The sequence below is a fragment of the Ovis canadensis genome, chromosome 24 (assembly GCF_042477335.2).
Source record: "Ovis canadensis isolate MfBH-ARS-UI-01 breed Bighorn chromosome 24, ARS-UI_OviCan_v2, whole genome shotgun sequence".
In the NCBI taxonomy this organism is placed as follows: domain Eukaryota; kingdom Metazoa; phylum Chordata; class Mammalia; order Artiodactyla; family Bovidae; genus Ovis; species Ovis canadensis.
The window spans coordinates 33,263,626-33,335,714 of record NC_091268.1 but is presented as its reverse complement, the minus strand read 5'-3'; the positions used below and the strand labels follow the sequence as shown (position 1 = coordinate 33,335,714).

The 72,089-nt window shown below is 42.1% G+C and overlaps 1 protein-coding gene across 13 annotated transcripts; it reads right to left on the bottom strand.

Moving 5' to 3' along the window:
• Positions 1–16,980: 16,980 nt before the first annotated feature.
• Positions 16,981–67,350, bottom strand: ACSM5 (acyl-CoA synthetase medium chain family member 5). Of its 13 annotated transcripts, XR_011252685.1 has the most exons (17): positions 66,166–66,507; positions 63,576–63,791; positions 58,851–59,061; positions 55,782–55,989; positions 52,923–53,066; positions 51,302–51,455; positions 48,805–48,884; positions 47,299–47,422; positions 46,374–46,454; positions 46,134–46,235; positions 39,255–39,382; positions 39,070–39,169; positions 36,351–36,470; positions 35,645–35,979; positions 27,926–28,041; positions 24,659–24,746; positions 16,981–18,284 (listed from the first exon to the last, which is right to left on the bottom strand). XR_011252685.1 is itself a non-coding variant. In XM_069570272.1 (14 exons), the coding sequence occupies exons 2-14, from the start codon at positions 63,777–63,779 to the stop codon at positions 35,863–35,865; spliced, it is 1,773 nt and encodes a 590-aa protein (XP_069426373.1). In that variant the 5' UTR covers positions 63,780–63,791; positions 67,157–67,348; the 3' UTR covers positions 35,254–35,862. The 13 variants fall into 13 exon arrangements, 6 of the variants coding, with proteins under 6 accessions (XP_069426373.1, XP_069426372.1, XP_069426371.1 ...); XR_011252686.1 differs by lacking the exons at positions 27,926–28,041; positions 66,166–66,507 and adding an exon at positions 67,157–67,334; XR_011252684.1 differs by lacking the exon at positions 27,926–28,041 and having other exon boundaries at positions 66,366–66,695.
• Positions 67,351–72,089: the final 4,739 nt, after the last annotated feature.

The following is a 72,089-nucleotide window of genomic DNA, read 5'->3' as shown; positions in this document are numbered from 1 at the left end:
TGAATTTACTCAAAGACTTGCTTGATCACTTCCTAACATTTCTCAGTGTTCTCTGGTAGAAAACATGGTTAGAGAAGGTGTAGAGATGGAAGGAACTATTGATGCTTTCCCTGTCCTTTTCAGGACAGGGCAACCTCCTCCTCATGAATCTCTTCCCTTTAATATTTTTAAGGAACTGAAACACAGTATTCATGACAATGGCATCTCTAGTTCATTTACTAAAGGGATTATAGAAAGTATAGGTGGGGGGGGGGGGGTACCAAATAACTCCCTGGGATTGGCAGGCATTTGTAAAAATGACTTTACCTACTGCTCAATGCTCCTTATGGTTACAAGGATATAGAGATTATTGTACTAGTCTTGCTTTAAATAATCTTCAAAATGGCATCCCTGTTAATGTAGACATGCTTATGGGAGAAGGACAATGCAGTGACCGTGGCTATGAAATCCCATGAGCAGAGGAGCCTGGTAGGCTACAGTCCATGTAGTCACAAAGAGTCATACGTAACTAAACAGAAGCAGCAGTGATAAAGAGGAAAAGAAACAGAAAAACAGATTCTGAGGCTATTACGTGGACCTAACTACTGTTAACCATTCTCATCTATTTCTTTCTAATAAAAGTGGAACTTTATTTGCAGGAAGGTCTGCCCTCTTCCTCGATAGCTCAGTTGGTAAAGAATCCGCCTGCATGGGAAGATCCCCTGGAAAAGGGATAGGCTACCCACTCCAGTACTCTTGGGCTTCCCTTGTGGCTCAGTGGGTAAAGAATCTGCCTGCAATGTGGGAGACCTGGGTTCAATCTGTGGGTTGGAAAGATCCTTCCTGCAGAAGGGAATGGCTTACCCACCCCAGTATTCTGGCCTAGAGAATGCTATAGACTGTATAGTCCATGGGGTCGCAAAAAGTCCGATAAGACTGAGTGACTTTCACTTTCACTTTTCAAGCTAATTGCAGTGTTAATACATTCCGATCCTCCAAATTTTCAATTTGTCAGTGAATAGCATTTTGTAGTTTTTCTACAAAGTTCATGTAAGGTTCATTTGCTCCTTGTTTTATAGTAGAAAATGATCTCTGTGGGACGGTAAGATCAGGTAAACAAAGCCAAGCTTTATGAGCAGGTTCAGAGGTTTGTGTAAAAGTTGGAGCATCCACATTAGTTTGAGCAGCCACAGTCATGTACTGTCCTTCTCCCGTAAGCATATCTACATTAACAGGGATGCCATTTTGAAGATTATTTAAAGCAAGAGTAATACAATTAGCTTATGAGAATGCAAATGAAGATTGTAAACAAGCCTTGCAGCCCATTTGTAATTTTCCAACAACTAATATAGCAGAAATGTTAAAAGCTTGTCAAAATATAGGAACAGAATCCCATAAAGCTGCTATGCTGGCCACTGCATTAATTCCTCAAAAATGTTTTAACTGTGGCAAATGTAGACATATGCAAAAAACCTACCATTCTGGTCCAAAAAAACCTTCTCAAAAATGTCCTCATTGCAATAAGGGCTTCCATTAGGCTAGTCAATGCCATTCCAAATTCAATAATAAGGGACAGCCTCTGTCGGGAAACTACTGAAGAGGCCAACCCCGGGCCCGCAGCAAAAACAGGGGACAAATAAAAAACAGACTTGGAATATGAATGTCCCAGAATGGAATCCCAACAATCCCTTTCTGAACACCAAGATGGCTCAAAATGAAAACTAATCTCAGATTTAAATGCTGCCACAACTGGCAGTGCAGAATTGGACCTTGTTATTACTGAAAGTTGTACTTTTGATATTATCAATGAAGTTAAGTGTATTCCTACAGAAGTTTTTAGCCCTCTACCTAAAGGTATAGTTGGAATTATTTTAGGCTGCTCCAGCATAACTATGAAAGATATTCATATTTTGCCAGGAGTAATTGATTGTAATTACACAGACAATAGGCAAATTATGGCTCTCTCACATACTTATCAGGCAGTAGAGAAAGGGGCAAAACTTGCACAATTATTACTCTTGCCTTGTTTTGTGCCCTTAACAGAGAAAGAAGTTAGGAAAGGAGGTTTTAAATCTATGAATGTGGCTTACTGGACTATGCTAATTGACTCAAACCACCTCACATTAACTCTCAAAATTTAAGACCTTTCTTTCAAGGGTTTAATAGACACAGGAGCTGATGTAACTATCATCACAAAACAGGAATGGCCCTCCCACTGGCTTTTAAGAAAGGTCCATGGACAAATGTTAGGTGTTGGGGGATTCCAAGAAGGTTATCAAAGCACCTTTCCAAAACTCTGTACAGATCCAGAAGGGCATGTTGCTATTAACCATCCTTATGTCATGAATATTCTTACAACTTTATGGGGATGAGATATATTGCAACAGTATCAACTAAAACTGCAAACAAATTTATCCTAAGGGCTACTGCTATATCAGCATTACACATTATCTGGACTGATGGCCCCTCTATCTGGATAGAGCAGTGGCCCATGACTAAAGAAAAAAATAGGCATATAGAACAATTGGTTAAAGAACAGTTAGATGCAGGACATATAGAGGCTTTCATGAGTCCATGGAATACTGCCATCTTTATTATCCTCCCAAATCAGGAAAATGGCTTTTAATTCATGATTTAAGAGCAATTAATGCTCAGATGCAACCGCTGGGCTCATTACAACCAGGTATTCTAAACCCCTTCTCTAATTCCAAAAGATCATGCTATAATAATTATAGATCTTAAGCACTGCTTTTTTACCATATCCTTACATCTTGAGAATAAACAAATTTGCATTTTCAGTTCCTAAAATAAATAATCATTGTCCTTTACAATGATATCAATGGAAATACTTGCCTTTAGGTATGGTGAATAGCCCCACAATGTGTCAAAGATTTATAGATCTAATTCTATAACCATTACAACAACAATTTCCTGATGCCTATACTTATCATTATATGGAGGACATTCTTTTAGCTCACTTTTCACCACAAAAATTAACAGAAATTCTTTCTTCATTACAGATATATTTGAATTTACAGGGATTAATTATAGCTCCAGAGAAAATCCAATGCATGTCCCCATGGAAATATTTTGGCTTTCAAATTTTACAGAAAGCAATTACTCCTTTACAATTTTCTTTCAAGGTTCCAGAACCATTAACAAGTTATTCTTTACAGCAATTCTTGGGTCACTTAAATTGGATATGACCTAGCTTAGGCATCCCAACATACTCTTTCCAGGCAAGAGTACTGGAGTGGGGTGTTATTGCCTTCTCCAGTGCTTGAAAATGAAAAGTGAAAGTGAAGTTGCTCAGTCGTGTCCAACTCTTTGCGACCCCATGGACTGCAGCCTACCAGGCTCCTCCGTCCATGGGATTTTCCAGGCAAGAGTACTGGAGTGGGGTGCCATTGCCTTCTCTGCTCCAACCCTACAGGAAGCCAGAGAGAGAAGAGAAGTCTGTCCCACATGTCAATTATTAATTCCTTCTCTCCCTGCAGCTGGCATTAACCCTCACAGTCTTTCTTCTAATGAGTTATGGCAAATGAATGTGACTCATTATCTTCCATTTAAACCATGTCACTTTGTACGTATAACACTGATACTTTTTCAGGCTTTTTGTGGGCTACTGCTCAATGAGAACAAGTACATCATGTGTGAGCCCGCCTTCTTGAATGTTTTGCTATTCTAGGGCATCCTCAAACCATTAAAACTGATAATGTGCCATCATATACATCTCACAAACTTCAGGATTTCTTTTGTCTATGGGATATTAAACACATCACAGGTATTCCTCACAACCCTACTGGGCAAGCCATTATTGAATGCGCAAATGGACTACTGAAATTATTTTTAAATAAACAGAAAAGGAAAGAATTAATGCCTCCTAGGGAATGATTATATGTTGCCTTATTGACTCAATCACTTGTCAGTTTCCCAAAATTCTTCACAATCAGCTGCTGCTAGACATTTTTCTCCTCCACGTTCTCCAGAATACCCTCTGATACTTTCTAAACAACCACCCTCTCCTATTTGGCAAGGATCTGTTAAGTTACTAACATGGGGAAAAGGATATGTTGCTGTTTTGTCTTCATTAGGTTCACTTTGGATCCTTGCCCGTTGTGTGAAATCTTATCATGAGTTGGTGCCAAGGACTTCAAGATCCATTACCAGTTGTTGGTCTATTGACATCCCAATGACTTCTCCTAGCATGCCTCCTCCAAAAAGACTGAGGAATAATCTTCCACCAGCTGCTGACATTCCTTGGGGTGATATTAAATGTCTTACTTCAAGAGCTGAAGTAGCTCTTGCTAATAGTGGCACACCTATTATTCCTGAAAACATGTTGCTTTCCCTTCTAGCCACTATAGCTGCTCACTCTGCCCACAAGGTATGGCTGTTTGGGTTAGTTTTTTACTTCTGTTTTTCACTAGGTTTCCTGCTCATACATTACCTAATAATAGCTATACATACTGGGCTCATTTAATGAACCCCCCTTTAATCCTCTATTGTCACGTGGGAAGATCCAGAAATTCTTATTTCTGACAATGACGCCACCATTTCTGGGGGAGAATGGCTTTCTCCTCCATCTCCTTTACCTATGCACACCATAGATTCTCCTTGGACCATCAATGCGTCACATTGACCCTTGTGCATAACTAATTCAACAAATGCACAGATGTGTTTACACCAACACTCAATGTTATATGAATAAGATGATAAGATCCCCCCAAATAGGATCTCGAATCCTTACCATTAAACATCAGACCTTTATGTTTACTGTTGGCTCCCTAGGAAACCTAACATCTGGCATGTCTCACCCTAAACCATCAATCCCATTATGTACTCAAGCCTGGGTGGATACAGGACAGTTTGACAGATTTAATTGGCACGTCTGCCTATCTTGCAATATTTCCCCACAGCTCCTCCTGACTGATAGTTATACTGTAGAAAATTGGGGTCCTCAAAGATATTAGTTCAAGATAGTAACAGAACTTGGCATGGTCAGATTTGGAATTGTTTCTTCCCTTTTACTAAAACAAAGCTGATCTTTTATGGTATCCTGGATTTGCAGGACCTGTACTTCAATTAAAATATGCACCATTACAATGTGGTTTAGTTGCTGTCATGTCCAACTCTTGCAACCCCATGTACTTTAGCCTGTCAGGCTCCTCTGTCCATGGGATTTTCTAGGCAAAAACACTGGATTGGGTTGCCATTTCCTTCTCCAATACTCTCCTACTAAGATCCTCATGTGGCATCTTGCACTTCCTTTCTTCTCACAGGTTTTATGACAAGGCCTTGCAACCTTTAACAACAGTCATTTCATTTGGCACTTTACAGACTTGAATGTCCATGTTAATATCTCCACCACCAGACCATACATCTTTGCACTTGCTTATAAGTTTACCCTTTCTAATTTTTCCTTAACTCTACCATTTGGAACTATTCTCACTCCATGTTATAACTATTCCCCCTTAGTTAATCACTCATGTATTTTTATTCTGAAATGACAAGCCCAAACTTGGATACCTGTTACTTTAGATCAACCCTGGCATGGCAGTTCTTTCCTAGCTCAAATTGTTCAAACTTTTTCCAATCTAGTTCAGCATAAAAAATATTTTTTAGGTGCTCTAAAAGTTTCCGTAATAGTTGTTACTGAGAGAGTCTATTCCTAGGTAGGTTGATAAGAAGTCCGGGGTCCCCAGGAGGAGAGAGGGGTCTGGGGCTCTTGAGGAGGAGATAGGGGTCTGAGGTTCTCAAGAAGCAGAAAAGGACAAACATTTTTTTTTTCTTTAAGCCTGGAGCTGATGATTACACAACAACACAGCTCAGTTTAGGGATCCTGCTTGAGGACAGTTTCTCCTTCTTGAATAGCTTATGGCTAATTTTGTTATCTTAAAATGTAAATTATTGGCAGCACATCCAGCTTTTGTAGGCAGCGACTGCCTCTCAGGTCTCAAAGCCAGAGCTTGGTATTCTGCTCACAAAAGAGATTGTGACAGGGCTTTCTGGCAGTCTGAGAGACTTTTCCACCTCCCTTCCTGTGGCACTCCACCAAGTATCGCTTCACCTCAGTCTGTTGGGGCCTTGGTTCAGGCTGCAGGCAACCAAGGCTTTGAAGGGCCCTAGAGGCCCTGAGCATGGGACCTGCACTCTCTGCCTGAACTTCAACATCTTCCTCGCCATCACTGTAATGTTGACTGCAGTCTAGTGAGTGCTAGGTGAGTCCTTGGGTTCCTGGCCCAGATGTCAACCCGCTCACAGGCCTGGCACAGTACACTACACTGACTTAGTGAGGTGGCAAGGGGAGTGGAAGGAACTGCGAGGCTTTGTTGAGCTCCAGGGCCCAAGGCTGGTGTAAAAGCTCTGCTGTGGTTGCTACCTGTCCCAGCAGGACCAGTATCCACACTGTGTGGGGGGTCCACAGCCCTCTGGGACTTGTTTTATGAGGAGCTGCCAGCAAGGCCCTGGTGCCCCCAGTCAGGCCAGGAGGAAGGGCTGGTGAGTCCCCGAGGGGAAAGGCTCATGATGGGAAAGGGCAGCTTGACTGTGGAGAGGAGATGACACCTGAGGACCCTCTGCAGAGAGAGGTGGTCTTCATCCCTGAGGCCTCCAGCTGATGCTGTGGGCCGAGGGCACGGTTCCACGAGAACTCTGGCGTGATGGTGGTTGCCACTAGAGATTGAACTTCTCTGGGTGTCCCTCAATGTGGAGAAACTTTTCATCTTTAACCTAGATGTTTTATCATTGGTGCTGTATAGATGGAGAAGTCTTGAGGCTACTGTAAAAATAAAACTGAAAACCAGAAGCAGGAGGCTTAAGTCCAAATCCTGAGAACATCAGAGAACTCCTGAATCCAGGGAACATTAATCGATAGGAGCTCATCAAACACCTCCATACCTACACTGAAACCAAGCACCACCCAAGGACCAACAAGTTCCAGAGAAAGACATACCATGCAAATTCTCCAGCAACACAGAAAGACACCCCTGAGCTTCAATATATAGGCAGCTCAAAGTTACTCCAAAAGAATAGACATTTCATAACTCATTACTGGACACTTCATTGCACTCCAGAGAGAATAAATCCAGCTCCACCCACCAGAACTCTGACACAAGCTTCCCTAACCAAGAAACCTTGACAAGCCACTGATACAACCCCACCCACAGCGAGGAAACTCCATAATAAAGAGAACTCCACAAATTCCCAGAATATAGAAAGGCCACCCCAAACGTAACAATATAACCAAGATGAAGAGACAGAGGAACACCCAGCAGCTAAAGGAACAGGAGAAATGCCCACCAAACCAAACAAAAGAGGAAGAGATAGGGAATCTACCTGAGAAAGAATTCCAAATAATGATAGTGAAAATGATCCAAAATCTTGAAATCAAAATGGAATCACAGATAAATAGCCTGGAGAAGATGCAAGAAAGTTTTAACAAGGACCTAGAAGAAATAAAAAAGGGTCAATATATAATGAATAATGCAATAAATGAGATCAGAAACACTCTGGAGGCAACAAATAGTAGAATATCAGAGGCAGAAGATAGGATTAGTGAAATAGAGGATAGAATGGTAGGAATAAATGAATCAGAGAGGAAAAAAGAAAAACGAATTCAAAGAAATGAGGACAATCTCAGAGACCTCCAGGACAATAGGAAATGCTCCAACATTCGAATTATAGGAGTCCCAGAAGAAGAAGACAAAAAGAAAGACTATGAGAAAATACTTGAGGAGATAATAGTTGAAAACTTCCCTAAAATTGGGAAGGAAATAATCACCCAAGTCCAAGAAACACAGAGAGTTCCAAACAGGATAAACCCAAGGTGAAACACCCCAAGCCACATATTAATCAAATTAACAAAGATCAAACACAAAGAACAAATATTAAAAGCAGCAAGGGAAAAACAGCAAATAACACACAAGGGGATTTCCATAAGGATAACTGCAGATCTTGCAATAGAAACTCTTCAGGCCAGGAGGGAATGGCAAGACATACTTAAAGTGATGAAAGAAAATAACCTACAGCCCAGATTACTGTACCCAGCAAGGATCTCATTCAAATATGAAGAAGTCAAAAGCTTTACAGACAAGCAAAAACTGAGAGAATTCAGCACCACCAAACCAGCTCTCCAAAAAATGCTAAAGGATATTCTCTAGACAGGAAACACCAAAAGGGCATATAAACCCGAACCCAAAACAATAAAGTAAATGGCAACAGGATCATACTTATCAATAATTACCTTAAATGTAAATGGGTTGAATTCCCCAAGCAAAAGGCAAAGACTGGCTGAATGGATACAAAAATAAGACCCTTATATATTCTGCCTACAGGAGACCCACCTCAAAACAAGGGACACATACAGACTGAAAGTGAAGGGCTGGAAAAAGATATCCCACACAAATAGAAACCAAAAGAAAGCAGGAGTAGCAATACTCATATCTGATAAAATAGACTTTAACATAAAGGCTGTGAATTGAGACAAAGAAGGCCACTACATAATGATTAAAGGATCAATCCAAGAAGAAGATATAACAATTATAAATATATATGCACCCAACATAGGAGCACCGCAATATGTAAGACAAATGCTAACAAGTATGAAAGGGGAAATTAACAATAGCACAATAATAGTGGGAGACTTTAATACCCCACTTACATCTATGGACAGATCAACTAACAGAAAATTAACAAAGAAATGCAAACTTTAAATGATACAATAGACCAGTTAGACCTAATTGATATCTATAGGACATTTCACCCCAAAACAATGAATTTCACCTTTTTCTCAAGTGCTCACGGAACCTTCTCCAGGATAGATCACATCCTGAGCCATAAATCTAACCTTGATAAATCCAAAAAATTGAAATCATTCCAAGCATCTTTTCTGACCATAATGCATTAAGATTAGATCTCAATTACAGGAGAAAAACTATTAAAAATTCCAACATATGGAGGCTGAACAACACGCTTCTGAATAACCAACAAATCACAGAAGAAATCAAAAAAGAAATCAAAATATGCATAGAAACTAATGAAAATGAAAACACAACAACCCAAAACCTGTGGGACACTATAAAAGCAATGCTAAGAGGAAAGTTCATAGCAATACAGGCATACCTCAAGAAACAAGAAAAAAGTCAAATAAATAACCTAACCCTACACTTAAAGCAACTAGAAAAGGAAGAAATGGAGAACCCCAGAGTTAGTAGAAGGAAAGAAATCTTAAAAATTAGGGCAGAAATAAATGCAAAAGAAACAAAAGAGACCATAGCAAAAATCAACAAAGCCAAAAGCTGGTTCTTTGAAAGGATAAATAAAATTGACAAACCATTAGCCAGACTCATCAAGAAGCAAAGGGAGAAAAGTCAAATCAATAAAATTAGAAATGAAAGTGGAGAGATCACAACAGACAACACAGAAATACAAAGGATCATAAGAGACTACTATCAGCTATTATATGCCAATAAAATGGACAACTTGGAAGAAATGGACAAATTCTTAGAAAAGTACAACTTTCCAAAACTGAACCAGGAAGAAATAGAAAATCTTAACAGACCCATCACAAGCACAGAAATTGAAACTGTAATCAGAAATCTTCCAGCAAACAAAAGCCCAGGTCCAGACGGCTTCACAGCTGAATTCTACCAAACAATTAGAGAAGAGCTAACACCTATCCTACTCAAACTCTTCCAGAAAATTGCAGAGGAAGGTAAACTTCCAAACTCATTCTATGAGGCCACCATCACCCTAATACCAAAACCAGACAGAGATGCCACAAAAAAAGAAAACTACAGGCCAATATCACTGATGAACATAGATGCAAAAATCCTTAACAAAATTCTAGCAATTAGAATCCAACAACACATTAAAAAGATCATACACCATGACCAAGTGGGCTTTATCCCAGGGATGCAAGGATTCTTCAATATCCGCAAATCAATCAATGTAATTCACCACATTAACAAATTGAAAAATAAAAGCCATATGATTATTGCAATAGATGCAGAGAAGGCCTTTGACAAAATTCAACATCCATTTATGATTAAAACTCTCCAGAAAGCAGGACTAGAAGGAGCATATCTCAACATAATAAAAGCTATATATGACAATCCCACAGAAAATATTATCCTCAATGGTGAAAAGTTGAAAGCATTTCTTCTAAAGTCACGAACAAGACAAGGGTGCCCACTTTCATCGCTACTATTCAACATAGTTCTGGAAGTTTTGGCCACAGCAATCAGAGCAGAAAAAGAAATAAAAGGAATCCAAATTGGAAAAGAAGAAGTAAAACTCTCACTCTTTGCAGATAACATGATCCTCTACATAGAAAACCCTAAAGACTTCACCAGAAAATTACTAGAGCTAATCAATGAATATAGTAAAGTTGCAGGATATAAAATCAACACACAGAAATCCCTTGCATTCCTATACACGAATAATGAGAAAGTAGAAAAAGAAATTAAGGAAACAATTCCATTCACCATTGCAATGAAAAGAATAAAATACTTAGGAATATATCTACCTAAAGAAACTAAAGACCTATATATAGAAAATTATAAAACACTGATGAAAAAAATCAAAGAGGACACTAATAGATGGAATAATATACCATGTTCATGGATCGGAAAAATCAATATAGTGAAAATGAGTTTGGGTAAACTCCGGGAGTTGGTGATGGACAGGGAGGCCTGGCGTGCTGCAGTTCATGGGGTTGCAAAGATTCGGACACGACTGAGCGACTGAACTGAACTGAATAACCAATTGAAAAAGTATATAACTCCCTTTTCTAAGACTAGCAAGGAGGGCATTCTCTGCACCCTTTCTGATGTCTATGTCAGATGCTTTCTCTGTTTCTTTTCATACTTTAATAAAACTCTGCTACACAAAAGGTCTTGCGTGATCAAGCCTGGTTCTTGGTCCTGAAGCTAAATCTTCTTCCGAGATCATGAATCTGACATCATTCACCATAAGCTATCATTACCACAGCAACTGCTATTGCAGCAACTGCTGCCACTGCCCTTTCTATTTCCTTAAAAACTGTCAACCAGCTATAGGCTCTTATGACTAATATAGCTTCTGACTTTACTGAACAAGTAGAAATGGATCAAATGGTTTTATCTTTACTTGCAGCTTTGGAAGCTGTAGTTTTAGGCTTGGTGAGCATCAGTGTGCTCTTTGGACTTGATCACAGTTAGACTGTGACAGCATGTTTTCTCATGTGTGTGTAACACCTTATTTTGCTCGTAATTATTCTGAAGTCTGGAATAATTTGCGTCAATGATAGATCCAAAATCAGAGGCTATACTTAATGACTTTGTCCTACATTTACAAGACATCCTTCATCAATAGATTCAATCCCTTCAACAACACTCTTCAGATGTTACTATTCGAACCCTCTCAGATATAGCTACATGGTTCAACCTAAAAAACTGGTTCTCCTCCCTAAATCTAAAATCTTGTTGTTGTTTTTCTTTCATCTTATTCATAATATTGTTTTGTGTTTTATTTCTAGTCAGAGCATTGATTACCTTGTTTTCTCAGCTCATCCACACTGAGGTGATGCTAACACTATTCCTCTGACAAGAAGATCAAAGAAGCATTCATTAAAGAAAACAAGAAGAGGGGAATTGTGGGAACCGTGTGTTCTCAGAAATGTCTCCTGGAGGTCCGGAGGTAATCACACAAGAGTCGTAAAGAAAAGTCTTTGAAGATAAGGGGGTTTGTTCTGCGTGCATATTTCTCTGGCTGCATTCAGTCTTTTCAGTCATACCCCTGTTATTGAGAGTTAAATTAACCAATTGGAACAAATCATTCACTGGAGTCTGAGGACCAGCGGATGCTTTCTAAATTTTGGGCCTGATGTCTGTGGCAGACTGGGCTACAAAATAGATAGCCAAAAGGGGCTATCCCTCAGGGGAGGAGGGCTCCAAATTTGTATGCTTCCTAAATGTTTCTACTAATCTCCCCCAGAAGACTACAGGATTTTCATTTTGTCCTTGCTGGATCTCTTTCATTTTTTACAATTAATAGTTTACCATAAGTTTACCATAAGTAAACTTTATCATAAATTTCTTCATACCTCCTATTAAATAGTTAGTCATATGGCCCATCTATCTCTATCAATAGGATTAACTGGTAATTCCGTTATGGGTTTGCCTCAGGGATGTCTTGTTCTGCACCCAGTGTACCTTGGTAGCTCAGACAGTAAAGAATCTGCCTGCAATGCAGGAGAACTAGATTCAATCAGAAAGATAACTTGGAGAAAATAATTCAGTATTCTTGCCTAGACAATTGCATGGACAGAGGAGCCTAGTGGGCTATAGTCCATGAGGTCACAAAGAGTTAGACTTGATTGAGTGACTAACACTTTCTTTCCACCCAGTGTAATGCATGGTCCATAGGGTGTCTCCATAGGGTTAAAATGTTCTCTGTGTCTTTTCTTGAATTATCCCTCCAAGCTACACACATGCCTTAAATTTCCATTGGGTTCCATTGCCAACATTACATGCATGGTCATGATAATTTGAACATATAGTACCTCACTCTATTTAAATTTCCTAACTGATTGTGGTGAAATCTGATTGCATAACATAATATTTATTTTTTCTTTTTCAATTTCTGTTGTTTGACTCTTTCCCCATCCCAGAGTATATGGTCCAGAGAGGTATTGGCCAGGATTGATGCACCCTGACCCATTTTAGACTCAACCCTAAGGTGATGTCTCTAACTTCTGTGCTATCTAAAATTTCACTATTAATTCAAAATCCACCATGCAATTCAGTCAAAATTTGTATTTACAATTTTAAATGTTATCCTTTTCAAAGTAGTCTCCCAATCAGGTGTCAGTGCCTGAAATATTGTCACAAAGAAATGGCACAGAAGATGTTCCCAGTGGTGGTGATGATGTGCAGGAGTTGGTCTAGCTCTAAGTTGGAAATAAAGAGTCAGCAATTGTAAGGGTCAGAGGGAGGGGAATAAAAGCAATCAAAAAGTACATTTTGGTTGTCACACAGATCTTCTAGGGTTAAAGAAAGAAAGAAAGGAAGGAGGGAAGGAAGGAAGAAAAGAAAGAAGGAAGGAAGGAAGGAAGGAAAGAAAGAAAGCGAACAGGAATGAACAATGAATAATGAATAATGCAAGAATGTAAGAGAAAAATCTGAGAGTCAAGCAGAAGAGTATAGAAAGTAACAGTCCTGTCCTGGACATACTGTTGGATATGCATAAGCACATGGAGTTGACCCGCTGGTCAAAAATGAGCAGACACTTGCAGAGTGTCCTCCCTAGTACATCTGGTTCATGACATCCCACAGGCCTGTTAAGGACCGAAACCTAACTCTACACCTTTTCTAACCGTATCACAGTCCCTTCATGGTCGTCAGCTGAAACTGTTCACCTCAGACTGGAACTTGAACCCACTTGACAGGGACTCAAATTCAGCTAAGACCATCTTTCAACTGAGATCACACACTTGGTTTAAGGACTTAATGAAGCTCAGGTTCTTGATGTCTCGTCACTGAAAGAATTTAGACACTCCATAGACAGAATGTGGGCCATCTCAGAAGGTAAGAGTGGCCTTGAAATATGGCATGATTAACTATTATGGGCTGGGTAATTTCATAGGCTAATGTGTGAGAGAATTATTCCAGTTATTTTGTGGAGAGGATGGAGATTTCCAGGAACTGGGCTACCCAGTGCCTGCTTTTTGGTCTTTGATAGCCTTGTAAGTGTCATGGTGCATATGGCTGCGTCGTTTAACTTGCTGATGTTTATGATAAGAGTATACTGAGGTTCAAAGTGTAGTGGAAGTAGACTAATTGTCATCTTTGGCTGATTTGGTTCTAGTCAGTTTATGTCATGTCCTCAGGCTCTGCCGTTCTTTTAAACTGTGCCCCCCCCACCCCCCTGCCTTCTTCTCTCCTGTTTCAGTTATTTCTTGCCTCAAAATCTCATCTTCAAATTTATTGGCCTGTTGTGTGGCAAGCAGAGCAAGCTTGGACTTGATAATAATTCCTGCCACCATCAAGTTAGGAAGGGTACTCTGGGATCCCCAGAAGATTCCTACAGGGGCTGGTCCAGGGGAGCTTTATAAGAGGAATGACTTTAAAAGCTGAACCACATGTTCAGTTGAGCCTTCAGTAGAAGAAGAGGAAAAGTGGAGAACAAAGGGAATTTTAGTAGGAAAAGGGCAGGGGCAGACTCTGAGAGGGAGGAAGAGCCTGTTAAAGGGAAAACCCACAGGCCCCAAATGGCATCACTTGTTTTAAAGCCATGATGCCAAATCTAGATTTAATACCTGGCCTAATTATAGTTTCAACCTTTACCAGAAATGTAATCTTAACCCATGAGTTTGGAATTTTTTTTATCAGCACCAGTGAGGTAATTTGATGGGCCTTCTATACCTGTCAGAGGAAGAAGAGGAATCTGCAGATAAAACTGAAAGGTTGCTGCCACAAGCCATGAACACTTGGATTTGTGCCCTAAGGAGGAGAGGAATTCAATCTGGGGCCAGAGACAAGGCTTGCTTACTCATAACTTTTTGCATAATAAAGTTTTATTAAAGTATGAAATAGATGGTGAAAACTTCAGATGTAGACATCAGAAGGGGACAGGAGTGTCCCCTTGCTAATTTTTAGCAAGGAGTTATATACCTATTAGCAAGCTGCTACTTAGAGAAAAGAAATGCCTCAAACCTGAGAGAGTGGCACCAATTGACTCACTCAAGGTGAGTCATCTGGAGCCAAAAGTGAGTCTTGAAGAAAGGCAGATTTCCAAGCAAATACATAGTTCATTAACATAGCTTAAGGAAGACATTTCCATGAGAAAAATGGATTGGTTAGCTCAAGGTGTGAGATAAAGTTAAGTTCAGGTGGACCAGGTGTCACCATGACAACACAGGATTAGAAGAGAGAAAGAAAAAAAAAATAAGTCTGCCACGTGCAGTTTATTTCCTCCTGCCACTTGGGCACCTCTGTCTGGCCTCCCTACTGAGGCTATTAACACTCTCAAAACGCTTGCTCTTGCCTTTCCTTCTCCGCTAAAAGATGTCCTGGTCTAAAAATAATCCTTTCTTCTCTTTCCTTAATAGCTCCCTTGCTCCACCATTTTCCCTATAAAAACCTTCTGTTTCATGCTACCCTGGGAGCACCTTCCAGATTGCTAGATGAGATTGTGCCCTGTTCATGAATCATTGAATAAAGCCAATTAGATCTTCAAATGTACCTGGTTAAACTTTGTATTTTAACAAGAATTTTAAAAGTCTTGTTTTCCCGCTGGAGAGGTTTAAAGGGATCTTGGCAGGGTTTCCCAATTCCTGACAGGAAAAGCGGTGGGAACAGTGAGGGGCTGCTATGCAACTATACAGGTTGCTGTCTCTGTTGCTGGGAAAGATTGAAGACTTGAGGAGGAAAGGGTGAAAGAGGATGAGATGGCATCACCAACTCAATGAATGTGTTTGGGCAAACTCTGGGAGATAGTGAAGGACAGGGAAGCCTGGCATGCTGAAGTCCATGGGGTGGCAAAGAGTTGGACATGACTGAGTGACTGAACAACTGGGCTCCGGTAGCTCAGCTGGTGAAGAATCCCCCCACAGTGCAGGAGACTTGTGTTCAATACCTGGGTTGGGAAGATTCTATGGAGAAGGGGAAGGCTACCCACTCCAGTATTCAGGCCCGGAGAATTTCATGCACTGTATAGTCCATGGGGTCACAGAGTTGGACACGACTGAACAACTTACACTTTTACTTTTCAGTCTCTGGACTGGAAGAAACACAAGCTGGAATCAAGATTGCCGGGAGAAATATCAATAACCTCAGATATGCAGATGACACCACCCTTATGGCAGAAAGTGAAGAGGAACTAAAAAGCCTCTTGATGAAATTGAAAGAGGAGAGCGAAAATGTTGGCTTAAAGCTCAACATTCAGAAAACGAAGATCATGGCATCTGGTCCCATCACTTCATGGGAAATAGATGGGGAAACAGTGGAAACAGTGTCAGACTTTAATTTTTTGGGCTCCAAAATCACTGCAGATGGTAATTGCAGCCATGAAATTAAAAGACACTTACTCCTTGGAAGAAAAGTTATGACCAACCTAGATAATATATTCAAAAACAGAGACATTACTTTGCTGACTAAGGTCCGTCTAGTCAAGGCTATGGTTTTTCCTGTGGTCATGTATGGATATGAGAGTTGGACTGTGAAGAAGGCTGAGTGCCGAAGTATTGATGCTTTTGAGCTGTGGTGTTGGAGAAGACTCTTGAGAGTCCCTTGGACTGCAAGGAGATCCAGCCAGTCCATTCTGAAGGAGATCAACCCTGGGATTTCTTTGGAAGGAATGATGCTAAAGCTAAAACTCCAGTACTTTGGCCACCTCATGCAAAGACTTGACTCATTGGAAAAGACTCTGATGCTGGGAGGGATTGGGGGCAGGAGGAGAAGGGGACAACCGAGGATGAGATAGCTGGATGGCATCACGGACTCGATGGATGTGAGTCTGAGTGAACTCTGGGAGATGGTGATGGACAGGGAGGCCTGGAGTGCTGCGATTCATAGGGTTGCAAAGAGTCGGACACAACTGAACGACTGAACTGAACTGAACTGAACTGAACCTGTTAAATGGAGATTATAATACTTTCTTCTTAGGAGATTATAATACTTTTCTTTCTTTCATCTTATAATAGTTCAAATTGGATTGGATCAGTTTTCCCAAAAGTGGGTTTCACAATGGGATTTTAGATGAGCAATTTTCATGGTCATGATTATTTTATTGTTGTTGTCAACTAACTACAAGTTGACACTTGCCAAGAGCATTTGCCATCTGCCCCTGTGGAGATTGAACACTGTGCTCTTGTAGCTATTGACCTTCAACAAGAACTAGAGGGAATTCAAAGAGGCAACTAATGTTTTTGGAGAATGAGGCAACTAATCCTTTTGTCTTCTTACATCTAGAAATGTTGCAGAAACCGGTAATTGAGAAACCAAGCACCACACTGGGGAGTTGGAGAACGTAGGCTTATTATGCCGGTGGGCCCAGAGGAGTTAACACTCCAAGCTCTGAGCCCTGAACAAAGGGGTTACAGAGTTTTTATAGACAGACTCTAGTGAGCCACACAAGCTGCTAATAGGCTGGTTTAAACTGAGGGGTTTTGAGTGCAGGAGCAGCAGTCAAGATAGGGAGGGGGATGCCTGAGCTTTACATAGACAGGCATGATCAAGCATGTTTGCAGGGGCTGGGCAATTGCAAAGAGCAGGACAAGGGTAAGTGAGATAAGCTCCAGTTCCTAGTATTGTAAGTCCCCACTTTTTGAGACTATGTGACCTACATGATCCAGGCTTTGCAAGGAACAAGCTGGGTTACAGAGGCAGAATGAGCAGGATGTTATGTAAAATTTTAACTTTTCTTCCTCATTCCCCTCTCTTGATACTTCTACCACTCATTGTAGAAAACATCATCTCACGTTTTGGTAGGACATTCAGAGCTCCCCATCGTTTAGGGGGCTATATTGAGCTATTATCATTTGTAACTTTATAGATTCAATCCAAGAGGTTATGAACTGGGTAACTGCATTGAGAATACAAGGGCCAAACAAGGGCGCTGCAAAGAGCATGAAGAGAGGACCTGTTAAAGGGAGAAGTCATGATGCCCAGCTCCAGACATTGTTCCAGTCACCCCAGGAATTAGCTAGTTTCTCTCTCTTTTTTATGATTTGTTCCTTTAGCTTTTGGGCCATGTCCCTGACTATTTCTGATTGGTTTGCATAAAAGCAGCATTCTTCATTCAAGAAGAGGCAGAGTCCTTGCTTTTCAGCTGTCAGTAGGTCTAGCCCTCTCCTATTCTGTAAAACCACCTCAGCCAGGGTGTCTAGTTGGTCCTGTAATGAAAAGCACAGCAATAATACTGATTAGGGATAGAGACCAGAGTTGACAATGAAAATCCATTGATATTTCGATAGCCAGATCCTCAAGCTTCTGCTGTGCGTTAACCAGCTAGTTGCCAGACTGTGGCTGGAGCAAGGCTGAAGAATCCTCAAGCTTCTGCTGTGTGTTGACTAGTCAGCTTCTGGAGTGACTAGAGTAGGGCTCAGCATCCTTCGTGTATGAGGGTCATTGTCTTTAGAACCGGAATTTGAGGAGGTTTTGGGGGTCCCAAACTGCTTTCCAGGTGTCCTCATCACAGGAAGTAGCTGCCTTCTCGGCTCTGGTATGGTGGATCCAAGGGATTGAAGAAGGAATTCATAGGACCTGGACTCAATCTTAGGCTCAGCCACCTTTCCAATGGACTCTGAACTCTGTGTTTAGTGCCTATGAAAACAACAATAGAAGGATAAGACCCCCTCAAGACAGGGGAACCTTGAAGATCATATCTAGATTACTCATTGCCTAAGAGAAAACATACACTATCACCCCTTCCTCCAGACAGGCAATAAATTTTTCTGTATCTATCGGAGTGTAACCTCGGGTTTATTGATTATTGGCTAATTGTTTGACTGTTTGAGCACATGAGCACATAGCAAGTGAATGATGGGGTTATTGGAATTGTATTTTCCTTGGTTTATGTAAGTCTCAAGGAATTTGGAGTGGTGGGTTCAGACACGTACACATGGGGTGTAAAAGATTTTCACAAATGCTAGTCAGGGTCCTTGACTAAGAGGAGACTCTGCCTTGGGCCCACCGTTGTAATAAACTGCACTCCACTATCTGCATTGTCCTTCTGAGTGAGTTTGTTTCCCGGAACACGTGGCTACAGCAGGATGACACCTATAACTTTAACAGTAGTAGGGGTTGCCAGGATGACCATGTGAGGGCCTGTTCAAACTGGCTGAAGTGGTTTTTTCCCCCTAATCATTAACCCTCATCAGACCTTGAATCCTCTAATCAGACCCCATCTCCTGGCTGATAGGAATGAACCCAATTGCCCAAAGGACTGGGTGTCCTTTCTAAGTTTTCTCGGGTGATATGGCAGAAGACTTTTCCAGGGCTTGGAGATGTTGGGACACCTCCAGTTCAGCTAGTTGTTGGTGGTCTCCCTTGAGCATTTTTATTATTAGGGGTGGTCTCCCATGTAAGATCTCAAAGGGATAAATAGCCTAAGGACCTTGGGGTGCATTTACAGAGGGAGATGAGAGTCCACAGAATGATAAGGCAGCTTGTTCTAGCACTGTCTGGGTGTTGGCTGGGGGTATTCTTGTCGTACTACTACTTGGAGAAACAAACTTAAGAAAGTTAAGATTAATAGAAGTAGGAAAGCTGCTAGGGGGGCTAGCCAGGAGAACCAGGTCCAGACATTGGTTTGTGACATTAATGTTTCTCTATGTGTGGGAAGATGCAAGAATATGGACTCATAAAAATCTTTACCTGAAAACATCTGACTATCTGAAGGCCTGTTTTTCCAGGGTTTTCCCAGAGCACAGAGTGCCTTATTTTTTGTCTCCTCCCTGAAGGTATTGAAGGTCAGCATCTTATAGTGGTCATATTTAATCTTTGTAGAGGCAGCTGGCAAGGGCCAACTTCCAGTCAGCAGGGCCCCTTCATAGCCACATATTTGACCATGTTTTGGGGGCATTTCATAGTCATTGTGTCCCATGGTGCTGGGAAGGCTCATTCCCAGGTCTAACAAAGATTCTATTAACAGGCCACTCAATGTATTGTCACTAGACCAGGCCTTGTAAGCAGCAAAAGTCTCGGGACCATACCTGTCTTAAACTAGCCTCTTGGAGTAGGAAAATATTTCCTCTTGTTGCTTCTTCCCATATCTAGAGTTACATTATTATAATTATTGATCTCATATGGAACTTCATATCAGCATTTTATCACAGGCTCAGTCACACATTTGGTAACATAAGAAATAATCTTCTGAAGCAAGCTACATGGAAAATAATACAGCTAGCAGTTATTAGTAAAGTCACAAGCAAGAATTTAAGTCAAGAACTTTAACAGGATATAGCCCAGTATATCCCAGTTCATCTGACTCAGTTAAATGATTATAGACAAGTGTTAAACTCCTGGTTATACATCATGGAGCATCTGACCTTTATCCAAAGATTGGTTACTGAGATAAGCTTTAAAAAAATCTATGAGTGTCCTTTTTAATAACTTAATTAAGCCTTTCAGCAATGTAACATTATAAAGAACTATCTCAGAAGTGAGTATTAGTAAGCACAGGCCTTAATTAAAAGAACTAGAATTTAATATTCAGTGAAACATAATTTTTTTCTTTTTCTGGAGAATACATTGTGAAGGCATTAACACTGTAGCCAGATAAGGCTTTCACCCATCAAATAAAAATGCAGTCAGTCAGGGAGCCAGGAAAAGCCAAGCGGTTGTCTTGGATTTCCTATAGCCCTGGTTCTTTGATTTTTGGCTGTTGTTCATCCATTTTTAATTTCCTGACATAGGACCAAACTATTGCCATCTTTCAAGGACATCAGGATAGCAAAAGTCTAACTGTGACAGGTTATTTTTGTTGTTGTTGAAGCAGAATGGGAATTGTCTACATGTACCATAATCTTAAATAATGTTTGTTTACTTTGCCAAAGTAACAAAAAGATTTTAAAAGCAAACATAAATCACTTAAAGGCAAAAAATTCATAATCTGTTGTTGAAAGATGTATTTTAAGAAAACTTTGTTCTCTAAACAGAGAGAAGACCAAATCTCAGTCTGGTACAAGCTTACTGTAAATAACAAAATTTGTTTATCTGTTAAATCTGAGAAAGTCTTTTTCATAAATCTTGAAGAATTAGCAGTATTTTTCTAAAGGCATGAGAGTAAAACCATAGAAGGTGTGTTTAAAATGTAATTCTATTGCAATTGACAAAGAAACATGGTTATAACACTTTAACATGATAACTAGAATTATAATTGACCATATTTTATCAGGGCATATCCGATCGATATGAATTTCATTTAATTTTAGGATATCGATATTAGTAACATCAACCATACAGTATAGTGTGAAAAGATTTATCACCCATTTAACAGTACTTGCCAAGTAATTTAACATGTCCAATGAACCAAGCTAGCTTAATAGCTCTTTGGGATGTCTCAAGGGCCCTCTGAAGCATCCCAAAGTTAGCTAGAAGTCAAGTTATTTGGGAAGTTTTGTCAATAAATGTCAAAAGGGTTTATAACACTCAGTCAGGTAGGATCATAAAAGTTACTGTGAAATAATAGTTGTTTACCTAGCTAAAGTTAACAAAATATTTTAAAGGTAAATACAGTTTCAGTTCAGTTCAGTCACTCAGTCGTGTCCGACTCTTTGCAAACCCATGAATCGCAGCATGCCAGGCCTCCCTGTCCATCACCAACTCCCAGAGTTCACTCAGACTCATGTCCATCGAGTCAGTGATGCCATCCAACCATCTCATCCTCTGTCATCCCCTTCTCCTCCTGCCCTCAATCCTTCCCAGCATCAGAGTCTTTTCCAATGAGTCAACTCTTCTCATGAGGTGGCCAAAGTACTGGAGCTTCAGCTTTAGCATCATTCCTTCCAAAGAAATCCCAGGGTTGATCTCCTTCAGAATGGACTGGTTGGCTCTCCTTTGCAGTCCAAAGGACTCTCAAGAGTCTTCTTCACCACCACAGTTCAAAAGCATCAATTCTTCAGCACTCAGCCTTCTTCACAGTCCAACTCTCACATCCATACATGACCCTCACATCCATACAGGAAAAACCATAGCCTTGACTAGACGGACCTTAGTCAACAAAGTAATGTCTCTGCTTTTGAATATACTATCTAGGTTGGTCATAACTTTTCTTCCAAGAAGTAAGCGTCTTTTAATTTCATGGCTGCAGTCACCATCTCCAGTGATTTGGGAGCCCAGAAAAATAAAGTCTGACACTGTTTCCACTGTTTCCCCATCTATTTCCCATGAAGTGATGAGACCGGATGCCATGATCTTCATTTTCTGAATGTTGAGCTTTAGGCCAACTTTTTCACTCTCCTCTTTCACTTTCATCAAGAGGCTTTTGTGTTCTTCTTCACTTTCTGCCATAAGGGTCATGTTATCTGCATATCTGAGGTTATTGATATTTCTCCTGGCAATCTTGATTCCAGCTTGTGTTTCTTCCAGTCCAGCGTTTCTCATGATGTACTCTGCATAGAAGTTAAATAAGCAGGGTGACAATATACAGCCTTGATGTACTCCTTTTCCTATTTGGAACCCGTCTGTTGTTCCATGTCCAGTTCTAACTGTTTCTTCCTGGCCTGCATACAGATTTCTCAAGAGGCAGGTGAGGTGGTCTGGTATTCCCATCTCTTGAAGAATTTTTCACAGTTTATTGTGATCCACACAGTCAAAGGCTTTGGCATAGTCAACAAAGCAGAAATAGATATTTTTCTGGAACTCTCTTGCTTTTCCCATGATCCAGCAGATGTTGGCAATTTGATCTCTGGTTCCTCTGCCTTTTCTAAAACCAGCTTGAACATCAGGGAGTTCATGGTTCACATATTGCTGAAGCCTGTCTTGGAGAATTTTGAGCATTACTTTACTAGCATGTGAGATGAGTGCAATTGTGCGGTAGTTTGAGCATTCTTTTGCATTTCCTTTCTTTGGGATTGGAATGAACACTGACCTTTTCCAGTCCTGTGGCCACTGCTGAGTTTTCCAAATTTGCTGGCATATTGAGTGCAGCACTTTCACAGCATCCTCTTTCAGGATTTGAAACAGCTCAACTGGAATTCCATCACCTCCTCTAGCTTTGTTCATAGTGATGCTTTCTAAGGCCCACTTGACTTCACATTCCAGGATGTCTGGCTCTAGATGAGTGATCACACCATCATGATTATCTGGGTTGTGAAGATCTTTTTTGTACAGTTCTTCTGTGTATTCTTCTGTGTATACCTCTTCTTAATATCTTCTGCTTCTGTTAGGTCCATACCATTTCTGTCCGTTATCGAGCCCATCTTTGCATGAAATGTTCCCTTGGTATCTCTAATTTTCTTGAAGAGATCTCTAGTCTTTCCCATTCTGTTCTTCTCCTCTATTTGTTTGCACTGATCGCTGAAGAAGGCTTTCTTATCTCTTCTTGCTATTCTTTGGAACTCTGCATTCAAATGCTTATATCTTTCCTTTTCTCCTTGCTTTTCGCCTCTCTTCTTTTCACAGCTATTTGTAAGGCCTCCCCAGACAGCCATTTTGCTTTGTTGCATTTCTTTTCCATGGGGATGGTCTTGATCCCTGTCTCCTGTACAATGTCACGAACCTCTGTCCATAGTTCATCAGGCACTCTATCTATCAGATCTAGGCCCTTATATCTATTTCTCACTTCCACTGTATAATCATAAGGGATTTGATTTAGGTCATACCTGAATGGTCTAGTGGTTTTCCCTACTTTCTTCAATTTGAGTCTGAATTTGGTAATAACGAGTTCATGATCTGAGCCATAGTCAGCTCCTTGTCTTGTTTTTGCTGGCTGTATAGAGCTTCTCCATCTCTGGCTGCAAAGAATACAATCAATCTGATTTTGGTGTTGACCATCTGGCGATGTCCATGTGTAGAGTCTTCTCATGTGTTGTTGGAAGAGGGTGTTTGCTATAAATGAGTTTAAAGTAAGCAGATGCAAAACTTGAATTTGGCCTGTCTCTGTTAAAAGGATATACTTTCTTCAGATGTTGAAGAGCTTCACTGAAAAGTGAAAGTGAAGTCGCTCAGTCGTGTCAGACTCTTCGCAACCCCATGGACTGCAGGCTACAAGGCTCCTCCGTCCAGGGAATTTTCCAGGCAAGAGTACTGGAGTGGGTTGCCATTGCCTTCTCCTTAGTCAGTCCTAACCACGCACAAAGCTTTTTTAGGGTCCATTTTCCATAAACCTTTTAATTACTTTCTGTAACAACCACCTGTAAGTCAGACCTACTTTCTTTTCACTTTTTAAAATGTAATTTTGTTTTTCATATCTTCTTTATTAAAAACATGCATCTTACTTCCTTATTAGATTAGCAAACAAACATTAATACTAGATATTTAATATTGAATAGTTCCCAGTTTACATTAACCTGAAATTTATTTAGGTTAATTTTTCTTGTATTTAGAATTGTTTGATTTGTAAGTGCTTACTTTTCTTTAGGCCAATTAAATTAGAACTCATTTACAACTTCAACAATATTATAAGAAAAAAAAGACATACACTGAGACATACATAAATCCAGACAGACAGACAGAGATCTTATAGTTTTCTGTTTGAAATTTAAAATATCTCTTTGACTCCTTTTTTTTCTTTGCTTGAAGTTGTAATTTTCTCAAGGCTGAGGTCTCAGGCAAAGCAGGCTGTGTATTTCAAGGACATGGAAAGTGTTAACTTCAAGCTTTTTCCTAGGCAGGGCTTTTAACAAGCTAGTTGTTTTTAATTGCATATACAAAAAGAATTGGTTTTGCAGTTTCCAAAGGGAAAAATTTCTCTGTGTTCAATCGGCAATCATACACTTACAATCATGCAGTGGCTATCACAATGCCTCCCTTCTCCCAAGTCCCCAGGTTTCCTTAACTGTTGCTCCCTTCCTGGGAGCTCCAAGGAGGTTATCAGTCACAATGCCTCCCTTGTCCTGAGTCCTCAGTTCTCCCTATCTGATGCTCCTATCCTGGGAGCTCAGTCTGTCTGGGAGGTACCTCCTGGGAGGTATCAGTCTCCTCTTCTACCCACTGGGGTAGGATCTAACTGGGCACTGGCCCCGGGGCCTTACCTGATCCTGTGGCCACTCCTGGTGGGTTGGTCTATCCCTCCAATGAGTCCAGTCAGGGCTCAGCCTTCTAGAGAGTCAGAACACCGGTCTGAAAGAGAACCCAGAATACTGTCAGGTGGTGGGCCTCCTTGTTTGTCTCGGGTTCCTTCTCTCCAGCCTGGCTGAGCCACCAATTTGGCAGCTCAAGGGGCTGGCATGGTTGGAATCTCACTGGGGCCTCCAGAAATGTTGCAGAAACCAGTAATCGAGAAACCAAGCACCACACTCGGAGAGTTGGAGAACTCAGGTTTATTACACCAGTGGGCCCAGAGGAGTTAACAAACACTCCAAGCTCTGAGCCCTGAACCAAGCATTTTTATAGACAGTCTATAGTGGGCAACACTAGCTGCCAATAGGCTGTTTTAAACTAAGGGGTTTGGCGCTCAGGAGCAGCAATCAAGATGGGGAGGGACATGCCTGACCTTTACATGGACAGGGATGATTAAGCATGTTTGCAGGGACTGGGCAATTGCAAAGAGCAGGATAAGGGTGAATAAGATAAGCTTCAGTTCCTAGTATTGTAAGTCCCCACTTTCTGAGCCTATGTGACCTGTGTGGTCTAGACTTTGCAAGGAGCAAGCTGAGTTACAGAGGCAGAACAAGCAGGAGGTTACATAAAATTTTAACTTTTCCTCTTCAGAAAAGCACTAAATCATTTCATGGTGACACCAGCTCCTCTTAACTAACAGAAAAGTTTTTGTAGAAGAAACACTTGATTGCATGGAACTCCCTCACCTCTTTGTGTTACCGAGTCCAAGCTCACTGTGTTCATCACATAGTAGGCCAATAAATCTGAGAGATGAGGGGTTGAGGCAAGGAAGAGACTTTATTCAGGGAGTCACTGACCAAGAAAATAGCAGGCTAGTGCTCAAAATAGCCTGGGGTCTGGATGCCAAGTCCTTTGGTAGAGTCAGAGAGAAAGAAGCAGTGTGGAACTAAAGTCCAAAGGTAGAAGAGAGAGGGAGAGGCAGTGGGGAAATAAAGTGAAAGGGTCTTTAGTCTTGCAAAACATCTCCAAGGGAATGGCCAGTCTTTGGAAGGGGTGTGTTAATTTCCTCCGTTCAAAGTTTTGCGGGGTCACTTATCTCCCTATAAGGTGAACATAGGCACTTTAGTTTACAAATAGGTAGACGGGTAAGCTCCTTTCAAGCAAGCCTCTATGTATGATTATCCACTCCAGTACTATTGCCTGGAAAATCTCGTGGACAGAGGAGCCTGGTAGGCTACAGTCCATGGGGATCACAAAGAGTCAGACACGACTGAGCAATTTCACTTTACTTCACATGTATGATTATAAAATAACAAAAGCAACAAAAAGCAAGCCAAAGAAACAGGTTCCAACATGAAGTCAGAATTGGCTTCTTCTCTGCAACATTTAGAACAGTTTCTCAGAGCTGTCTGAGGACAGCACTCAGCTCTGAGAAACTGCTCCAAAGAGATAGACAGGGAAAGGTCAATATATATGTGATTTTGGTGAAGGAGAAGTTCATGTAATCAAGCACATATTTTTGCAAAAGATTTAGTTAGTCATGAGGAGCAGATGTCACCATGAAAGTGTTACCAAGTCCAAGCTTACTCTGCTTGCCACATGAATCTGAGACACAAGGAATTGGGGCAAGGAATATGACTTTGGAAAGCCAGCTGAATGAGAAGATTGAAGAGTAGTATCTCAAAATAGCCATCTTACTAGAGGCTGGATACCAGATTCTTTTATAGAACAGAGATGGCGGGCGGAGGGGGCAGGTGGTGTGAGAAAATAAAGCAAAAAGGCAAAGTAGAGAGACAATGAGAAGGTAAAAAGGGCCATAAGTCTTGCAAAATGTCTCTGGGAACAGCCAGCCTCAGGGAAGGGATGTATTAATCTCTTTTTTCTTGCAGCTATTCACAGGTGGCAGGATCAGATTATTTCTCTGTGACCAGTGGAACTGGACTGAGGCTACTGTGAGAGTAGCCTGAGGGCCTCATTGTGTTGGAGGAGAGGGAGGGCGAGTGGTCCTAAGGGGAAGGGAAGGGAACTGAGTTTTCTCCACGTTTTATTATCTTTGCCTAGTTCAGACTGAAGTGTTTAAAAGGGCCCTGAGTGGAGAGCTTTGAATACAAGTGGAGAACATACTGCTTCAGCCAAGGGTGTAGGGAAATGGAGCCCAGTGAACATCAGCCCAGCATGCAAGGCAGCTGAGGCTTAGAGAAGAAAGCAGTGTAACCACAATGACAGAAATGATAAGTGCTGCCTCGCCAGGTGTGATTTCCAGGCTTTCAGGGAACTGACATTTTGGAGCTTATTAGGAATTCCAGGAGCACCCAACCAAGACTACAAGCCTCAGTACTAGAGCATTGGTGATGTGAGTTGGACTTGCATGTTTTCTTTGCCTCTGGTGACCCCTCCTGTTGGCTGTTGTGCAAATTGCCAAAGTCCTCTGAACTTCCACCTTCACACAATAATAAAGCAAATTTGCCCAGTCCAGGAATGTCATAAAGAAAAGATATAAAAACAAGTTTTTCTTTTTTTTAAGGACTACTGAAGAGTTTTAGGAGGTATGTTTCTCTGCTGCAAACCTTCAGTGTCTCCCTAGCACTCACAGAAGAACAAAATTCCTAAACCAGACTATCCCAAATCAATCGTGAATCAGTAACTGAGATATTTTTTCCTTATGACTAGCAGCAATCTAATGCTGAGATGCGCACTTGTGTGCACATACCCTTTCACCAAAATCGTATATATACTGATCTCCCCCCTACCTCTTCTGAGCAATTCCTCAGAACAATCTGAGAGACTGCCCCTGAGCTATAATACTCAGGAAGCCTCCAAATAAAACTGAAATTTACAGTTTTTACATGCGTTTTTATTTCAATTGACATATCTATAAAATGAGAGTATTATCAATACCTGCCTGACAGGATGGTTGAGAATTTAAAAATTTAGAATTGAGCTGAGTACTGAGCTGCTGTTATTAGAAACACGAAACCTATCTTTTCCAAACCAAGCTGTTTGCACATGCTGTATCCTGTGTTCAGAAAGCTCGTTCCTAATTTTCTTAGTTTACTTCACTTTTCCTTTGATACCAACTCACTGGGAACTTCCTTATAGAAATTGATCTCAAAACCCTGAGTCCTCTCTATTCTTGATCAGTCTCCCAATCTGTGTTTTAACAGTACTCTTTGCTTCATGACATTTTTCACATCCAAGCCTTATTTGCATTATTCTTTGATGGATAACATCAACCTCACCATTAGATGTAAACTCCACAAGGGTAGTGTTGAAGAGGGAAACAGAACAGGCTCCATCTTGAAAGCAGGACTCCATCTTGGGCCCAACAGTGGACTTTGAGCTATATGTCCAGTATCTATGGAAAGGACATACCAACTGGAAAATCAGACCCCCCGGATGGAAGAGCCCCAGGGCTTGTACCTAGACTCGCTGTCGCCTTAAAGAATGCCCTAACTGTCTGTGTAACCAAATAGAATCATAAATTCTATTATGCTTTTTGGGGTATGACCACAGGCCTATTGATAATTGTCCACTATTAACTACTTAGGCCTAAGGCATATGAATCACGGGTTACCTTTGACTGTTTTTTCTTTTCCTTTGTTCAGACTAGTTTCAGGGAATTTGGGGAGGTGGGTTTGGGCACGTACACTTAGGGTATATAAGGTTTTCAGAAAAACTGGTTGGGGTCCTTGGCTAAGAGGAGACTGCCTTTGGCCTGCTAGTGTAATAAACTGCAATCCACTATCTGCATTGTCCTTCTGAGTTTGTTTCCCAGAATGTGTGGCTACAACATTTTGTGCACTGGCCAGAAAACTCCTCACTTTGAGGAGACAAGTCCCATTTGGGAGTACTCCAAGGCCTTGCAACTCAAATCTTCTAGAAGGCGGATGGTGCCTCACCCTTCTGGAAGGATTCTGCTTCTCAACGCCCGGACCTTTCATGTTGGCAGGTAGTGGATGGCAGCATGGGAACTGAGCGCTCAGGTGAGGAGGAACCCACCCCTCAGGGTGGAAGAGGGGGCCTGATCACCACCCTGGGAGGGACTAGAAGGGGCATGGACGCCCAGGAGACTGGAAGAGGCGGGTGGTGGCAATTGCTTGGTGCACAGGTTGATGAGCGTGTTAGGGTTTAGGAAGGAAATTTGTGAATGTCATTTAGGAGGTGGTGTCCATGCTGTCTTAGGGAAAATTATTACCAAGCGATCGCCAAGGGATTGTTAGGAGAAGAAATTTGGTCTTTGTGTGCTTGTATTCTGCCCTCCCTAAGGAGCTGTCCCATCCGCTGTGAAACTCTTGACCCCCTTGGAATTGTCAGGCTAGAAGGTGGGGGATACATAAATGAGTACGAATTGGCTTTTCTGGAGATGGCCTGGGATGTGGGACATTTAACCCATCTGTGTTTTCATCTGCACCTATCAAACACATCAAGGCAGAATGGACTTTAAAAGTTAAGGGAGAAACAGTCTTGGACCACGTGGTGTTCCGGTTTGGCTGTGCCAACTGGCAGGTGAAGACACGCCAGTCCCCCTTCTCCCTCTGGGGTCTGGAAGGTAAGGCTCTTCTCAGCCCAGTTAGGAAGGAGGCGGAGTGGCAATTTAAGTGTTTCATTGAGTAGAAATATTAGAAGTACATAGGGTACAGAGAACTTTGTAGACCGAATGAAAAGGAAAAGTAGAAGGTCTGAAAAGGTAAGCAAGATGGGGGGAAGTGAATCTAAGGCAACTGTATTGGAGTGCATGATTAAAAATTCAAAGAAGGGATTTGGAGTAGACTATGGGGTGAAGATGACACCTAACCACCTCCACAGACTCTGTGAGGTCGAAGCCCCCTATGGGAATATGATGGCCACCAGAGGACACCATAAACTTAAAAACAGTGGAAGCAGTCTATAGAGTAGTCACAGGAGAGCCAGGACACCCAGATCAATATCCATATACTGACTCATGGCCAGGGTTAGCTCAAGACCATCCTACTTGGACAAGGTTCTGTATCCAGAAGGGAAAGGGAAAAATATTCATGGCACAAAAAATGACTGATGATAAAAAAGGATTTGGACGGGGATGACCTGACTCCTCCCCCATACTGGATAATGACGCCCCTGCCACCCAGTGCTCCACCAGGACCAGAGGCTGCCTTAATGCCCGATCCAGGGCCAGGTGAAGTTCCTGCAGCAGCTGCTGCTCCTCCGCCAGCTCTCCCAGAGATCGTAGAGCTGCCATTTCAGCAGGCTCTGATCTCAGCAATGGAGACCTCTGGTCAACACCCCCACGATTCTACCTCAGCCAGACTTCCTAGATTGTATCCACCTCTCCCGGTGAGTACTGATGGGAAGGGGGAAGAAAACGCAAGAATTAGACAGAGGCTGCACTCCGCCAAGGAACAGGGGGAAAGAACCCCACTACAGATGCCCCTCAGAGACCTACAGCAGCTCCAGTTCAGGACACATGTGGGCACTACGATCAGCCCCCTGTAGCCTAGTATTACCAGCCATTTTCCTCCACAGATGTATTAAACTGGCAGACACACACTCCACCATACTTGGGGGAGCCACAAGCCATGATTAGGCTAATGGAGACTATTTTTCGAACCCACTGTCCTACATGGGATGATATAATTCAACTACTAGTCTCCCTTTTCAGCACTGAGGAAAGATACAGGATCCTAACTAAGGCCAGAAAATGGTTAAGAGAAATGACATCAGGGTACTGCAAACCCGCAGCGGTGGGCAGAACTAGCCACCCCCAATGAGAGGCCCAATTGGGATTGTAAAACAGAGGAAGGGAGGGGCCACCTGGAGAAATAATGGGCAGTTAATTTACAAGGCCTCAAGAGGGGGTCCTGAAAACCTATGAATATGGCAAAACCCTCTGAAGTGATTCAAAGGGAAACTGAATCACCCTCTGAGTTCTACAAAAAAATGTGCAAGGCCTATAGACTTTATACACCAATAGAGAGGCCGCTGGGTCTCAGATGGTGATAAATGTAGCCTTTGTGTCTCAAGCCTACCCCAAAAATGTCAGATGGCGGGGACACCAAGTGACTCATGAATTTTTATACCTCCCTGAATGTCCAGTACCTTTGTTGGGAAGAGACTTGCTGTCTAAACTGGGGGGCACAAGTGATGCCCACCCCCCAAATGAAACATCTACTCTTCGAGTGGGCTCAACCACCTATTTACTCTCACTCTCAGTAACCCCTTGAGATGAATGGAGGTTGCGCAATCTCCCGGAAGGGAAACCAGACTCACTAAACAGTGGAGAGAGAGAGAGAGAGAGAGAGAGAGAGAGAGAGAGAGAGAGAGAGAGAGAGAGAAAGTTAACTCAACAGTTCCCTGAGGTCTGGGTGGAAGACAACCCCCCTGGGCTTGCAGAACAACAAGTCTCAGTGGTACCAGAACTCAAACCCAGTACAATTACATCAGCACTTACCTTGGGCCTGCCAGACCTTGTTAAGCCATTTACTGTTTACGTGACTGAAAAGGACAAGGTGGCTATGGGAGTGTTGCCCCAGACTATGGGACATGGGACAGATCCGTGGCTTATCTCTCAAATCGGCTGAACAATGTTGCCACTGGGTGGCCAGGATGGTGGGCAGTTGCTGTGGTTGCCTTCTAGTCTGGGAGGCAACTAAGCTGACTTTGGGCCAAGATTTGATTGTAAGTCCTGCATGAAGTCAACACTCTCTTGTGAGGGCACCCCCCTCTAAATGGCTTTTGACATCCTGGATTACTCAATACCAGGGACTGTTATGTGAGAACACCCGTTTAATATTGAGCCATACTTCAGGCTCTGAAGCTGGCCACTCTCCTTCCTGTGGGAGAATGTGAGCCCTCACATAATTGCAAGGAAATCCTAGAAGTTTATGCCAGCAGACCTGACTTGAGAGACCAGCCAATCCAAGACCCAGATTTGGTCCTGTACACCAGTGGCACCAGCCTGGTGAAACAAAGACAGTGACTGTCAGGATATGCAGTAGTCATGGAAGAAACCATCGTTGAGGCTAGCTCTCTGCCATCACACTAGTCTGCTCAATGGGCCGAACTATATGCTCTAATCTGGGCCCTCCAGCTGTCAAAAGGTAAGAAGACAAACATTTACATAGACTCCAGATATGCTTCTGCCACACTACATGTACATGGGGCTCTGTATAAGAAGAGAAACCTTTTGCCATCTAGTGCAAAAGATATTAAAAACAAAGACGAAATCTTGACTCTATTAAATGCTGTATGGGAACCTGAAAAGGTAGCAGTGATGCATTGTTGGGGTCACCCAAAGGAAGACACCCCACAAACACGGGGAAACTGACTAGCAGATAAAGCTGCAAAACATACAGCTGAGAAATTTGGGGCTGCTGGTGGGAGATCTATTAGAACATTTGTACTCTCAAAAATGCCTGAGTTAACTTTGACAGTCCCACAGTATCCCCCAGCCCAAGACCAGCTGGCTGAAGCAGAAAGAGCCACCAAAAATGAAAAAGGTTGGTGGGAACTGCTGGATGGCAGGTTACTGGTACCCAAGGCATTAGCCCCCACACTGGTATTTTAGGTACACCAGGCAACTCCCTTGGGACATGACAGAATGGAACAATTAATTTAAAAATATTTCTTAATTCTACGATTTTCCTCCTTATGTAGAATGGAATCCTGGAGCTGTTCGGCTTGCTCACAGGTCAGTGCTGCCCCTGGATGTAAACAAAAACCTCCAGGAATACAGTTAAAAGGCACTCCACCCTGTGAACATTTAGAAGTGGGCTTTACTGAGATGAAACCCTGCAGACACTACCATTATTTACTGGTCATGGTATGTACCTTCTCAGGATGGGTGGAGGCCTTCTCCACCTGAACTGAAAAAGCAAATAAAGTGGCTCGCTGTCTGCTTCAAGAAATAATCCCCAGATTCGAGTTCCCAACTAGTATAGGACCAGACAATGGCCCTGCCTTAGTAGCTAACTTAATTCAACAGGTATGTAAACTCTAAATATCAAGTGGAAACTACACACAGCATATAGGCCCCAGAGTTCTGGGATGGTGGAATGAACCAACCGGACACTTAAAGAGACGCTCTCCAAATGGATCATAGAGACTGACTGCTCCTGGGTGGACTTGCTTCCGATGGCTCTGCTCAGACTCAGGGTAACACCATGGTCCCATGGCTATTCTCCATATGAAATTGTGTGTGGGAGATCCCCTCCCATAATAAAAGAGGTGTCAACAAATTTGCCTCAGGTAAGGGGGGATGAGATTTCACAGCAGATGGAACAACTGGGTAGGGTAATAAATCAGGTAACTAAGTTTGTACAAGGGTGTGGGTCAAGGACTGGAAACACAACTCCTTGGCCCCACATTGGAAGGGTCCATATACTGTTGTTCTAACCACCTCTACAGCAGTTAAAGTTGCAGGTGTCACTCCCTGGATCCACCATGTGAGGGTGTAGAGAGCATACCACACAGACCTGGAGGATGCCAAGTGGACTATAAAAAAGGACCCCACTGATCCCTGTGAAACCAAGATCATCTTAAAGAAGAAAAAGAGATGAAGCCCTACAATCAACTGCTGCTACAAGGACTTGCCGGTATCATCTTGAGACTAAACATAGTTTCAGCACAAGGAGGTACCTATGCTATAATTAAAGTTGAATGTTGTGTATATATTCCTGATTTATCTGGCTATATATCAGCCACCCTAGATGACATGAAAGGTCAGGTAAAAGCTATGTCTGCTGGTAATATTCCTTTTTGAATTTCGGTCCTATCTTGGGTGAAGGGTGATTGGTGGAAAACTATATTTACCATTGTTATAGTTGCCTTGATAGTTCTGCTTTGTGGACCCTGCATTTTACACTGTATTATGAACTTTGTAACCCAAAGCTTGGTATCATTCTCCCAAACTGATGGTCGGAGAGCTAGGGTGCAATATATACCTATGAATGATGCTCATACTATGACTTAAGAGTATCAAGAGGGGGGAATGAAGGAGGAAACAGACAGAACAGGCTCCATCTTGAAAGCAGGACTCCATCTTGGGCTGGACTATGGACTTTGGTCTATGTGCCCAGTATCTATGGAAATGACATACCAACTAGAAAACCAGACCTTCCCCTCCCCACCCCCCACTGATGGAAGAGCCCCAGGGCTCATACCTAGACTCTCCGTCACCTAAAAGAATATACCCTAATTATCTGTGTAACCGAATAGAATCATAAATTTTATTATGCTTATTAGGGTATGACCATAGGCCTATTGAGAATTGTCCACTGTTAACTACTTAGGCCTAAGGCATATGAATCACGGGTTATCTTTGACTGTATATTTCTTTTCCTTTGTTCAGACTAGTTTCAGGGAATTTGGGGAGGTGGGTTTCGGCATGTACACCTACGGTATATAAGGTTTTCACAAAAACTGGTCAGGGTCCTTGGCCAAGAGGAGACTCTGCCTTGGGCCTGCTGGTGTAATAAACTGCACTCCACTATCTGCATTGTCCTTCTGAGTGAGTTTGTTTCCTGGAACGTGTGGCTACAACAGTGTCATGGGCCAAATTATGTCCCCTTAAAATTTACATGCTGAAGTCCTAACCCCCAGACCTCTGAAGGTAGTTGTATTCACAATGGGGGCCTAAAAAGGTGATTAAGTGAAAATGAAGTCATAAATTTGGGTCCTTAATCCAATATAACTATTGTTCTTATAAGAAGAGATTGGGATACAGACATGCACAAAGAAGGGGCTATGTGAAGACCCATGAGAAGGTAACCATCTACAAATCAAGGAGAGAGGCCTCAGACTGAAACCAATCCTGCCAACACCTTGATCTGGGATTTACAGGATGAAGAACTGAGGAAATAAATCTCTTTCATTAAAGCTGCTCAGCTCATGGTACTTTGTTATAAAAGCCCAAGTAGACTAATACAGATGGCAACCAGTTGGCTTTGCTTATCCTTGTGTGTCCCCAGTCCAGGACTGAGTAGGCACTCAATAAACATTGATCAATGAGTGAATCCCAGGGACAGGGGAGCCTGGTGGGCTGCTGTCTATGGGGTTGCACAGAGTCAGACACGACTGAAGCGACTTAGCAGCAGCAGCAGCAATGAGTGAATGAAAGTGCTGAGAGTCAGGTAGCAGCACTAGGATCAGTTTCCACCTGCTTCTTCTCTGCATGGTTGCTTTCAGCTGCCCAGAGCCACCCTTTCCATTTCTGGGCTTCTGAGACCTGACTTCAGGTCTCTGTATTTTTCCTGGGTGAGACAGCATGCTAACATTTGGAGTTTATGTGTTTGTATATGGAGGAAGAACAAGATATGAGGCAGAGTGTGATATTCAGTGATCATTTCTCTAAAACAATTTTTTTCATTAAAAGGTTTAAATATGTTCACTGAAAAACTTGGAAAATAAAGAAATGTAGGGAAAGGAAAAATCTATCATCCATTATTTTCAATACTCAAGAAAATTGCTGTTAACATTTAGTGTATCTTCCTCCAGTCTTTTTTCTTCTGTAGATTTTCCTTTATCATAGAAAGTTGTGGTTCCCCATTATACATATATTATTTTTATTCTGACAAAATGAATTTATCCCAAGTTTTTCTCAACACATATTTTTAATGGCCAGCTATAAAACATGTTTTTGAGTTAAGGTACCACAATTTAGTTAATCATTGCCCTATTACTTAGGCATTAATTACACCCCCCCCCCCCCCAATTTGTCACTGTTTTAAACAATTCTATAGTAACTATCTCTTGAATATTTTGTTTTGTAGTGATTTCCAAAGATGGAGTTTCTGAACTAAAGGTATGATTAATTTTTGTGGCTCTGGATATGATTACCAAATAGCTTTATCAAAAGGATCAAGTGGTTACACTGCCCCTGTCAGTAAGATCACAAGTGCCCCCAACACTCTGATGACCTGTCCTTTGGAAACTAGCTAAAAGCTTATTAGGAAGTAAGACCAGTGGGCAACTACTGAGAATACCTCCAGACAGATGAGGAAGTCAAGCCACCAAACAGTTGCTAGATTGGGCAGCGGCTCTGAACTGGTGGTTAAAGATGTTCTTTGCTTTCTTCCAGAGTCATCCAATGATGCTAAAGATGCCCATTTGGAGACTGCAATACTTTGATTTCAGTAGGGTTGAAAGGATGATGCTCCAAGTGGGGATTAACCAGTAATCCCACCAGTTCCTCTTGGAAATTTCAGTGACTTATGGGACCTTTCTGGGGTTGCTTCTCATTTTCCCACTCTTGACGTCTCAGTTTACTCCTTTGAATCTTTCCAGAAACCGTCTTCGGAAGTTCTGAAACGAAGGCCATCTAGTGACCATAAAAAAAAAAAAAAAAACCAACAAAACCTCTTTACAATCATCATTTCACAGCAAGACTTCTGTCCTGAAAGAATCATTACCCTCTGACATGTCATTGGAAAGCATCCATGATTCCTGGTTTTCCCCAAATGGCAACAATAAAAACAGCTGGCCTGGAATACATACACTTTCCAGAAGCATTTCAGTACCACCCAGTGTGCTAAAAGGAAGGCCCAGTGAAGAAACAGGGAGAAATGGATGAAGCAGCAGCCAGAGTTACAGTCTTCACACTCCTAGTGCCTGGCCCTGAGTCAGAGTGCAGGGAGCACATACCCATTTGATTTCCCAGTTTTTCAAGTCCTAGAACTTCCAGATGTTTACCTTCCTGGGGTACTTGTATGGAGCAGTCACCCTTTTCACATGCTCCTGGAGTTCTTGGGTTAGTTTCTCCGGGTCATGCGAGGAATAGGCTGGAGAAAGAACTATAAATGCCTTTACCACCTGTTGAGAAAACCAAAACCAAACAAAGGAAAAAACAAAGAATCAGTCTCCCTATAACAACTCTTTTCTCTTTAACCTAGCCTTGCGAATAAGTGCTTACATTTACCAGCTCAACATGAAACTTTTACCAGTGCCTTGGCCAGCAAATTGGACACCAATTTTTTCTGTCGTCTGCCTTTTTAGGATCAATTATCGAAGAAGGCAATGGCACCCCACTCCAGTACTCTTGCCTGGAAAATCCCATGGCTGGAGGAGCCTGGTAGGCTACAGTCCATGGGGTTGCAAAGAGTCAGACACGACTGAGCAACTTCATTTTCACTTTTCACATTCATGCATTGGAGAAGGCAATGGCAACCCACTCCAGTGTGCTTGCCTTGAGAATCCCAGGGACGGGGAAGCCTGGTGGGCTGCCATCTATGGGGTTGCACAGAGTCGGACACGACTGAAGCGACTTAGCAGCAGCAGCAGAAGCATTGGGAGTAATTATTGGGAATTATGGCTTTTATAGAGTGATTTAGAATCCTATTTACAAAACTCTTCCCCATACATGAAATGACACTGTTAGAAGCCAACATGCTTCTCTTAAGATGACAATACTTTGGAGAGGGGAGTTTCACAGACTCCTTAGGGCTCATAGTGTACCTGTGTGTGCTTAGTTACGTAGTTGTGGCTGACTCTTTGTGACTCCATGGACTGTAGTCCACCAGGATCCTCTGTCCATGGAATTTTCCAAGCAAGGGTACTGGAGTGGATAGCCATTCCCTTTTCCAGGAATCTTCCCAACTCAGGGATCGAACCCATGTCTCTTGCATTGTAGGCAGATTTGTTTTACCGTCTGAGCCACCAGGGAAGTCTTTCAGGGCTTATTACTTACAGGTTTTCCTAACTAGGAAGGCAGCTAGGAATAGGGTTGGAGAGCAGGACTGGGGGAAAATGTATACCATTTTCAAGGGGTGGTGGGTCTTTCTGAGACTGCATGTATGAGTATTTGCAATCAGCAAGGATTTTGCTGCATAGCTGTTTCAGGCATCCTGAAACATCCTGGACGTTTTGCACCTTGGCTCTCTCTGCCCATATTTTTCTTGCAGGTTGCCTGTTGCTAAGGACAAGAAACAGTCCCAAACTCAGGCACAACAGAACATGGTTTCTGATGGAAACCATGGAAGAGTTCAAAGGCCAGCATACAACTCTGCCAACAATACCCTCAGCAGTGGTTCATTGTCTTTACACACATTTCAGTGGTGGACATCTCATACCATTTCAGGTGCAGATAGAACTGGCTCTTAGGAAAGGCCTTCTCTTACTGTTAAAGCTACCAAGCATTTTTCAAACAGTTGCTATGTGCCAGGTTCTATTCTGAGCACTATACTTGGGTTAACTTGGAACACACAGGCATTTGTCACAGTCTCAGTTAATTTGGGGCATGCAGGACTAGGCATACTTTTCCAGGTACAGTTTCTGTACCTCATAGATGGGACTTTCATCTCCTTCACTGTTTATTAGTGGTCTCAAATTTTAGTGGGTATCAGAATCACTTGGCTAAGGGCTTCTGGTCAAAATGAAGACTCCTTAAGGCTGCATCCCCAATCATTTTGATTCAACAAGTCTCACTTTAAGTCTAGAAATCTGTATTTTAAACAAAACTCCCAGATGCAGCTGTGAGCAGTCCAGGGTCCAGACTTTGCAAATCACTCCTCTCTGCTGAGGCTTCTGAGGATGTAGCTTGATCTTGTACTAACTTTCATAAAGTAACTACAATATACTTTAGGATTATGTTGGATTTACAGCCACTGAAAAGTTCATAGGTCTGCCTATGAGTTTATTTCTCTCATACTGTCCCTTCTTCTGGGACCCATTGGAAGGTATTTGCATATTTCCTGAGAAAAGCCAGCTTATTAAAATTGGCTCATCTTTCTGATACATCATGGACTTCCCAGATGGTAACTAGTGGTAAAGAATCTGCTTGCCAATGCAGGAGACACAAGAGATGCAGGTTTGGTCCCTGGGTTGGGAAGATCTCTTGAAGTAGGAAAGGGTGTCCCACTCCAGTATTCTTGCCTGGAAAATTCCATGGGCAGAGGAATCTGACAGGCTACAGTCTATGGGGCTACAAAGAGTCAGACATGACTGAGTGAATGAGCACATCTCAGATATCAAGGTCACTTGGGATACTTATTTTGTCATCCCTCAAGTTGGCTATCCCTAGCAGGTCACAGCCAGCAGTGACCATGTTTGGTGTGCTCACTATACTCTCATCTGCAAATGGAAAAGGACCTTTTATTGGACAGGGTGAATGACAAAGCCTGCACCTGCCACCAACATCTTCATCTAATAGCCCCTTTTGGATCCAGTTCCATGTCCAGTTGACACCAAAGTGTTTATATCTTCCCACAGTGTCCCTCTGGAGAGTATTTGTATCCACAAAGACATGAAGGCAATGCTTAACCAAAAGACATGTGTATTTGTCTGATGGTGGCATTTCAGGCTTTGCAGTACCTGGATGGAGTGAGATATGGGGGAACCTGGGCCTTCCGGGTTACTCTGCTGAGTGCTAGTAGGTACAGAACCAGGAGGGAATGCTCTTGGTTGGACTAGTTACCTCCCCTCTGATGGGGTCCGGGCTGCTGACCACAGCAGACTCCAGGACAGCTGGGTGCTCAGCAAGTGCACTCTCCACTTCAACAGGCCCGATCCGGTAGCTGGAAGAGAAAAACAAACTCTTTCAAGGGTCCTCCTCTCTCCTATGAAGCTTCAAAGGAAGAAGGAAAGTGTAGACAACTTGACCTTGAAGAATTGATCACGTCATCATTTCTTCCCATGAACCAAAAGTAGCCATCCTTGTCCATGTGGGCTCGGTCCCCCGTGATGTAGAAGTCCCCTTGTTCTGATGCTGCTGTCTTCTCAGGGTTGTCCTGAAAGACACAGTGAGCCCATTAAGTGCCATCTGAACACAGTCACTCAGTACATATGGCCTGAGCAGTCCTTTGCAGATGTCTAAGGACCCCTCAACAGGAAATCCAGTGGCCAAAAATCCCCACTGGACAGGGAGCTGTGAATCTGTGGGTTTTCCCTTTTTCAACTGAAAGGAAGCTGCCGGAAAATGATTAAGGACAGATACTCACTACCATCCTTAGAAGTGTCTAGGCAGCATACTTGTGGGCAGGGAGTGGGCACAGGGCTGTTAGCTCTGGTTTTTTTTTTCTTAATGAATTAATTTTTTAATTGAAGGATAACTGCTTTACAGAATTGTGTTGGTTTCTGTCAAACATCAACATGAATCAGCCATAGGTATATATATGTCCTCTCCCTCTTGAATCTCCCTCCCACCTCCCTCCCCATCCTACTCCTCTAGGTTGTTTCAAAGCCCCAGTTTGAGCTCTATTTTTTCAGGATAAAAGAGCACACTGATACTCTTTGTGCTCAGCAATCACTGAAAATAGAAAGGGGATGGTTGGCAAAAGCAAGGGTAGAGGAAAGAAATAAAACATCAAATTCTGATTCTCAAAGATTTAAAGTAAAAGCTACTGCTCAGCAGGAAAAAGGAACAAGTTATTGGCACATGCAGATGAATCTCAAAAATGTGTGCTGAAAAAAATAAAGCAGACACACACAAATTAATACTTTGATTCTATTTACATAAAGTTTTTTTTTTTTTTTAAAAGGGGGAAATTACTCTTCAATGATGACAATCAATTTAGCAATTGCCTGGAGTCTAGGAGTTGACTGCAAAAGGGCACAACAGAACTTTTGGGGGAAACAAAATATTTTCTATATCTCAGTTGCCATGGTAGTTACACAGGTGAATACACATGTCAAAAGTCATTGATCCGTACATGTAACACAGGGGCATTTCATTGTATGTAAATTATACTTTAATTTTTTAAAATGCATTCTGAAAAATAAAGAAAAAGCTAAGCTATCAATACCTAAAAATAAATCTAACACAAAATCTGTAAGAAGCATATACAGAAAAGATAAAACTCTATAGGACATCAAAGAAGATATGCATAACTAGAAAGATACACTTAATATCATAAAGATGTTAATTATCCACAGATTAATCTATAAAAAATGCAACTCCAACTAAAATGCTAACAGTTTCCAGAGAACCTGACAAGTTGATTCTAAACTGACTATGAAAGAAAAGAGAAATAAGAGTAAGTAGGTAAAGCATTTTTAAAGAAGTTAAGTAAGAAGGAGAAACTTATTCTATTAGATATTGAGACTTATGATAATGTTTTTATGAATAAGTCTCTAACTTTCTCAGGGTAATGATGCTTGTTGTCAGGCTGGGCACAGGGATGTATTCAATGTGCCACTGTCAGAGCCGAGGCCCTCATAAAGGAATGTGCTACACAAAGCTTAATAATCATATTACTCCCAAAATGGGGGACCTCTAAGTAGTCATAATAAATGAATTTTTCCCAAAATATTGAGTGCCATAAAAAAGACTCATGACATAATGTTAAAAAGTACATAGTACAAAGTTGTGGTATGGTGTGGTGCCAATTATACGTGAAACTGCACTTCAGTTCAGTTCAGTTCAGTCGCTCAGTCGTGTCTGACTCTTTGCGACCCCATGAATCGCAGCACGCCAGGCCTCCCTGTCCATCACCAACTCCCGGAGTTCACTCAGACTCAGGTCCATCGAGTCCGTGATGCCATCCAGCCATCTCATCCTCCGTCATCCCCTTCTCCTCCTGCCCCCAATCCCTCCAAGCATCAGAGTCTTTTCCAACGAGCAAATTCTTCCCATGAGGTAGCCAAAGTACTGGAGTTTCAGCTTTAGCATCATTCCTTCCAAAGAAATCCCAGGGTTGATCTCCTTCAGAATGGACTGGTTGGATCTCCTTGCAGTTCAAGGGACTCTCAAGAGTCTTCTCCAACACCACAGTTCAAAAGCATCAATTCTTTGGCACTCAGCCTTCTTCACAGTCCAACTCTCACATCCATACATGACCACTGGAAAAACCATAGCCTTGACTAGACGGACCTTAGTTGGCAAAGTAATGTCCCTGCTTTTGAATATGCTATCTAGGTTGGTCATAACTCTCCTTCTAAGGAGTAAGCGTCTTTTAATTTCATGGCGGCAGTCACCATCTGCAGTGATTTTGGAACCCAGAAAAATAGTCTGACACTGTTTCCACTGTATCCCCATCTATTTCCCATGAAGTGATGGGACCGGATGCCATGATCTTCGTTTTCTGAATGTTGAGCTTTAAGCCAACTTTTTCACTCTCCTCTTTCACTTTCATCAAGAGGCCTTTTAGCTCCTCTTCACTTTCTGCCATAAGGGTGGTGTCATCTCCATATCTGAGGTTATTGATATTTCTCCTGGCAATCTTGATTCCAGCTTGTGTTTCTTCCAACCCAGCGTTTCTCATGATGTACTCTGCATAGAAATTAAGTAAGCAGGGTGACGATATACAGCCTTGACATACTCCTTTTCCTATTTGGAACCAGTCCATTGTTCCATGTCCAGTTCTAACTGTTGCTTCCTGACCTACATATAGGTATCTCAAGAGGCAGCTTAGGTGGTCTGGTATTCCCATCTCTTGAAGAATTTTTCACAGTTTGTTGTGATCCACACAGTCAAAGACTTTGGCATAGTCAATAAAGCAGAAATAGATGTTTTTCTGGAACTCTCTTGCTTTTTCCATGATCCAGCAGATGTTGGCAATTTGATCTCTGCTTCCTCTGCCTTTTCTAAAACCAGCTTGAACATCAGGGAGTTCATGGTTCACATATTGCTGAAGCCTGGCTTGGAGAATTTTGAGCATTACTTTACTAGCATGTGAGATGAGTGCAACTGTGCGGTAGTTTGAGCATTCTTTGGCATTGCCTTTCTTTGGGATTGGAATGAAAACTGACCTTTTCCAGTCCTGTGGCCACTGCTGAGTTTTCCAAATTTGCTGGCATATTGAGTGCAGCACTTTCACAGCATCCTCTTTCAGGATTTGAAATAGCTCAACTGGAATTCCATCACCTCCACTAGCTTTGTTCGTAGTGATGCTTTCTAAGGCCCACTTGACTTTGCTTTCCACGATGTCTGGCTCTAGATTAGTGATCACATCATCGTGAGTATCTGGGTCATGAAGATCTTTTTTGCACAGTTCTTCCGTGTATTCTTGCCACCTCTACCTAATATCTTCTGCTTCTGTTAGGTCCATACCATTTCTGTCCTTTATCGAGCCCATCTTTGCATGAAATATTCCCTTGGTATCTCTAATTTTCTTGAAGAGATCTCTAGTCTTTCCCATTCTGTTGTTTTCCTCTACTTCTTTGCATTGATCGCTGAAGAAGGCTTTCTTATCTCTTCTTGCTATTCTCTGGAACTGTGCATTCAGATGCTTGTATCTTTCCTTTTCTCATTTGCTTTTTGCCTCTCTTCTTTTCACAGCTATATGTAAGGCCTCCCCAGACAGCCATTTTGCTTTGTTGCATTTCTTTTCCATGGGGATGGTCTTGATCCCTGTCTCCTGTACAATGTCACCAACCTCATTCCATAGTTCATCAGGCACTCTATTTATCAGATCTAGTCCCTTAAATCTATTTCTCACTTCCACTGTATAATCATAAGGGATTTGATTTAAGTCATACCTGAATGGTCTAGAGGTTTTCCCTACTTTCTTCAATTTGAGTCTGAATTTGGAAATAAGGAGTTCATGATCTGAGCCACAGTCAGCTCCTGGTCTTGTTTTTGTTGACTGTATAGAGTTTCTCCATCTTTGGCTGCATAGAATATAATTAATCTGATTTCAGTGTTGACCATCTGGTCATGTCCATGTGTAGAATCTTCTCGTGTTGTTGGAAGCGGGTGTTTGCTATGACCAGTGCATTTTCTTGGCAAAACTCTACTAGTCTTTGTCCTGCTTTATTCTGCATTCCAAGGCCAAATTTGCCTGTTACTCCAGGTGTTTCTTAACTTCCTACTTTTGCATTCCAGTCCCTGATAATGAAAAGGACATCTTTTTTGGGTGTTAGTTCTAAAAGGTCTTGTAGGTCTTCATAGAACCGTTCAACTTCAGCTTCTTCAGCATTACTGGTTGGGGCATAGACTTGGATAACTGTGATATTGAATGGCTTGCCTTGGAGACGAACAGAGATCATTCTGTCATTTTTGAGACTGCATCCAAGTACTGCATTTTGGACTCTTTTGTTGACCATGATGGCTACTCCATTTCTTCTGAGGGATTCCTGCCAGCAGTAGTAGATGTAATGGTCACCTGAGTTAAATTCACCCATTCCAGTCCATTTTAGTTCGCTGATTCCTAGAATGTTGACGTTCACCCTTGCCATCTCTTGTTTGACCACTTCCAATTTGCCTTGATTCATGGACCTGACATTCCAGGTTCCTATGCAATATTGCTCTTTACAGCGTTGGATCTTGCTTCTATCACCAGTCACATCCAACACTGAGTATTGTTTTTGCTTTGGCTCCATCCCTTCATTCTTTCTTGAGTTATTTCTCCACTGATCTCCAGGATCATATTGAGCACCTAATGACCTGGGGAGTTCCTCTTTCGGTATCCTATCATTTTGCCTTTTCATACTGTTCATCGGATTCTCAAGGCAGTAATACTAAAGTGGCTTGCCATTCCCTTCTCCAGTGGACCACGCTCTGTCAGACCTCTCCACCATCACCCACCTGTCTTGGGGACCTTTTAATTTTAAAAAATTTATCATTTCTGTATTATATAATCATATATTTGTTATAGAATAAATACAAAATAAAGATGAAGGATGACAAAAGATCAGTCTCACTATTCAGATAGCTAAGGCTTAAAATTTGATCTTGTGTATGAGACCTTTTCATGGCTTATCTGTGATTCTATGCATATGCACATTTGTGTGAATACAAAATATTCTGTTCTATGTATTTCTAAAATCCAATTTTACTTTAGTTAACAATATATCATGAATATCTCCTCAGAAGAATAAAAAGTCTAATGAAATATAAAATAGTGGCATAATATTCCCCTGTGTGACTGCAATATTCTTTAAACAATTTCATGTTATTAAAAATTGGATTCATTTTCTTTTTAGTCTTTTCTCTTTCCTTTTTCTTTTTTTTCTATCTTTCTCTCTCTCTTTTTTATGCACAGTGCTATAGTATCATTTATGTAACTAATTTCCCACTGTTAGAAATTCAGAAAGTACGTCCACAATTTTTTGTCTGTTATAAACAACTCTCTAGTGAACATCTGGCATATTACAGTTTGTTTCCATAGGAAAATAAGTAAATTCCTTACACTGGGCATAAAATTGATGTAGGCACATTAGTGATTGTCAAGTATAATCTCAGCTATTTGGAATGTACACAGTAATGAAGGGGGATGAGCTTACCTGATCAGTCCTACTGACAACTCAGCATTCACAGAGCAACTCTGGCCTGACAACCTCTATTAATTTTCAATGTTCCATGATTCTCATGAAGAGATTAAACACTTTAAGAATTTTCTTTGCTAAAAATCACCCAGAAACAAAACTAACAGCTAATGCTAGGATGAATTGAAAAAAGGAAATGTTCTTGTTAGGAAAAAACTTTACATTGACTCTCAATGGCATGATCACAGACTCACAAAGGTCCAGTCCTATATGGAAGCCCTGTGAGGACAAGGATCTTATCTTTCCTGTCCAGTGCTGAATACTTAGTGGCATGAAGTAGGTACTCAGTGAATACAGAAAAAATTCTTCAGGAAAGTCAAGGATTTACTCTTGTTTACAAAAATGATTAGAAGGAAATACATTTAAAATTTCACATCATCTCTGCTTGATGGAATTACTATCTTGTTGTTGTTTTGTAGGTAGCTTTCTATGACTTTAAATGGAATATCATGAAAGATTTTCCTCTTGTAATCACAGAAAAGTCACAAAATACGTGTACAGCATTTCAAAAACAAATGGACTATTTTTCATCTGCTTCTTCCAATATTGCTGCTGACTGATGGCCTCGTATACACAGCAGATGGAGCTCCTATAAAGTTGGGCCACACATATGGATCACCTGGGGAGCTGAGGTCCATTCTCAGAAAGTTGCCTCTCACTGACTTGGAATTGGAGTATCAGTAATGTATGAAGCTTCCAAGCTGCTACTAATGAGCATCCAGGATTGAGAACCAGGTCAGCAGAGTTTTGTAGAGAAAGAGTTTGGAGAAAATAGAATCCGTTATAAACACCACCCAAGGTAGGTATAAGGGGAATTAATTACTGGATTATCACAGAAACTTGCACTGAAAACCCAGGACCCAAGCCCTGACAGCAAACCCTTATCCACACAAGACTCAAGGCAGAGTCCTGAAAACTAGGCTCTTATAAGAAACTTTAATGTGACCTTTGATAAGTCCCTTTCCTTCTCTGAACCTTGATTTTATCATCATTAAAATGATTGAGTTGCCCTTATCTCATCATTAAAATGATGGCATGTGCCCTTAGACACATTACATTTAAATCCCATGTCCTGTACATATAGTCCTAAGTGTTCAATATTGGATAAGTCACGTCATCTTTCTATAACAGCTTCCTTATTGATAATAACATCTTATCAATATTAGTGCCAACTCATGCAGTTATTGCAAAAGGTAAACAAATACTTATAAAGCATGGAGCACCATGCTTGGCACAGTGCAATTGCTGTGAAAATGGCCATTCCCTGTTACTTACCAAATAGCAAGTGAAGAAACAGAAGGGCCTGGTGGGTCTGACACGGATAGCAACATTCCCTTCTTCTCCAGGAGGTAAGATATTGCCTTCCTCATCTACAACCTGGCAGAGAAATCACAGGATGGTGTCTTGATGTCTATACAGCCAGGCCACCCTGCCAGCTGTTTGCTATTGCTAATCCAGATATGTGTGTTTGCTCTCTTCTTCAAGCCTTATCAACAGTTGGGAGAGGCTGCCTACCTGCACGTCATATGGTGGGGACGCTTTCCCCATGGATCCTGACTTGATTTTCATCCCTTTTGGATTGGCACAGATTAGAACCTGAAGAGAAACCAGAACCAATAAGGAGGAGGCTTATCTCCTTAGTCTCCTTCCTGGTCTGTGCCTTTCCTTTCACTCTGCCTTCAAACTCTGTCTCCTTTCTTCTTCCTTTCATCTTTCCCTCCTTCCTTCCCTCCCTTTGCTTCCTTTCTTCCTTCAGTTCTTTCCATAGAGAACAAACCCTTATTGAACTCAAATGGACACTCACACATAAAGAACTTAAGTAGTCACGAAGCTAAAAGATTCAACTGACCACCAAGTCTGTGCCCAGGTGGCTGTAGAGAATGCTGTTTAAGACTGGGCTCTGACCAGAGACGGACATGGGCTGTCCTGGTGGAGATGAACACCTCAGCCATGAGCGTTAGTTTGCTGGCTATGGTGTCATTGTGAAATTAAATTACCTTTAAGACAAAAGAGAAGAAAGGCCGATTGTGTTTCTAACAAAAGCGAGTGTTTTGTCACTAGCTTCTCCTCCTTGTGAATGGGGAATAGATTTCCTTGGTGGCTCAGATGGTAAAGCGTCTGCCTGCAATGCAGGAGACCCGGGTTCAATCCCTGGGTCGGGAAGATCCCCTGGAGAAGGAAATGGCAACCCACTCCAGTACTCTTGCCTGGAAAATCCCATGGACGGAGGAGCCTGGTGGGCTACAGTTCATGGGGTCGCAAAGAGTCAGACACAACTGAGTGACTTCACTTCTCCTCCTCATGGACAGGGCAGTCCCTAAAGGTGTCACAGAGATGACAGCCAGAAATGCAGGAGGCTCTGCAGACCAGCTATCCCTACTGACTGGCGGAGGGCTCAAATGGAGGTGACCTAGGCAGGGACCGGCCTGGCAGCACTCACGGTTTCAGACTGGCCGTAGCCTTCATGCAGCTCCAGGCCCGTCTGGCTCTTCCACTTTTCCCTCACATCAGGAGTCAGGGCCTCCCCTCCGGTTACACAGTGTCTCAAGCTCTGAAACTGGTACCTTTCACAGCCAAAAAAACAAGGCCACATATGTCAGAATCCCCATGCCCAACACCACACTTTAGCACTGCTGGAAGACAGCTCAAGGCACTAAAGCATAGGCTCCCATACTTACAAAGATTATAAATCTGCCCCAAGTACCCTGACCTTGCAGGCATGGACAGAAAAAAAAAAAAAAAAAAAAATCTTATCTGAGTTTGAAATAAAATCAGAACCTCATACAATAGGTTTTGTCATAACAATGGTGAATTCCACGTGAATTGGTCAAAATGATTTAGTTGCAAACAAACTGATTGATAATAAGTTGGTTAGGACAACCACCTGTGAAAAAGAGAAATCAATTAACAACTAAGAAGATAGAAAGTAGCCCTTTAGAAACCCCAAAATTCTGACAGATATTAAATAAATGTTGCAAAAGTATTCAACAAATTATTCAAAATGTGAAAGATCAGAGACTGTAAATAAATTTGTGATCATTTTCCCCTTTGGATTGAATTGGTTTGGCTATTACCTAATATTACCAAGTATCTTTCAATCACTTTCTGCTTAAACAAATCATTCTAAGCCTGCTTTTGATCAAATCATGCTGTGTAAATATTTACAATATATCGAAGGATAGAAGAATTCTTACATCATAGAAGAATTAACCTTGAGAATCATGGAAGAACTTACTCTCTTAGGCACTTTATGATCAGATATATGGGATTAGGGAAGATAAGGGGATTGGGGCAACTCCCATTATTTGGGAGAGAATAGACAAAGGAGACAGAGATGAGGGTCAGTAGGTTATCAATGGGAATGGGCCTCTCTCTACCCAACCCAGCAGTGAAACTTGCCCTATCAGAAGATGTTGCTTTGGATTCACCCAGGATAGGAGCCATCTGCAGGGTCTTGTCACCTGTTGGTTGCCCAGTGGCATTCACTTGAGAATGGCTGGCTGGAGTCAGTATGGGACTACGGATGGAGCTTCTATTGTGGTGGACTTGTTAGTCCCACCAGACCTAAGGCTCTGGCCACAAACCTATTCCACAGGTGATTAACAATTATCCATCAATTTATCTAATCTCATTGCTGAGGGAATGGCCTATGGGCATATGGGCGTAAGCACCGAAATTTGAAACTGTTTAGTTCTACTCAGTTCAGTTCCATTTGGTTGCAAATTCCTGGGGGCCAGAAGTTCATTCCTAAGAGGTGTCTACAAAGGATATGGTTATTTATACTTGTGAGTATGTGTGTACATGTGTGTGTGAGAGAGAGAAAGAGAGACACTGAGAGAAAGAAAATTGGAATAAGAGGGGACACATGTTATAAGGGGTACCTATGCTATATATTTAGGTACTTGGGTATCTAAAAGCACCAAAGCACCAAAAAGATGGGCCATACCTGGTTAGATCCTCCTGCACAAGCAGACGGAAGATCGTGGGGACACAACAGAGGGTGGTGATCGGAAACCTGGACAGAGTCTGAACAAAAACAAAGTGTGGAGATCTTCTTAGAGTTATGAGGGTGGGATTTCATGGAGGGGGAGTGGGTGAATTGGGTCTTTATATTCCCATTACCAGAGGAGAAAAGTTGAAAACGCCATATGGACCCAGCCTCCAAGATGGCCTGAAATGATTTCTACCTACCAGTATTCAAACTGGGTCCCCTCCCACAATGTACCAAATTTGGTGTACGTGACCAATAGCCTAACACAGATGTGGCATCAGGACTACAGCTTCCACCTTGGGCATTGTCACTGTTTTCTCTGTCTCTTGGCTCCTTCACTCTGGGAAAAACAAGCTGCTGTGTTGTGAGTACACTCCAGTCATCCAATGGACAAGTTCTTGTAGTGAGCAACTGAAGCTTCTGGCTAAGAACCAGTGAGGAATTGGAATTTTCTAAAACCTACGTAAGGGCAGTTTAAAACATAATCTCCAATCCCAGTCAAATCTCAAGATAGCTGCAGCCCTAGCTGACATCTTTTCTCTTATTATTGTGATAAACATAACAGAAAATTTACCATTTTAACTATTTTTAAGTACAGTCCAGTGGTATTAAGTAAATTCATGCTCTTTTGCAATCATCACCACCATTCACCTCTAGAACTTTTTGTAATCTTCCCAAACTAAAACCCTCTACCTGTTACATGGTAAGTCCTTATTTCCCCTCCCCCCCATCATCTGACCATCTACTTTGTTTCCATAAATTTGATTACTCTGCTGCTGCCGCTGCTAAGTCGCTTCAGTTGTGTCTGACTCTGTGTGACCCCATAGATGGCCTCCCACCAGACTCCCCCGTCCCTGGGATTCTCCAGGCAAGAACACTGGAGTGGGTTGCCATTTCCTTCTCCAATTCTTGAAAGTGAAAAGTGAAAGTGAAATCGCTCAGTCGTGTCCAACTCTTCACGACCCCATGGACTGCAGCCCACCAGGCTCCTCCATCCATGGTATTTATATATTATCTGTCCTTCTGTCCTATATATTATTTCACTTAACATAATGTTTTCAACATGATGTATTATGTAGCAGAATTACCTTTTTTTTAAAGGCAGAATAATAATCCATTGCAAGTTTGTGTCACATTTTATCTGGGTTGATAGAACTTGGATTGCTTCCACCTTTTGACAATTAAGAATAATGCCACTATCAACATGAGTATAGCTTTATGACATCTTGACTGCAACCCTTTGAGAAACCCAGATCCAGAACCACCTGGAAGCTGATCCCAGATTCCCGATCATCAGAAACTATGAGATAATAAATATTTGTGCTTTACATTTCTATGTTGTTTTAGTCACTGAGTCGTGTCTGACTCTCTTGAGGCAAGAATACTGGAGCTGTTTACAATTTCCTTCTCCAGGTGATCTTCCCAACTCAGGGATTGAACCTGTGTCTCCTGCATTGGAAGGTGGATTCTTTACCACTGAGCCACCAGGGAAACCCCTTTTTAATTAATATATTTTGGAGTAATTTACTACACAGCAGTAGATGACTAACACACTACTTCAGTTAGGGGAAGTGGAGGGAGAAGGCACACATTGGTCTATCAAGCCCTGGATGAGTAATAATGATGGTGAGTTTGATAATGATGATAAAATAATTAATATATGTTAAGAACCTACTACATGCCAGGCTATATGCCTATTATTATTTAACCCTCATAACAGCTCTCTAGAACTATATTTTCCCTTTCTTCCCTGCCAACGAGAAACATGAGGCTCAAGGAGATTATGTGACTTTCCCAAGAAAACACAGCAAGCAAATGGAAGATATAGGATCAAAGGCCATGTCTGACTAATGACCCAGCCTGTTCTATTAGCCACCATGTTATACATCTTGCCTCAATGCAAAGAGCATGGGTAGATGGTTCCTCTGATATTTTAAAAAAATTGTGGTTAGGATGTAGAGGGCAGAAGAAAGATGCCCTATATCTTCACTGGGGATATTGATTATGAGAAAACCCTAGAAGGATGGGCTGGAGAACCTAGGGTGGGGTGAACTATCTATGCTAAGCTCCTTGGACAGCAGCACACAACGTTGAGGAGTAGGTTATAATTTTCCCCCAAGGTTTTGAGAAATAACTCTGCTTTTGACAAGAGCACAAGGAAGAAAGTAGTACCAGAAAAGGCATCCCACAAAAAAACAAATAGAACATGCAAAGGTTTTGAGATGTTAAGTGGTCTTATGTCTAGGAATATAGCTAGAGGATGGGCAATGATTCAAGACAACCAGGAGGGCATGAACCAGATTATGGAAGGTCCTGGGAGACTTTGGGGTTAATGTCAACATCAAAGAAACTTTATAGTCACTGATTCATGCGTTTTATCCTGCACACTCAAAATTGATATTCCACTCATCTAATTTATACCCAACACAGAAACAGTGTTTTTGCCTCTTACATTTAGGATAAATTTGGCATCAACCCGGGGCAATTCATGCACAAAAATGCAAGATCCATTAGGCCAGGCAGAGAAGAGAGTCCAGGCTGCCTTCACCCAGCCAGTGTCAGTTGTGTTCCAGAAGATGTCTGATTTGGTCAAGGCCACCCACCTCCTGCCAAAAATTAGAGAAAATCAGAACCCTCGGCAAAGTTTCTACCTTTAGAAAGAATTACATTAGTCTGTTCTCCTATTTGAAGCCTTACTCACTCACTCACACTTGTCATATCTGTATAAGAACCATAAAGCCAAACTGCCTCCAAAGCATTTATTGAGCATCTTCTACATTCCTATGTCCTAGGCTAGAATCAAAAAGACAAATGTGCTGCTTCCAAAGACTTCACAGTCTACTGAGAGTGATATATAAGGGAACAGATAATCTCAATATAATGTGGAAGGGCACTTTATTTATTCAGTCAATATTTATTCAGTATTTATCCTGCCCTTACCATTGAAGGTAGAGAAATGAATGATTTGTCTCATTTGTAGGAGCTTATAGTTTAGTAAGTATAAGCATAAACTTGGCATCATCCTTGAGGTTTGTCTCTCACCTCTCATCAAATCTTATTAGGTCTGCATTCAAAATACTTTCAGGATCATACTTCCTCTCACTCCTTCCACTGCTATTCCCCCAGGCAAGCCTCCACCTTTGCCTCTCAATGCACTGGCTTCTTAAGTGGCCCTCTGCTTCACCTTTGTCTCCTATAGTTTATTCTTAACCCAATATTCTGAGTTACCCTTAAAAAAAAAAAAGCAAATCAGATCTTGCCACTCCTCTGCTCAGAATACTCCAGTGTTCCTCAAAAAATTACATAGGCTCACCATATTATCCAGCAATTCTACTTCTGATTATATATCCAGAAGAATTGAACAGATATTTGTACACCCATGTTCACAGCAGCACTATTGACAACAGCTAAAAGGTGGGAGCAATCCACATGTCCATCAGTGGATAAACAATGGATAAGCAATATTAGTATAGACACAATGGAACTTTATTCAGTTCTAAAAAAGAAGGAGATTCTTACATAGGCTACAACATGAATGAACCTTGAAGGCGTTATGCTTAGTAGAATAAGTAAGACACAAAAGGAAAAATATTGTATCATTTTACTTTTATGAGGTTCCCAGAGGAGTCAAATTCTTTATGATAGAAAGTAGAATGGTTGTTTCAGGGCTGGGGATAGGAGGCATTAGGAAGCTTTTGTACAGCAGATACAGGGTTTCAGATTTGCAAGATGAAAAAGTTTTGCAGTTGAACAGTGGGGATGATTGCACAAAACTGTGAATTTATTTAATGACACTGAACTATATACTTAAAATGTTTAAAATGGTAAATTTAATGGTACATGTAGTTTACCACACTTAAAAACAAACAAACAAACAAACAAATCAGAAACACCTCCAATTGCTTCTCACCTCACTCAAAGTAAAGCCCAAAGCCTTCTGATCCTTACCTGATTTGCACCTTTGTTAGCTCCTAACTTCGACTGCTGCCACTTTCCCCCTCACCCACACTCCTCCAGCTCACCGACCTACTTTTAGGTTCCTTGGACCCACCAGAAAAGCTAACCCCTGGTACCTCCCACTGGCCACAAAACCCAGTCCGTAGCTGGCCTGGGTATGCTCGACCATCTTGGGGGTCCCAGTCGTGCCACTTGTGAAGTAGATGGCCACTGGGTCTTGACTCCTGGTCCTTGCACAGTTGTGTTCTGTGGATGCCTCCCTGTAAAATATAAAAATATTACAAGGGTACTGCTAGCAGTGCCAGCAGTCACAGTCACGGTAATACTTAGAACAACAAGACAGGCTACATTTGATAAATACCATGTGTGAGGTACCTGCTAGAAGCTCCAGCGTGAGTTATCTCTGACCCCTACAATTATCTCATGAGGTTATAACCATTTGCACATAAGGAAATTGAGGCTCAGAATAATTAAATGACTCACTCAAAAGAAACCTGTGCTTTTATTAAGGCATGAGACCTTCTGGTGGAACCAGCATTTATGAGTTCTGCATCTGCTGCTGCTGCTGCTAAGTCGCTTCAGTTGTGTCCGACTTTGTGCGACCCCATAGATGGCAGCCCACTAAGCTCCTCTGTTCCTGGGATTCTCCAGGCAAGAATACTGGAGTGGGTTGCCACTGCCTTCTCTGGAGTTCTAGCTCAGTTCCTGGTAATTTAGAGTTGTTTTCCTAAGTGTTCCCTAAATTTGGAGTTTTGAGATGTGGGTAATTCCTAAAAGGTTTGTGATCTGGAGAATGTTCTAACTCACCTTTTCTCAATCCTGAATACATCTTAGGATCACCTGATAGGTTTTTTGAAAGAAATACTATTCCCTGGGCTCCAAGCTGAAGAAAATGGATTCAGAATCTTTGTTGGTGGGCCTGGGCACTGTTTTTTTTCTTTCTAAGTTCCTTACGTAATTCTAATAACCATCAAAATTGCGAGCCTGCTGATTCAGACCAACCTGACAGCTCATCAAAATCACGTGGGCAGATCACTGACTATAAGGATCTGGGCCCTTGTTCAGGTATGTCTGGTTAAGTAGGTCAGATGTGGGACCTTAAAATCTGTATTTCAAACCTCACCCCAAAATAAATAAATAAATGGGGCTTCCCAGGTGGTGCTACTGGCAAAGAACCTACCTGCCAATGCAGGAGACATGAGAGATGAGAGTTTGATCCCTGGATCAGGAAGATCCCCTGGAAGAGGGCATGGCCACCCACTCCAGTATTCTTGCCTGGAGAATCCCATGGACAGAAGAGTCTGATGGGCTCCAGTCCATAGGGTCACAAAGAGTCAGACACAATGGAAGTGACTAAGCACACACTCAAATATATAAATAAATAATTTCCCATAATTTTATGGTGGAAAGTTTATATTCTAGTGTAGGAAGGACATTCAAAAAATCATTTACCATGTCCTCAAACTTTAAAATATACCTTTGTATCTAACTATATTTCTTAGATATATTGATTATTTTCTGTTCAACTTTCAGCTGCTTATGATTATATTGGAATATAAGGAAAGTATAGACAATGCCATATGTTGGAAATATAATATTTTATAAAATAAAGGACACATTATTTATAACCTATGCTTGTGAGTCTTATAATCCCCAAAATTATAATACAATTAAATGCAAGTGACAAAGTTTTCTTTTAAGCTAGGGACAAGAGACAAATGCTGAGATTAGTAAAAAAAAAAATTTTTTTTAAGTGAACTAGCAGGTGAATCTGGTGCCCCTTATCTATGAAGACAAGCATTTGTGACTTAACAGTGCAGGCCCAGGTGAGGGACCCATTTTAGTTCTGGCCTCCAGTCAAGACAATGTTTCAAATGCCCAGTTAGATTTCCATGAGTCCTCACTGAAAAGCAAATGGCTTTGGTTCTGTCCCAACCTTGACTTCATTACTTATCATCATCTCAAACATGTCATTTTATCTTTCCAGGTCTCAGTTTCATCATCTGAAAAATTAGAGTAAAGTGCACTTTATAGGGTTTTTCAAGGATTAAATAAGACAATGCTGATTCATTATTGTCCGAGTATTAAACACCATGCTTGTCACAAAACAGGTGTTCACTAAGTTTTTGTTGCAAGATTGAATGGAGGTGAATGCTAACCCAGCACAACACCAAAACAGGTGTTCACTAAGTTTTTGTTGCAAGATTGAATGGAGGTGAATGCTAACCCAGCACAACACCTGGAATACATTCAGTTCAGTTCCGTTCAGCCACTCAGTCGTGTCTGACTCTTTGCGACCCCATGGACTGCAGCACGCCTGGCCTCCCTGTCCATCACCAAATCCCGGACTTTACTCAAACTCAGGTCCATTGAGTCAGTGATGCCATCCAACCATCTCATCCTCTGTCATCCCCTTCTTCTGCCTTCAATCTTTCCCAGCATCAGGGTCTTTTCCAATGAGTCAACTCTTCGCATGAGGTGGCCAAAGTACTGGAGTTTCAGCTTCAATATCAGTCCTCCCAATGAATATTTAGGACTGATTTCCTTTAGGATGGACTGGTTAGATCTCCCTGCAGTCCAAAGGACTCTCAAGAGTCTTCTCCAACACCACAGTTCAGAATACATTTAGCACTCAACACATGGAAGAAATCGGATTATTAATTGACCACCTACTATGTACTAAGTGCATCATGTAAATAATCTCACTTACTCCAGCTGATAATCTGTATTTACTACCACATCATAGAGGCAAATGCACAAAAAAATCTAGGGACAATTCCAGTACTGACTAAGTGAGGAACACTGAAGGAACTTCAGGTAGTCACCGGGATTAGGTCTCAGGTCTGTCTGGCTTCCAAAGTGCTTCACCTTTCTGATTCACTCTTTCCATGTGCAATTAGAAATGCATTCTTTTTACGCAGGGGGATATGCTTTGGCCTCATTTTTATGCTCTCCTCTGGAGAGTTCCAACTTACCAGAGGAGTTCCCTGAAGTTCATCCAGCCTGGCCGATAGCTGTCTGACACAAGCAGCTTGGTCTGAAGGGAAGGGCAGTCGGCGCTAATGGCATCCACCCGTGGAGCCAAGGAGTCACTGGTGATAATGGCCTTGGCTCTGGATGCCTGCAGCCGAAATTTGAGGTCTTTTTCTGTCAGCTGAGAGATGCCAGGAATCATGACGGCCCCTGATACCACACAGAGAGGGGATGTTGATTGGGCGACAGGGAAGACCCCCGTAAACAGGTCCAGACCAGATATTCCCAGATAGAAGCAGGAAAGGGCCAGAGATACTTAGAATGCCTGAACTGGAAAAAGGCACTATTAATGATAACATATTGAAATTCAGAGAATATTTACAGGGCATTTATACATGCTAAGAACTTTGCATGCATTATTTCATTTAATTCTTACAACCCTGGAAAGTAGATGTAATCATTAAACCCATTTGGCAGATTCAAAACATTAAGACCTAGACCTTTATGCCTTAAATAAATGAACTAGCCCAGGATCACACAGCTAAAATGTTGTAGCGCTGTGACTGTGAACCCAGGCGCAGTGGTAACCTTAAATCTCCATGATCTTTAACACTATATTACATTGTCCTAGAAATTACCTGGAGAAAGAAATGGCAACCCACTCCATTATACTTGCCTGGAAAATCCCATGGAAAGAGGAGCCTGGCAGGCTACAGTCTACAGGGTCTCAAAGAGTTGGACATGACTGAAGTGACTTAGCAAGCACACAGGCAGAGATTACCTAGTTCAATGCTTTTTCAGGCTTTTCAAACAAAAGGCTACAGTGAATCTTAGCATTGGGTGTGGATCACTTGGGGTGGGGGCAAGGGTATAGCAGTGGGGGCTCCATGGCCCCATTACTCTCAAGGGAAAGTGATAAGAAAGCAGAAAGCAGGGGCAAATTTTAATCAGACACTTGAAAAACCACTTGAACATCTCAGAATGCAGGCTGTAAACACTCCACACTCCACTGAGTCCAACATTCTCATTTCACAGACGAGAAGAAAGAGATCCAAAATAATTGGCCACCCAGTGAAAGAGGACAGAAGACAGAGGAAAGGCCAATCCCAAATCGGGTGGAGTCCAAACAAAACCTTCATTTCCTTTCTCTTTATCTCCCAAACTTTACAGGGCTTAAAGCCCAGCATGAACACTTTGGGAGCTGAGCAGTTTGGCTCTTCACTCCACCTCTCTGTTTTAGCTGTTTCTAATACAAGTCTGTTCTATCCGGAGCTTTGGCAGCCCAGGCAGATGGTGGACAGCCGGAGCTGTCAGCAAGAGAAACGAGGTGAACACCATAGCCTGGAAGAAAAGTGACAAGTGCTTATCAGGAGAATGTGGGGATGTGAGAATGAGGTCATTCAGGTTGTGTAGCCTTGGAGATGAACAAGATGCTAGACTTGATGTGGCAATGGAGAACATGGTCTTGAGCTACTTGGACGACAGAGAAATAGGGTACATGTATAACTGGGGACACTGGAGTCATTTTCCAGTTATCTTTCCAGAAAAAAATGATAATAATACTGCAAAGAGAAGTTTCGATCATGCAAGGCACCTAACACAGTGCCTGGAGCACAGCAGGTCTTTAGGAGCTCCCTTACCTCAGTCCTCATTTCAATGGATTTTATATTCATGGCAGAATATGGAGAAGTCCCCAAACCTGTGTGCCTGTTTCTTTTCTTCAGAGCTGGATACTCTGTAATGGTGCTCACTTTTATTTATTGTCTAAAAATATGTTAAAATAAAATTTTGGGGAGTACAACCTATTCACAAAATGGTTGGATTAAACTTGATCATACAGGAAAGTTAATTTTCTGACATGAGTTTTTACTGATTTACAAACATTTGTGACAACAAATTTCAGGTAGATTGTTCTACAGATATGACTGGAAGGGAGTGGATGACATTCTAAGTGGTAGAAAGTTCCTAGGGGATGGAGAAACTAGCACTCCACCAAAAGTAGATGTCTTACTTTTGAAAAATCAGCCTAAAAGCTCCAGCCCTTTCAACATATGCATAAGACAGAGCCAGCAGAGGCTTTTGGGGCTCTGAGGGCTATATCCTTTGGCCTCTCCTCCTTTGTGGAAAGACACATCTGAAGATCAATATGTTCAAGAGAGCAGTCATCCCTGATGGGTGAGGAATGTGAGCTCCAGTTCATCACAGTCCTCAGCACTCCCTGCTGCCTCACACTATTAGGGAAATTAAATGAATAGTCTTGTTTAGGCTTCAGAGACAAAACACAGCAGTCCTCTGACCTTGCTTCTAACCTTCTGGGACACTGCCCTGACTGGGAGTGACTGCCTGCTGTGAATGCAAGACTTACAGCACCGAAGATAAGATGGCGGATAAATCTTGAGATTGTTGAGCCCCCAGAGGGGGTCTGGCCAACCAAACCTCAGACTTAGCAACATTCTAAGTTTTACAAGACAAAACAAACAGCATTAACATGAAACCAGGCTTGCAATTTGGTCACATATTGATGATGATATCAGTTTTCGTAGTCCTGGGATTATAAACAGAACACTGAATTGCAATCTTTGAAGTCTCACCCATGGAGTCGTCGCACTGCCTGGGACCCTTTCCCAGTTGGGACTCCAAATGTGCTGTGACATGGGGCTTCCCAGGGCTGTTTAAGTCTGAATGTTGGTCAAAACCCAATTTGGTGATGTATTCTCTGCTCTACTTCTCTTTTCTTTTAATGTTGGTATGTTGAAAGTAAGCTAGATAATTCTCTAATACTTATCTGTATTCTTTATTTGCATATAATGACTGGCTTATTTTGTTAACAAATCCTTTGAACCTGAGACAAAAGTGAAAACATTCAGCAAAACACATATTGACCTGCTTTGATCAATTACGGTGCTATCTGGCCCCTGTACACAATCATGTTGTGATTGGTGGGTAAAGGGGAAGTAAACAAAACTCCACATGAGGTTTGACTTGCTCCATCTCCCAGACATTGTGGAGGCTGCCCAAACTCAGGCAGGTTGTATTAGCCCCAACTGGGAGTCTCGGCCTTGCTCACTGACCTGTCCGCATACAAGCCACACTGACCAGCCACCACTCCGGGAGCCGCGGGAGCACCAGCATCATTCTGTCTCCAGGCTGCAGGCCACAGGCACCCTCCAGCACATTAGCCGCCTTCCTAGATTGCTCTCCCAGCTCTTCAAAGCTCCACTTGACCTCTGCTCCTGTACCATCAACCCACCAGAAGGCAGGGATTGGGGGCCGGTGCCCAGCCTAGAGAGTTGTATAGGCAAAAATAGATGGAAACAATGGGTGAGGATTTTTGTTTGCTTGCTCTTCTGTTTTTAAATTTTTTTTACAATAGTTATTAAATTCACAGGGTTAAAAAATCAAAATGATATGAAAAGACATACGTTAAGAAGGCTTCTTCCACACTGTGCCTATCCTGCTCCCCACTTTACCTGTCTCAATGAGCAACCAATATTATTAATTTCTTACAAATCTTTTCAGTGAATCTTTAGGCAAACGTAAATATGTTCTTTTTTTCCATCCCATCTTTTTAATGCAAAAGATAGCCTAAGATTCACACTGTTCTGTGACCTCCCTTTGCTTTCTACCATAAGGGTGGTGTCATCTGCATATCTGAGGTTATTGATATTTCTCCTGGCAATCTTGATTCCAGCTTGTGCTTCTTCCAGCCCAGTATTTGTCATGATGTACTCTGTATATAAGTTAAATAAGCAGGTTGACAATATACAGCCTTGACGTACTCCTATGTGCTATATATATACATATATATATGTATAAACTCACACACACATATACACACAAATTATATATCTCAGATATGTGATTTTGTGGGGTGTCTTCTCATTTTGACCTACAAATGCTAGAAATTTTCATGAAATTCAGTTTATCTACTTTCTTTCATTCATTGCTTATATTTTAGAAACTATTACCTAATCCAGGATATGCACCTATATTTTCTTCTAAGAATTTTAGTTTTTTTCTCCTTCATTTAGATCTTTGATCCATTTTTTAGTTAATTCTTGTATGTGGTGTGAGGTAGGGATCACCTTCTTTTTTTGCATGTGAATATACAGTTGTGCCAGCACCATTAATTGGAAGGACAATTCTTTCCCCATTTAATTTTCTTGGCACCTTTGTTGAAAACTGACTGACCATAGATTTATGGGTGTATTTCTGATCCTTAGGTTTATCCCATTCATCTATGCCTATCCTTATGCCAGTACCAGATTGTCTTCTTTTTTTCCCCACACAGTCTTGATTACTGTAACTTTGAGGTAGGTTTTGAAATAAGAAAGTGTGTGTCCACCAGGTTTGTGCTTCTTTTTCAAGATTGTTTTGGTTATTATGGGTTCCTTGTATTTCCACATGGCTGTTTGGACAAGACTGTATATTTTTGCAAAGAAGTCTACTGGAATTTTGATAAAGCTTACATTGAGTATGTAGATCAATTTGGTATATATTGTCATTTTTTTGCAACTTTATAATTTCTGCCTTAATAACATGTCAGTTTTTAAAACATACAGATCAACTTATTCATACTATTCCTTTACAAAAGAGACTTCAGGTAAGCTTTTCAATTCAGTTTAGTTCAGTTGCTCAGTCATGTCCAACTCTTTGTGACCCCATGAATTGCAGCATGCCAGGCCTCCCTGTCCATCACCAACTCACAGAGTTTACTCAGACTCATGTCCATCGAGTCAGTGATGCCATCCAACCATCTCATCCTCTGTTGTCCCCTTCTCTTCCTGCCCCCAATCCCTCCCAGCATCAGAGCCTTTTCCATGAGTCAACTCTTCGCATGAGGTGGCCAAAGTATTAAAGTTTCAGCTTTAGCATCATTCCTTCCAAAGAACACCCAGGACTGATCTCCTTTAGAATGGACTGGTTGGATCTCCTTGCAGTTCAAGGGACTCTCAAGAGTCTTCTCCAACACCACAGCTCAAAAGCATCAATTCTTTGGTGCTCAGCTTTCTTCACAGTCCAACTCTCACATCCATACATGACCACTGGAAAAACCATAGCCTTGACTAGACGGACCTTTGTTGGCAAAGTAAAGTCTCTGCTTTTGAATATGCTATTTAGGTTGGTCATAACTTTCCTTCCAAGGAGTAAGCGTCTTTTAATTTCATGGCTGCAGTCACCATCTGCAGTGATTTGGGAGCCCCCAAAATAAAGTCTGACACTGTTTCCACTGTTTCCCCATCTATTTGCCATGAAGTGATGGGACCAGATGCCATGATCTTTATTTTCTGAATGTTGAGCTTTAAGTCAATTTTTTCACTCTCCTCTTTCACTTTCATCAAGAGGCTTTTGAGTTCCTCTTCACTTTCTGCCATAAGGGTGGTGTCATCTGCATATCTGAGGTTATTGATATTTCTCCCGGCAGTCTTGATTCCAGCTTGTGCTTCTTCCAGCCCAGCGTTTCTTATGATGTACTCTGCATGTAAGTTAAATAAACAGGGTGACAGTATAGAGCCTTGACGTACTCTTTTCCTATTTGGAACCAGTCTGTTGTTCCATGTCCACTTCTAACTGTTGCCTCTTGACCTGCATATAGATTTCTCAAGAAGCAGGTCAGGTAGTCTGGTATTCCCATCTCTTTCAGAATTTTCCACAGTTTATTGTTATCCACACAGTCAAAGGCTTTGGCATAGTCAATAAAGCAGAAATAGATGTTTTTCTGGAACTCTCTTGCTTTTTCCATGATCCAGTGGATGTTGGCAATTTGATCTCTGGCTCCTCTGTCTTTTCTAAAACCAGCTTGAACATCTGGAAGTTCATGTTCACTTATTGCTGAAGCCTGGCTTGGAGAATTTTGAGCATTACTTTACTAGTGTGTGAGATGAGTGCACTTGTGTGGTAGTTTGAGCATTCTTTGGCATTGCCTTTCTTTGGGATTGGGATGAAAACTGCCCTTTTCTAGTGCTGTGGCCACTGTTGAGTTTTCCAAATGTGCTGGAATATTGAGTGCAGCACTTTCACAGCATCATCTTTCAGGATTTGAAATAGCTCAACTGGAATGCCGTCACCTTCACTAGCTTGTTCGTAGTGATGCTTTCTAAGGCCCAATTGTCTTCGGATTCCAGGATATCTGGCTCTAGGTGAGTGATCATACCATCGTGATTATCATCTTTTAATTTCATGGTAAGCTTTTAAATGTATGCATAATGTAATACATAATTATTTTCTGGTCGTTCTTGGCTACTGAAAGTTAAATTTCATCAGATGTATTTTACCATTTTCAGAATAGTCACGAAGGATATGTAATTTTTGCATAATGAGGTAATATCTCTGGGGCATTCCCATTGAGATACACCCAGATGTTAACCAGAGTGTCTTTAGTATACATTCCCTGGATTACTCTAGTCTTTAGTTAGTTTCTAGAGTTCTGAAAAGTTGATTATGACTAAGTTTTTGTTTTGCTTTTATGGAGAATAAAATTTCAGAAAGTCGTTATTCCATCATTTTTGCTGACTTAACCCTCTTTGTTTGATTTTTTTCATTAGGAAAAGTCTTCTAAGGGTGAGCTTGCACGCATGCATGCTAAGTCTCTTCAGTCCCATCTGACTCTTTGTGACCCCATGGACTGTAGCCCACCAGGCTCCTCTGTCCATGGGATTCTCCAGGCAAGAATACTGGAGTGGGTTGCCATTGCCTTCTCCAAGGCAGGAGGGAGCTGCTGTCATCCCCACTCTACAGGCAAGGAGCTGGGGCCACTTTAGCTATACAATAGCCTGTGGGCTTATGAAATCCAGGGACTGTAGAGCCTGACAGGAAGATCATTTCAGGGAAGCACTGGATGAGCTTAGTGTGGTTTTATTTTTTAACAAAATCTTACACTTTGAAGATATTAAAGGAGCACCCTAACCCCATCTCTTACTTCTCATTTAATTCTCACAGCTCCAGTTGGCATACTGTATAACTCTGTTTTTATAGATGAGACAACTGAGATCCAAGGAGCCTAGCAATTTGCTCAAGGTCATGCTTCAAGCAAATAAAGCACATCTATCTGACAGCAAAACTTACTTTTACATCTCAGTCATTCTCATACCACCCCCATACATTTTACCATATCCACTAACAGTAGACTATTACTGCATCTACTCACAATATTACTTATCTCATCTTTTTTTCTTTAAGCAAGCTCTTCTTAAAATTAACATAAATAAATTTCTTGGAGATAAAGTTTATATTCTCCTACTATAAACAAAAGGTATCTTTGACACAGAGTACAAAGAGAGGCACAACAGACACACAAGGAAGGGAGGATAAAGAAGGAAGCAAATGCACTGAGACACACAAGGAAATCAAGATCATCTGAATTCAATCCTATGTATTTGCTGTGATCTGTGAAAAGCTTTGAGCCTGAGCCAAGCTCTCTCCTCATTTAAAAGGGACGGACCCAATGTGAGGAAGAGACTAAAAACAGATTAGTAGTAATACAAAACTTTCTCTTTCACTTGCTCAGAATGATTTGAAGGAAATCAAATCATTGATTTAATTGGGGTGTAACTCTCTCCCCATGTAATTTGGGTTTAGGAATGTAAGAATACTAGGGATTTGGTAGGGGTGTCTAAGGCTCAAAACCTTGGTCATAATAGCTTTTTTAAGGCTTAAATGCTCACAGTTTAAATTTTAAGACTTGCAAAACTCTCAAGCCAAAATGTACACATGTCTTGTAGCCTCGAGTCTCACTGGGGTTTTGTGAAGGTGGAATCTGATGCCCAAGTTGGACCCTAGGACACCGTGAGCTTCACCTTTTCCAGCTGACTCCACACGTCCAGCACATCATGGGCAAAGTTGAAATACTCAGGCACTGGCTGCCTGCCCAGGCTGATGGCTTCCCAGGTGGCCACAATCTTCTGAGGGACAGGAAGAGGTGGTGGCTGCCCATGAGACCCATAGATACCCCGGGCATTTCTCAGTGCCTGGAGGACCAGTTCTCTTAGCCATAGCCTCATGTTGCCTCCTGCCTGTCATCAAAGAAGAGAGAGAATGTCATCGTGAATTTTGGGCTTTAGGGAGACACTGAGGTTGGAGAGAAACCTGTGGTCAGCCCTAGGGTGACCACAGCACATATTGGCTTGTAGAGCAGAGTCTTGGGCTCTAATCTGAGTTCCATGGTGTGATTTTGATCATTTCTCCTCCCTGGGTCTGAGGTTCATCTCTTCCACCTTGCATGGCCTGTTGGATCTCTGTGGGGGGCAGGAACTCAGAGCCCACCTTCCAAGGCTCATTCCTTCAAACTGAATCCCTCAAAAAGCCTTTGGTAAATCCTGAACTGGCCTGACAAGTCTGAAGAAAGCTCCAGGGCAGCACCTTCCAAAAGAAATGTGATATGAACCACACCTCCTCCTGTAATGCACAATTCTCTGGCAGTTTCATTAAAAAAGAAAAAGAAACAGGTGAATACATTTTATTTAACTATTGTGAAATGGAATGGAATGAAGTGAAATGAAAGTCACTCAGTTGTGTCTGACTCTTTGTGACCCCATGGACTATACAGTTCATGGAATTCTCCAGGCCAGAATACTGGAGTGGGTAGCCATTCCCTTCTCCAAGGGATCTTCCCAACCCAGGGATTGAACCCAGGTGTCCCACATTGCAGGCGGATTCTTTACCAGCTGAGCCACAAGGGAAGCCCTTGCGGAATGGAATACTTCTTGCCATATCAGTGGGCAAGAAATGTCACAACCATCAGTGATTTGGGGCCTCCAAATGTGAATGAGGGCTCCCCAGAGGGAATGCAATGCCTGCCATCCAGCAGATTCTAAGCTCCCTATGGTGATTGCTGAGGAGCTGGGGGAGGGGTGGGAAATGCAAGAAGCAACCGGCCACTACATCTGCCATTCCTTATGGTGAACAAGGAATTAAGGATGTAAATAATCAAAAATCAGGGTTTGGCCCCAGACAGCTGAGGGGCATATGAGTGAGTGAGTGAGAGTTGCTCAGTCATGTCTGACTCTTTGCAACCCCATGGACTGTAGCCTGCCAGGCTCCTCTGTCCACGGAATTCTTCAGGCAAGATTACTGGAGTGGGTTGCCATTTCCTCCAGAGGGGCATATGAAAGGAGTGAATTATCTGGTTTTCCATATTTAATAATCTTTGATGTTTATACTGCCTGCCCACTTTGTTCCAAACTTGTATATAGCCTGACTCCCTTTCCTGCCTCCTCAGAGCAATTTTCTTAGGGCTCCTGAGATGCTGCCTCCTGGGCTGGGAGTCCTTAACATTCCCACCAAATAAAATAATTCTCTGCTTTCAAGTTGTGACTAATTTTTCAGTTGACACTAGCTGTATCCCATAATTTCAAACATGTAATCAATATCAGAAGACATTATTAGAGATATTTTATGTTCTGTTGTTCTTAAGTCTTTGAAATACAATGTGCATTTTTCATTAAAGGCACACTTTGGTTGAGACCAGCCACATTCAAATGCTCCAAAAGCTACACGTGGCTAGTCTCTACTGTATTGGACCAGAATAGTTTTAGTATCTGGATATTCAGAGTGTGGTCTATGGACCAATGATATCAGCGTTACTTGGGAACAGGTTACAAAGGCAGAACCTTAGACCTCACCCAAGACCTGTGGAATTAGAATCTGCACTTCAACATGAACCCCAGGCCAGCTGAGCACATTAAAGTTTAAATGAAGCAGTGGCCACAGGACTATATCCCCAGATTCATTTCCTTTCTGCCAAGTTCCTCTTGGTAATAATAATAATAGAATGCAGTAATAATAACTGCCATAGACTAAATGTTTGTGCTCCCCCCATATGTAATTTAATCCTAACCTCAAATGTAATGGTGTGAGGAGGTGAGGCTGCTGATTGGTGATTAGGTCATGAGGGTGGAGCCCTTAAAAAAGAGATCCCAGAGAACTCCCTCCTTCCTTCTGCTTGCTGAGGCTAGAACTATGAACCAGGAAACAGGCCCTCACCAGATACCAATCTGCCCATGGTGCCTTGATCTTGAACTTTCCAGCCTCTAGAACTATGACATACAAATGTTGTTTAAACCACCTAGAATGCGGTATTTTTGTATAGTAGCCAACATGACTAAGACAACAATAATAATGTGCCAGGATAACAAGAAAAGCAATAACTGTCATCTTCTTGAGCATTTGAAAAGTGCTTTATAAATGTTACTTCCTTAAATTCTCATAACTGTGTAATGTGTTATGTTCTCTATTTTACAGATAAAGAAAGTGAGGCATGGAGAGGAAAAGTGACTTCCAGGTCTCACCTCCGAGAAAGCTAGACCTTAGCCCCTGTGTGGCCGGGCTGGGGCTGGTGGCTGCAGCTTCAGAACTCCCTTTCCCTCACCTCCCTCCCTTGCTCCTTACCTCTCCAGAACTCTGCCCCAAGCCCTTTCCTCTTCCTTTCTCTCCTGGATTCCTGGGGTCCCTTGACAGCTGGTAGTTAGAATTTCAGGCTTCCTTCCTAAGTGTACAAAGCCCCATTTCCGGCCCTGCCCCCTTTAGGCTTAATCTGTAAAGGCCTGGGGCAGCTGACACCTCCTGCCGAGCATTTCTCTTCACTGTACCTTGTTCTTGAACCCAGAAAATGTGAAGACTTCAGGTTTTACTTCAGCGGAATGCAGGCCTTTGTGCCTGTAAACGTTCAGGCTCCCAGGAACGCTGGTAAAGGCAATGTGCTAACTCAGCCTCCGGAGGAACTTTGGCCCCAAATGCAGCCAAGAGAGGGCAGAGCCTGAAGCTAGCCGAGGACACATGGCGTCAGCTGGTCAGCACACTTGAGCCAGCGAAAGTGGCCCGGCAACCTTTTTTCACAGCTGGGAGAAGCAATTCCAACCCCAGTGCCTGGAGGGTCCTGGACCTAGGGGATATTTTCCCTGAAAATTCAGGTCACCATCTAATCCAGAAAGAGAACAGGAACTTTATTATATTCTGGCAGAAAGGAGACAAAAGTGACAACAATATAAATCAAGTCATGTCCCTTTTCTGTGCAAAACCCTCCAGAGACAGGAAGTAGACAAGAAGAAGTTTGGCAATTGCCTAGAGGAACTGGACACAAGGAATCTCTTTGTTGGAAATGTTCTAAACTTGGAATGTGGCCATGACTGCACATCTCTATAAACTTCAGTTCAATTCAGTTGTCACTCAGTCGTGTCATACTTTTTGTGACCCCATGGACTTTGTGACCCCATGGACTCTAAACTTACCAAAAGAAATTAACAGTAATACGAATAATTGCACACTTGAGTGAATTTTTTGGTATGTGAATTACATCTAAATAAAGCTACTAAGAATAACGAAGCCTCCTCTGTTGCCTGAGTCACTTAGAGTCAAAGGCAGTCTCGGAATCAGTACTCACCAGGCTTATTGGGCAGCAGCCACTGTGGTCTCCTTGTGGGATTTAAGTTCTGGCTTGGGGTGGGGCTGTTGGTAAACTGGTTCTCTGAGAACAAAAACCGCACAAGTGACTTACAGTGTTTGCCAGTACCTATGGTTAAAAATTCCCACCATGGCCAGTTTCGATTCCCACAAGTTTCAACCGACCGGAGTTGCAAAATTTCTAAATATTAACAAGCTCTCAGGCTGGCTCTGGCCAGTGCTGCTTCAGGTCATCTTTCAGATCCTCTGCCAGGAAGCTCCTTCCACACGGCTCCGCTCATGGAGCCTTCAACCCACTACCTCATTGAAAGTGGTATCCTTTCCATCCGACATTTCCTACCCACTGTTCCCTGCTCGATCTTCCTCCCTAAGATTTATCACTTTCTAACAGTCGATGTGTGTTAAAATATGTTTCTATTTTTATTTTTCTCCAACTTCACTGAAGTATTGATTTTGGATGCATGCAGCAGGAAGTGACAGCTTGCAACAAGCAGCAGCAAGTGGTAGCTGGAAGCAGGGTCTTAGTTTCCCAAACTGGAGTCCTAACCACTGGACCACAGGGGCCAGCAGTTAGGGCTAAGTTCCCTAGTCTTGCCTGCCTAGTCAAGAATGAATTCAGGCGAGGAGGCAGGCAGAGGTAAAGAGTAAAGTTAAAAGTTTATTGAAAGGAAAAGTACATGCAGAAAGGCTCATGGGCGAGCTCAGAGAGACAGTCAAGCCTCTGGGAAGTTTAAATACTTTATAAGGGGCATTTCTCCAGGTCTGTCTTCCCTCAGGTCAATCACCTTGCTCTGTTCCACACTGGTTAATTTGTCTCAGGACCCTCCCCTGGGAAGCACAAGTACACTTTAGCCATTAAGGTGTGGCTAATCTCATGCACACCATTTGAATCTCAATGTGAAGTCTTCTGGGAGGAGCAAGATTCACTATGGCCTGGAATTACCCTCCAACTTTTGACTCCAAGGAGCCTTTCTGTACATGTGTCAGTTCAGTTCAGTTCAGTACAGTTGCTCAGTCATGTTCAGCTCTTTGTGACCCCATGGACTGTAGCACGCCAGGCCTCCCTGTCCATCACCAACTCCCAGAGTTTACTCAACTCATGTCCATTGAGTTGGTGATGCCATCCAATCATCTCATCCTCTGTCATCCCCTTCTCCTCCCGCCTTCAATCTTTCCCAGCATCAGGGTCTTTTCAAATGAGTCAATTTTTTGCATCAGGTGGCCAAAATATTGGAGTTTCAGCTTCAGCATCAGTCCTTCCAATGAACACCCAGGACTGATTTCTTTTTGGATTGACCGGTTGGATCTTGCAGTCCAAGGGACTCTCAAGAGTCTTTCCAACGCCGCAGTTCAAAAGCATCAATTCTTCGGCGCTCAGATTTCTTTATAATCCAACTCTCACATCCATACATGACTACTGGAAAAACCATAGCCTTGACTAGATGGACCTTTGTTGACAAAGTAATGACTCTGCTTTTTAATATGCTGTCTAGGCTGGTCATAACTTCTCTTATAAGGAGTAAGCGTCTTTTAATTTCATGACTGCAGTCACCATCTGCAGTGATTTTGGAGCCCAAGAAAATAAAACCTGTCACTTTCCACTGTTTCCCCATCTATTTGCCACGAAGTGATGGGATTAGATGTCATGATCTTAGTTTTCTGAAAGTTAAGCTTTAAGCCAACTTTTTTCACTCTCCTCTTTTACTTTCTTTAAGAGGCTGTTTAGTTCTTCACTTACCACCATAAGGGTGGTGTCATCTGCATATCTGAGGTTATTGATATTTCTCCCAGCAATCTTGATTCCAGCTTGTGCTTCTTCCAGCCCAGCATTTCTCATGATGTACTCTGCATATAAGTTAAATAAGCAGGGTGACAATATAAGCCTTGGTGTACTCCTTTCCCTATTTGGAACCAGTCCATTGTTCCATGTCCAGTTCTAACTGTTGCTTCCTGACCTGCATGCAGATTTCTCAAGAGGCAGATCAGGTAGTCTGGGATTCCCACCTCTTTAAGAATTTTCCACAGTCTGTGGTGATCCACACAGTCAAAGGCTTTGTGGTAGTCAATAAAGCAGAAATAGATGTTTTTCTGAAACTCTCTTGCTTTTTTGATAATCCAACAGATGTTGGTCTCCCTTATTTTTTACTCAGACAGGGTTTTTTCCTTCTCTTTGTCTTTGCCATGATTATTCCCTTGAGGTGTTTACAAGAGACTCCGGTTCAGTTCAGTTGCTTAGTCATATCTGACTCTTTGCGACCCCATGGACTGTAGCACTCTAGGCTTCCCTGTCCATCATCAACTCCTGGAGCTTGCTCAAACTCATGTCCATTGAGTCGGTGATGCCATCCAACCATCTCATCCTCTGTCATTCCCTTCTCCTGCCTTCAGTCTTTCTCAGCATCAGAGTCTTTTCCAATGAGTCAGTTCTTCACAACGGGTGGCTAAAGTATTGGAGTTTCAGCTTCAGCATCAGCCCTTCCAATGAATATTCAGGACTGATTTCCCTTAGGATGGACTGGTTGGATCTCTGTGAGTCCAAGGGATTCTTAAGAGTCTTCTCCAACACCGCAGTTCAAAAGTATCAGTTCTTCGGTGCTCAGCTTTCTTTATGGTCTAACTCTCATATCCATACACTGGAAAACCCATAGCTTTGACTAGATGGAACTTTGTTGGCAAATAATGTCTCTGCTTTTTAATATAGCTCTACAAGGCATGTTGGATGTTAGCTCCCTGTGTGTTAGTTGCTCAGTTGTATCTGACTTTTTGCAACCCCACGGACTGTAGCCCACCAGACTCCTCTGTCTATGGGATTCTCCCGGCAAGAGTACTGGAGTGGATTGCCATTCCCTTCGCCAGAGGATCTTCCTGACCTAGGGATGAAACCCTGGTCTCCTGCATTGCAGGCAGATTCTTTACCATTGAGCTACAGGGAAGTCTCTTGTTACAAGAGACTAAGACTGGCTATTTACCAGTCAACAGGGGGCTGGTTGTAAATTCCTCAGCTTGGGTCCACCTGTCTCTTATCTCAGGAGGTTGACTGATTATAAATGGCTAGCCTGGAGCTTTCAGTATGACTGACAAATGAAGTTGTATATACTTAGACATACAATGTGATGACTTGATACACATGTACGTGATTATAAGGGCAGGGTTTCCTGCCTTCCAGGTACTACCTGTAGGTATCATCTCATCTAACACTTACAACCCTTCTAGGTGTTGTATGTCATTTTGAAACAAGAAGGAAGGGGGCAGGGCACAACTTTTGAAAGAAGGACATAGCCCATGGATATAACATAAATCAATTAGAAACCAATGGGCCCAAGATGGCAGACAAGCCAACTTCGACTAGACTTTGATCCTCAATCAGCAAGCTAAATGACACACCCCGAGGTGCCATGACAGTTCTAAGGCACCATCAAAACCAAAAAGTGGTTAGTGGCCCAATTTCTAGAAATCTCCACCCCCTCCCCAAAGTAGTTAGAATAATCCTCCCACTCATTAGCCTATGAAATTGCCCAGCCCATAAAAGCTAACCACACCACATTTTGGGGCCCCTGTTTTCACCATCTGCAATGCCCCCACACTTTGTCTATGGAGTATATTACTCTCTGAATAAAGCCACTTCTTCACTATCACGTTGTCTCTCACTGAATTCTTTCTGTGATGAGACATCAAGAACCTGAGCTTCATTACTGTGGGCTTTGGCTGGGTTTGAGTGCTGGTCATGTGAGTTCAAGTCCTAATCTAAGGTAAATGGTTTCAATTTTTCTGGTGAGGAAACTGAGCCTCAGAAAGTCTAAGTGACACTCCTGAGATCACACAGATGCTTAGGAACAGAGCTGGGATCCAAATTCTAATCTATAAGCACCTTTGACAGGGATACCCAGTACCCCATAGTGTGTTTTGTTTCTGGCCCTTCTTGTGACCTTCAGCCCCCCTCCCCCAACTCAGCATGGTCAGGGGAGGGCCCCCTCTTACTCAACAATGGCCTATTCTTCTCCCTGGCCACCCCTGGTCCTCCAGAACCCCAGAACTCAGAACACTGTGGCTACGGCTGCTGTGGCCTCAGTGTGTCCAGGAAGGGACTCCATTTCTGTCTCTGGATTTCTTTAGAAGACTCAGCTACTTTTGGGTCCTGCTCTGGTCACAAAGAGAAGTCAGGAACCTGCTCTTCAGCCCATAGCTGCCCTCCTCAAGGGCCAGAAGAGTTCGTTGCCCCAGCCCTGGCTCAGCCCCAGTAGGCCTGAGAGAAACCAGGCTTCTTGCAGGTATGAACTTGAGTGAAAATGGCAATTCTGACTAAAGGGCCCTGCCCTGACAGCCTTCCTTCTGCCAAGGTGGTTACAAATTTAAGTGTGAATTTCAGCATAAATGGTTACACATTAAAATGACCAAGAGGGTTTAAAAAGAAAAGATGCCCAGACTCACCCCACCCCAGATCAATGGAATTGAATCCAGTATGTTTGAGTTCAAGCATCAGTATTCCTTTTAAGCACTCTGGGAGATTGAAATGCACAGTCATGGCTGAGAACCACTGAAACAGACTTGTAGGGTTTGCATGAGAATTAAATTAGCTTATTTATTCATTCATTCATTCAAATTCCTTGAGCTCCATATCTAGGCCAGACACCATTCTAAGAGGAGGAGAAACAGCCACAGCCGTGAACAAGGGCACGTACATTAAAAAGTTACAAATATAAAGAAGATGCAGTGGGAAGTAAAAATAAAAAATTTGAAGCAAACTGTTGTGATGTGACCAAGAGTGCTCAAAGTTGGGGCTTGGGGAGACAGAGTGGCCTGCAGAGACCCTTCTGAGTTGCTGGTTTTTGTACCTGGACTCTTCAGAAAAGGCTGAATGAAGAGCAGGATGAGGGATTCCAAGACAAGGCAAAGGCCCGGAAGCAGGGTGTGTT

Coding starts and splice junctions, on each gene's coding strand:
- ACSM5 (XM_069570272.1), bottom strand. CDS start 63,779: ATGAGGCTATGGCTAAGAGAACTGGTCCTCCAGGCACTGAGAAATGCC. Junction 59,062..63,575: donor TGTGGAGTCAGCTGGAAAAG/GTGAAGCTCACG, acceptor ACAACTCTCTAG/GCTGGGCACCGGCCCCCAAT. Junction 47,423..48,804: donor GTGCAGGAGGATCTAACCAG/GTATGGCCCATC, acceptor TGGCTGTGAAAG/GTACCAGTTTCAGAGCTTGA.